The 72,089-nt window shown below is 41.1% G+C and overlaps 2 protein-coding genes and 1 pseudogene across 4 annotated transcripts; 1 reads left to right on the top strand and 2 right to left on the bottom strand.

Annotated features, from left to right (window-relative positions):
• Positions 1-15,253: 15,253 nt before the first annotated feature.
• On the bottom strand, positions 15,254-65,430 carry Acsl3 (acyl-CoA synthetase long chain family member 3). 2 transcript variants are annotated; one of them, XM_021638593.2, is made up of 15 exons: positions 65,291-65,430; positions 42,451-42,867; positions 36,298-36,475; positions 33,979-34,088; positions 32,356-32,494; positions 28,844-28,994; positions 27,607-27,730; positions 27,184-27,255; positions 26,676-26,815; positions 24,656-24,828; positions 24,012-24,086; positions 22,074-22,265; positions 19,413-19,527; positions 17,619-17,776; positions 15,254-15,978 (listed from the first exon to the last, which is right to left on the bottom strand). In XM_021638593.2, exons 2-15 carry the CDS (start codon positions 42,826-42,828, stop codon positions 15,821-15,823), a joined length of 2,163 nt encoding a protein of 720 aa, XP_021494268.1. In that variant the 5' UTR covers positions 42,829-42,867; positions 65,291-65,430; the 3' UTR covers positions 15,254-15,820. The 2 variants fall into 2 exon arrangements, with proteins under 2 accessions (XP_021494268.1, XP_021494269.1); XM_021638594.2 differs by lacking the exon at positions 65,291-65,430 and adding an exon at positions 60,502-60,635.
• On the top strand, positions 54,637-54,736 carry LOC132648186 (U6 spliceosomal RNA; annotated as a pseudogene).
• LOC110549412 (U3 small nucleolar RNA-associated protein 14 homolog B-like) lies at positions 56,209-65,429 on the bottom strand. Of its 2 annotated transcripts, none has more exons than XM_021638592.2 (2): positions 65,291-65,429; positions 56,209-59,148 (listed from the first exon to the last, which is right to left on the bottom strand). In XM_021638592.2, the coding sequence occupies exon 2, from the start codon at positions 59,085-59,087 to the stop codon at positions 56,745-56,747; it is 2,343 nt and encodes a 780-aa protein (XP_021494267.1). In that variant the 5' UTR covers positions 59,088-59,148; positions 65,291-65,429; the 3' UTR covers positions 56,209-56,744. The 2 variants fall into 2 exon arrangements, with proteins under 2 accessions (XP_021494267.1, XP_060224668.1); XM_060368685.1 differs by lacking the exon at positions 65,291-65,429 and adding an exon at positions 60,502-60,630.
• Positions 65,431-72,089: the final 6,659 nt, after the last annotated feature.

The following is a 72,089-nucleotide window of genomic DNA, read 5'->3' as shown; positions in this document are numbered from 1 at the left end:
ACCTTTGAAATCATAATTCATAACCCTTGGCTAGACCCTAAACCTTGAAAGTTTTAAGCTTAGGATTCAGAGTTAGACAAAGTAGGAGTTTGAGGGTACTAAAAAACTTTGAAGGAAACTACAGTAATTCTGTGAGTTTTGAAAAAAAACTATTGCTAAAATTCTTTGGGACCAGTTCTGATTTGATGTCTAGATCTAACTTCCACTGTCCAAACAATGAAACAAGCAGATGATAGTATTAAGGGAATGCAAGTGGCAAAGTTTAGTGTCCTTGTAACCAGTATTGTCAGCAAATATAGTTTGAAGGGAACAAAGGGAATTTAAACATGAGAACATCTGCAGTGAGAACCATACTAATAAGTAAAAAGAAATACAGACAAATAAGTGTGTTTTTCATCTTGAATGTATTCTTTGTGTAGAGGACAAGAAATATTCATGAAACCCACAATGGCATTTGATTTTTAGATTAACCAAAGGGGAGCATAGATAACTCCAGCTCCAGGGAACCCAACTTCACTTTCTAACCTCTGTGAGCACATGCCTCATGCACACACTACCTCTCTCATACACACACACACACACACACACACACACACACACACACACAGTATACAAACACAGAGACACAAATAGAAAAATGAATCTTTAAAAAAGAAAAAGGGAAAAAATTCCGGTGCTCATTATAGCGGGAAGCTGAAGGCATCAGTGGTACCAGATATGAGTCAGGTTGGAAAGGGCAAACGCATCTCCACTGAAGTTTCTAAAATAAGGTAATCTACAGAGAACACTTAGGGCTGTGAGGAGGTGGAAGGGGAGTCTTTGTTTCATATGTGTAGAGTTTCTGCTCAAAATGAAAGGCAGGGGCTGCTGAGATAGCTCTCCGGTTAGGATCTGTTCCAGAGGACCTGTTTAATCCCAGCACTCATCTTGAGTAGCTCACAACCGGCTGTAACTCCAGGTCCAGGGGATCCAACATCTTCTGACCTTCATAGGCACTCGTGTGTGAGCAAATTAATATATTAAATATATATGTATGTATACAAATATACACACATATACACATACGTGTATGTGTCCAGATAGTGGTGGTGTACACCTTTAATCCCAGCACTTGGGAAGCAAATGAAGTCTCAAAGTCAGAGACTAACCTGGTCTCCAGAATAAGTTCCAGGTCAGCAAGGACTACACAGAGAAATCATGTCTCAGAAAGAGAGAGAAAGAAAGAGAGAGAGAGAAAGAGAGAAAAAGAAAGAAAACAGAAAAAGAGAGAGAAAGAGAAAGAAAGAAAGAAAGAAAGAAAGGAAGGAAGGAAGGAAGGAAGGAAGAAAGAAAGAAAGAAAGAAAGAAAGAAAGAAAGAAAGAAAAAAAGAAAGAAAGAAAGAAAAGGAAGGTAGGAAAAGGCAATCAAAGGAAGGAAGGTAGGAAAAGGCAATCTTATCACAATAAGAAGCAAACCCATAGATCAACAGGTAAACCGGTTTGAAGATTGGTGTTAATCACTGACTTGACAGTGCCTAGACTCACCTGGAAGTCGGCCCAGAGGCATGCCTGTGGAGGATTATTTGTGTTCATTGCTACGGGGTGGCCCATCTTACCATTCTCTGGTGGTACCATTCTCTGGCTGCTAGTCCTCACTGCACAAAATGGAGTCCGCTGAACATGACTACTCATCGCTCTCTTTCTCTGAGAGCATAATACGACCAGCTGCTTCAGGCTCCTGCTGCCTTGACATCTGCACCTGATGGACTATGTCTGAAACTCTGAGCCAAATTAAAACACTTCATCCTCGAGTTGCTTTGGTCAGTGTATTTTATTGCTCCAACAGGAAAACTCCAATAGGTAATAGCAGCAGAACAGAAGATGATAGGTGAAAGATGGAGAGAGAACGGTAGTTTATAGACAAATATATAGACAAGGAGGAGTAGGAAAGGCCAAAAAAAAAAAAAAAAAGGTGAAACATTACTACACAGTCATGCCTTGTGATGGCTAACCTTGGTTGTCAACTCCAGTTGAAGAATTGTCTATCAAATTGGATAATGGGCAAATCTGTGAAGCATTTTCTTGGTCATTAATGTAGGAGAGCACAGAGCACTGTGGACCATAGCATCTCTGGGTATGTAGATATATGCAGGTGTAGAAAAAATGTAGATGGACATGAGCCCAGGAACAAAGCAGTAAATAGGTTTCCACTTCAAGCCCACGCCTTGGGCCCCTGCCTTGGCTTCCCTCAATGATGAACTATAATCTATAAGATGAAATAAACACATTCCTCCTGAGTTGATTTAGGTCCGTGTTGATTACACTATTACAAACTGTTATTCAGCCACCCCTCCAAAACACCCAGCGCCCATACTATATTATCTACAGTGCTGTTTGACCGCAGGTTCATTCACTCTGGTCAAGAATTGAGTTCAATAGACTTTGTGAGCTAAATTGGAGTGGTTTCGTTGATCATTGTAGTACAAAAAGGGAAAATGGTATAATGAGTTGACTGAGGGAGGAATCTCATAGCTTCCTCTTGGGTCACATCCATCCTAGACCTGTTAACTATTTTGAGAAATTCCTGTAGGAATGGCACTTAGAATATAGTCTATAAAATGTACTTCCCCAGGGAGGGACTGGGAGGGAATGAGGGAGTGGGACACGGCTGGGATACAGAGTTAATAAAATGTAACTGATAAGAAAAAAATTAAATTAAAAAAAATAATAATAAATAAAAAATGTACTTCCCCACCTCACTTTCAGTGTAAGAGAATGGCTGTTTCTCTTCCCAATTTAATCAATATGATCATTCCTAAGCCAAGAAAGGTCATGTGTTAGATGGATTTGGAGCCCGGACACCATAGGAATGACAGTTAACAGTATACAGCCATTTGCCAAAAGTGTGACCTATGGGGCTGAGAACCACGTCATAATGTTTTGTTCGTGGTTTTTATTTGGATGTGCTAGAATCAACCACTTGGTTGATTTTTGTAGTTGTTTGTTTTGGTAGGGGGTAACATCCAGCTACACTGGGTATAAATGAGGGAAAGGGGAAGAAGGCACTGCCCACAGAAGAAGGAAGGGGAGAATCCTTCAGCTCATAAAACTGAAAATTCCAAGAGGAAGTAACCTACTTGCCCTAGCAAACGAAAACAAACAAAAGAAGAGACAACAGAGAACAAGACTCTCAAGCTCTTTTTTTCTAGAAGGAAAGGAGGCCAAGAGGACCATAACTTTAAAGCACCATGTGTGTCTGCCCTTGCTGTGTTTTCTTATCACAACCCACTCCTGTAGATGTGCACGACCCAGCTTGGAAATATTAAAGACCACACAGTAGAGATCCAAATGCCTCTCCAGATGAGTCCCTTCCACACAAAGGTCAATAGAATAAAACCAGGTCTTTCTCCATTGCCGACCATAATATAGGTGAGCATTTTAAAGAACCTAATCCCAAACAGGGAACTAACTTGAGTAGCTAAGTCAAGAAGTAACATACAAAGTGGAATTCTAGGGACTGAGAGCATAGCTCACTTTGTAGAATTCTCACCAAGCACAAGAGGACCAGCATCAGATAACCAGGCATGGTAGCACATTCCTATCACATCAGCACTCCATAGGGGCAGAAAAATCAGAAGTTTAACTCTATTCTTGGCTACAAAGAAAGCTAAAGACCAGTCTAGTAAAAGTAAAACATTATATATAAATATAAAACATTATACATAATATATATAACATATATAACATTACATTATATATTCTATCGTATACTATATTAGTATATATTCTATATTATGTATTATAGAATCCATGTAACATGGATGTTATATATTATAATAATGTGTTATATAGTATACATATTATATATATAATACATATATTTATATATAACATATATAATTATATATGTGTGTATATACACACACGCATATATATATATATATATATATATATATATATATATATATATATATACACACACACACACACCTGGTTTTTCAAGACAAGTTTCTATGGGTAACAGCCTGGCTGTCCTGGAAGCCTAGACCAGGTTGGTCTCAAACTCACAGAAATCCACCTGCCTCTGCCTCCCAAGTACTGGATTAAAGGTCTGCACCACAACACCCTGTAGGACATCATTAAAAACAGAAGGTTGGGAAGGTGGAAGTGTGTGTCTAATCACACTCTTACCTGAGTTTTCAGTAAAATGACAGAAAAAAGTTAAAAAAGATATAAGCCCTCTAAAAGCAAGTAAGAATGTGGAGACTATCACTCATAAATATGGGGCAGGGAGGAGAATGAAAGCAAAGTGGGAGGGGGAAGAACAGGAAAAGGAGGAGGAGGTGGAGTCTTCTCAGAGGACTTTGTAGTCTGGAGTTTCCACGAAAGGAGATACCTTTCAGGAAAGCCTGCCTGCTCACCCCAGTGAGGCAGCTCTCAGGACCCGTGTGGGTGGAGGTGGCATTGAAAGGGAACCCTGGACTTTGCATGGTTTCCACCTGAATCTCTTCAGCGCACCCACAAGGCACTCATCCTCATGCCTCCAACTCCTCTTCATGTTCTCATCAAACCAGGTAGACCCACTGGAAGCACCTCCACTTTCTAACGTTCGGGTTCCCCTTCCCTCAGTCTCCAAACACAAGGCCACAGAGCCAACAGATCTTAACCCTACACGTGACCTTCTCACTGCCTCACACTTGTGCAAGGACAATCAATCATTTCAGAATAGACCGAGCCATTTTTAATGACTCAAGCCAGTCACACACACACACACACACACACACACATATATATATGTATATATTTAGGGCTGTAGGGATGGCTCAGAGTTTAAAGAGCGTTGCTGCTCTTCTGAAGGTCCTGAGTTCAAGTCCCACCAACCACATGATGGCTCACCACCATCCATAATGAGATCTGGTGCCCTCTTCTGGCATGCAGACAGAACACTGTATATGCAATAAATAAATAAATAAATAAATAAATAAATAAATAAATCTTTTTTTTAAACCTGTAATAATTATGTCCATAAAACAAAAATAAGATGTTATAACAAGGGAGTAAACAAAGCAAGCCCCTCTGTCATAAAAGAAGCAATGAGAAATGTTCAAATATTACAATGAGAAAATTTATTTAGATCCAAAACATAGACAGAAAATGGAAAGAAACAAGAGACAGAAAAGTCAGGAGATATAGAAGGCCATTCTGCAGACTCAGTAGGAGACTGGCAGAACTTAGAAAAGGCAAAGAAGTTATTGACAACATAATATGAGACAGTGAGAATTCAAAGGTGTATCTGGACACTGAAGACTCAAGTCATGAGGAAGTCTGCAGGTGTTTGTTGCATTGAAATGGTATAGTCTAGAATTTAGCAGTTTCCAGTATCAGCTTCCACAACCACCAGTCTGAACTCCTTCCTACTGTACTCAATGGAGTCCTCTCCACCACCTCACAGCTCTCATGTATGAGCCAGGACCCTCAGCCTGGACGAAGCTAGAGATGCATTTATGTATCGCACTGCCAGATACATAAGAGCAGAACTCATGTCCATATCTTCAGACTGTGTCCCCCACTTATTCATCTGACTGGAATGGAAGGTCTTCATGAGGAAAAAAAGAGTTCTCTTTGACTGGAAAGGTAAATTGAGGCTAGGCGTTCAAAAGCTTCAAATATGGGATTAGAGAGATGGCTCAGAAGTTGAGGGCACTTACTACTTTTGCAGAGGATCCAGGTTCAGTTCCTAACACCTACATTGTAAATGTTATCTTTTATTCACCTGATGTAATTGTAGTCTCGAAGGAGGCTAACCTAGGCCTAGTCTAGGTTAGCCTTCTGTACAGTCTAATCTACTTCTAGCTTCTGTACAGTCTAATCTAGGCCTAGAATGTTTTCAGCCTCTGAGACTGCTGAATAAGCTCACCCTTTATAGCTCTTTCTGAATTCTAGTTGGCTGGTTCAACTCAACTGTTCTGGCTCAAACTCCTCTCCAAGCTGACTGATTCAAACTGGCTTCTCTAAGCTTCTGGCTACATTGCTCTGCTTCTCCTCAAACTAACTCTAAAAGTCTGTTCTAATCTTCAGGCTCCTTCTCATTAGCTGGCTTATTCTGTCTTCACCTGTGTCTAGATTGTTCCCTCTTCAATGTTTCTAAAACTCTCCCAGTAAAACTGCCTCTGAATTTTACAAACTGCACCACCATGAACTCAACTCTACTGACTTTCAGATTATTGACTAGAACTCAGAGATGTGTATGCTTCTGTTTCCTGTGTGCTTCAGTTAAAGGCATGTACTACCACGGCTGGACCTAAACTTTCTTTCTTTTTTTTTTTTTTCTTTTTTTTTCTCACCTTATACAAGGCTGGCCTTGGAATCAGAGATCTACTTGCCTCTGTCTCCTGAAATTAAAGGCATGTCTATTTTCCAACCAGATCACACGGACCTAAAAGATCTTTGGATGTGATCTCTTACCAGAGCAGCCATGTTCTGAATTAAAATTCCTCTGCAATACATGGTGCTAACAACCATTTGTAACTCCAGTTCCAGGGAATCGAACATTCTCTCCTGGCCTCTGTGAGCACTGCATGAATGTGGTGCATAGATATACATAAAATGAGAATAAATCTTTCCTTTAAAGCCTCAAATAGTATGTAATGGAGTTTTAGGTGTATCACTAATGCAATGGGAAGCCATAGGTTTGTAAAAAAGGAATGGCATGATGAAATAGTGTTGTGGAAAGTTGAGCTGACAGCAGTTGGGCAGTCTGGGGGAAGGGGAAGGCCTCTGAAGTGGCCCCTATGTGATTGTGGAACCAAAAATATCTCATTTTGGACTGAGATTTTTGTCCTTTAACCATAATATACACCACAGATGAAGACGTACACTGTCCATGATCTCACCCTGGATTTAATTTTTAACCCTGATATATATCCCACTTGTTTGTTTCACTTTGATTCTAAGGTTACCACTTGCGATTCCTCATGAGCCTCCTATTGCTGGGGTTGGTTAGTGTCTAAAAGCAAAGTAAGGAAACTGAGTTTCACTGAGCTCCAACCCGACAGGCTTTTTCTTACCCATGATAGATAGGACATGAACATTACAGTCCTTTCTGTGGCCTGGAGTTTGGTATCTTTGCGGTGGGGTCTACACTCCAGGGCCTTTGCAGATTCTAGCAGAAGCTTCCTTCTGTGGGCACTGCCTACTGAGTCCTGTTGCTGCCTCTTCTGTCCCTGTTTCTCCTATGATGCTTTTCCAAGGATACTCCTCCTTATATCCCTTGTACACACATCTCCATCTCAGTGTCTGTGTTTGAGAACTCTAACCTGAGACAAGGAAGAAAGAGGAAAGAGTGAAGGAGAAGAGGGTGGCAGTGGTCAGGGAAGGTGAGAGGCAGAGCATCTTCAGGCCATGGTCCCTGGCACAGAAGTCTCCAAAGGATGCATACCTAACCCTCCATGGCAGCCTTTTACTGAGATTTGATATGGGATGCGTTACTGAGGTCTTGAAATGTGAAATGACAAGATGGCAAGAGATCTAGGGACAGAGCTCCCTCATCACTCTTCCATGGGGACTTCTCTGCAGGTTGCAAAACTGGTCAGAACCACCCTACCTTGAAGGGTTTACTGTCCCAGGATTCCCAAAGCTAAAAGAAGAAAGCTTCCAAGTTCAGAGGGTAGCCAGATAATTGTTCCCAGTGAGCTATAGTTAATCTTCTTCAAGTTTCCTTCCCAAAACATAGTTGGGGCAGGATGGTGCTTCCCCCCCCCCCTTGTTTCAACTGAAGAGAAGAAAGGAGAGGCTCAGTTTACAGTCTGATTTAATTGAGTTAGAGCCCTCTGAGGCACATGCAGGGATCAGACAAGAAGTCTATGGAGGTGTCTCAAAATACAGCAGTGTGCTCCTGACCCTGTGTAAGAAATACAGGGCTCTGCACCCTAGGGCCATCTAGTTAAATGGCAGATCCTGGAGTCCTCTGCTCCGTGGGAAACAAAATTCTTATTCCTGGGGAGTTTACTTTCCCATAAGCCTCAGCCTCTTGAGTCCATCCAGCATTGAAAAGTCACCTCCCACCAGCAAGATTCCACTCAGCTGCTAGTGTGGTCTTTGGGAAAGACATGCCATTTTATCATTCCTATTTGTGACATGTTCTAACTAAAATAACTGTTTTATCACCATGACAAAATTTCTGAGGGAAGCAACTAAAGAGCATAGAAGGTTTACTTGGGCTCATGTGGTCAGCGTTTTCACCCATGGTCTCCCTGGCCTCATTGCTTTTGACCTGAGGCAAGTCCTGTGATGGTGGCAGAAGGATGGAGGAGGTGATTCATTTGATGGTAGAGAGAGGCAGAGACGTACAGAGAGGAAGAGGTCAAGGACAACACAGATACTACCAGAATCAGCCATTCACAAGGCTACAGAAACAGGCAGAAGAGAACATGGTGGGAAGAAAAAAGTAAGTTCATAGGGGTCATCAAAGCCATTTGACTCCATGTGATCCCAATAAAGATTGTTTGTGCCTCAAAAAATAAAATAAAATAGGCTGCACATGATAGCACACACCTTTAATTCCAGCACTCAGGAGGCAAACGCAGATGGATCTCTGTGAGTTCAGTGCCAGCTTGGTCTACACAGCAAATACCAAGTCAGTCAAAGCTACACAGTAAAAACCCTCTCAAGAAAAAAAGGGTATATCCTTCAGTGAGTACACCCCAGAGACTCACTTCCTCCATTCAGGCTCTATCTTCCATACTTTCCACCATAGCCAGTAGTCAGTCAATTATAAAATCATCTCTTAATTAATCCATTGATTAGAACAGTACCCTCATGATCAATCACTTCTTGAAAACACAACCTCTGAACACTGCATTAGGGACTAAGCCTCTGGGGTGAGCCTTAGGGGTGGGAGTAGGGTTGATAAAGTCATTCTTGTAGAGAAATGGAAACATATCCCACACACAAAAAGATGAACATTAATGTTTGTATCAGTGTTACTCAAAATAACCCCAGAGTGGCAATAGCTCAAATGCTTACCAACTGATTGACAGGTAAGTAAAATACAGTATATCCATACAAAGCGACTTCACTTAGCCAATAAACAAAAGACATTTACACATGCTGCAACACTGATGAATTTGAAAACCCAGCAAATAATGTCACAATACCCCAGGCTATCATTAAGAATACCGATGGCAAAAAACGCTGGCGAGGATGTGGGGAAAGGGGGAGCCTTGTACACAGTTGTCGAGCACATGAATTGGATCACCCACTACAGAAATCAGCGTGTATTTCTCAATGACTAAAAATAGAAATGCCATATGTTCCAGCTATTCCATTCTTGGGTATATGCCTGAAGGGTTCTAAGTCAGCTTTCAGAGGTGTCCACACATCCATGTTCACTGCAGCCAAGTTAGGCAACAACAGCTAAGACATGGAACCAGCCTGGACAACAGCAATACCCGTGCGTTGGTAGAGGGTGTGGAATGAACCACTCTGGAGTCAGTTTCAGGGAACAGTGTCTGCTTTGCTCATGTACCCGGGCTGTTTATATAGGGGAAGGCCCTAGACTGTGGCTGGTTAGCATGCTACCTTGGACTGGACAGTGAGTGTTCACACCACCAGGGTCTCTATGTGGAAAAAGGACATAAAAGGAGACGTGGAGAGTGTAGGCCCGTCAGCACACACAACAGAACTCAGTGGTCTGACTTCTGGGAATGCTTAGGAGCATGGTGTGTCGTGCTCCTTACTTAGAAGCACAGTGTGCCAGGTAAGGTTGGCTTGCTGCCAGGTCATGCCTGCACTTTCTCCTACAGATATCTACCAACAGATAAGTGTGTGTGTGAGTGTGTGTGTGTGTGTGTAGACAGAAGGGCCAGTGAGGAGGCCACTGGGAAGGTCAAGGTCTACAGAGTGAGTTCCAGGCCAGCCAAAACTACACATAGAGGGGTTGGGGATTTAGCTCAGTGGTAGAGTGCTTGCCTAGCAAGCACAAGGCCCTGGGTTCGGTCCTCAGCTCTGGAAAAAAAAAAAAAAAGACAAAACTACACATAGAGAAACCATGCCTCAAAACACAAACAAACAAACAAACAAAAAAAACCAAACAAAGAATGCTTGCAGCATAGGCAAGATAGCTAAGGAAGGCACTAAATCAGTCGCACATGGCAGGAGAAAAAACTTACTTCCAGTTGTCTTATAACCTCCATATGTTGCCACACTCTAAGTATGTGCATACACACACAAATACAAAATGCTGGAAAAAATGCTTTAAAGAAAAGTAGCCAATCCTAAATGACCACATATTAAATACTGACATAAAATGTCTAGAATAGGTAAATCCATAGAAACAGAAAATGCATCATAGTCTCCTAGGGATAAGGAAAGGGAACAGGAAATGAGTGCTAATGAGTACAGGGAAATGTTAAAATTAGATGTTATACTGTTTGCAGAAATCCATTAGGCATGAACTTTTAAGTTCTAAATGGGTGAATTATATCTCAGTGAAATTGTTTTTTTTTTATTCAATTTATGTTTTGAAAAGGTCACTCTGGCGGTAGTGTGGGAAAAAGCAGTGTTAAAATAAAAATGAAGACAGAAGGGCCAGTGAGGCTGCCACTGGGAAGGTCAAGGTATCTGATGACAGACTGGACCACAGAGGCATGGAAGGAGGAAGACCAAAGTGTCACACCCGGTTCTTGGTGCCTTGTTGGCTCCTGGGCATGGGTGGAACATGAAGGCAGCAAAGCTCCTGGGTAGTCACATGGTGACTATGAGGCTTCATTCCTTATATTGAAGCAGAGAGCAAGGAGACTAAGCTTGTTTCCATGAAAGAACAGCTTGGGGTTGAGACTAAGATTCCCAGTTTTGACAGATGGCGAAAGGAAGACAAGCACCATGGGAAACACTGGAGAAGAGCCAAGACTTGACAGGAGAAAGCAAGGGAGGCCTCCCATACAAAAGCCGTGCCTCAACTTGAGTCAACTGAAAGGAGACAAGAGGATAACTTTGAATCTCACATCTATTGTAAGAGCTGGCGCCTCAGAATGATGGGCCTAGAAGCTACAGTCATCGAGTAAAGAATGAGTCAAGAAATAGAGGTAAGGCCTTGGAGTAAGATTCCACAAACATATACACCCAGAATGGTTCCATCTAAGATCCTCAAGCCTAGACCAGCAGAGCAAGTGGGGATTACTCCCAAGGAAACACTTCATCCTACCAATAGCCCTAGAATCAACAAGGATGCTTAATTAGAACAAAACTATATTAGCTTAGTTGACCTCGTCCTTTTAAATCCTTTTAAAAATCAATAAATTTGGATGTCACTCAACTGAGCACCATGTGATCAGCTTCCCATAACTTTGCTGTAGATAACACCTCTGATGTGATAACCATTGCCTAGGTGACCTCACAGAAACTTGTATGCCACCTTTGCTAATTGCTCTACACTAGAGCTGGCAAATGTATGACAGATGACTGAAATGGGATCCAAGGCCTGTTATCTTTCTACATGCTGTGTCGGTCCCCTTCACCTTCCTGATATTTGGTTCAGATTTTATTCAGCTTGGTATGCAGACATATTGATCATCTTCAAAAATGTTTTATCCAAGAATACAACACAGGGTGAACTTGGCCTATTGCCCTTTGAAGCTGCCATGTTTCTTCTTCGAACTGTATTGTTTCTTTCAACTGTCCTTCCCTTGGTCAACAAAGATTAATATAAGGAAAGCCACAAAACCCTAAAACCTGCAAATGTGAAAAAGGTTAGGAAATCCTCGTCCCATAACACATCCTGTGTGAATGACAGAGTCCACACAGGGAGATATAGGGAAATCTTTCCTTTACCTCACCCTTGGCTGAGCATAAAAGGATTCATTCACAGTAAGAAGAAACTGTGAAGGCATAGAGAAAGCTGTGGCTGTGGATGGTCCCCTTCCCATCCGAGGAAACCCTCCATAAAGAAAATCTGTCCCAACACATTTGCCAACACCCACAGAGCCATACTAGAGACAAGTTTCTACAGAGGGCATATATGATTTGAGGAAGTCTTCAAGCTGGGCATCTTGCTTTTGATAACAAACCCACATGGGAGAAAAACTTTTACTTTCTTCACAGGGAAATGAGGACTGATATGAAAAGAAACCACCAATGGCAGAAGTTGCCTCTGAATGTCTCAAAGTTAGTCTCATTATCAAGGTGTCACTAGACAAGAACACTAGATAGATAGGGTCTGCCTGAAAGCTCACATAGCACTGCAAACACAAAGCACTGCATGTTAACTCATTCACCCACTCCATACAGCTCTGGAGGCCACACAGCATGCTGAAGCACTGGGTTTACTGCAAAGGTCCTCAGTTTACATTTATAAGAAAATAGCCAGGAAGGGATGCATCTGGGCAGAGTTAGGATAAACATACTCAAAATTCCTAAAGAATATGTGTTTTTCAAAGTAATCTCTCCAACAGGATGTTTTTGCCTTATCAGGATGAACCCAGCACTGAAACCAGGCCATGCATGTGTGCGTGCATGTATAACATAGTATGTCTTCATCTATCACCTTTTGGATCTTAGACGTCCCGCACAGAAGTTCTGCAGGGTTAGACCCCAGCTGTACTACAGCAAGGTGGTAGAACTCTAAGAAGCTGAGGCTTTGTGGAAGGATGTCTGGCTCCTGGGAACATTTATATGAAGGTGTGGGAAAACCTTTCCATGTTTTTCTTCCTGACCACCACAGGGTAATTTCACATTGCCTCACCACAGGACCAATAAAATCAACTGATCATGAACTGAAACTTCTAAAGCCATGAGCCAAATCAAACATTCCCTCAACTTGACTTTCCGAGGTATTTTGTCTGAGCAACGGATATGAATTTGATGCGGTAGCAATCCTGCTTTAAAATATTCTGAGCAAAGTTGTTGAGAAACGAGACGCCAGTGTTTTGTTGGTGCAAATAACAAGTAAAAGAGACCTAAGTCCAGATGCTTACCTGAAAATAACTTAATCTGGGTTACCACAGGATAACCTAAAAAAAAAAAAAAATGCCTTTATAAAAAAGTATTGAGGCTGGAGAGATGGTTCCACTGTTAAAAACACTGGCTGCTATTCCAGGAGTTGAGTTCAATTCCCAACACTAATATGGTGGCTCACAACTGTCTATTAACTTCAGTTCTAGGGCATCCAACATCCCTTTCTGGCCTCTGAGAGCACTGCACTTTATGGTACACATACATACAAACATATATACATACATACATACATACATACATGCCAAAAAAGTACCTATACACATAAAAAATTTAAAAACTTAAAAGCATGTAACTATCAAGTCACATACACCTGGTATTACCAGAAATAAACATTGACTGACAAGGTAGAATTAGCGCCCGAGATATTTTAACTTGATACATTCTTCCTACCATAAGCATAGGATTGAAAGTTAGAAAAAAAATATTTTTACCCCACAAAAGTTAACAGTAAATTTACTATCTTCATGTTTATCAGTACGGTAACATATATTTGTGAAGTCAAAACCAAAAGAGTGAAAATAAAACTAAAGGTAGACTAGGGAGAAACTGGAACTCAAGAATGCTAGAAAATAATTAAGAACACAATTTTGCTAGGCCATGAAGAAAAATTCTTCAAACTCCTCTTTCAACCAATATTCAAGATGTCAAAATTTGACTTGTATAGGGTTTTTCCTTCTTTAGGCAAAACATCACGGTTTACAAGAAGCTCTTCCATATCTTTATTCTTCAAACTTCATGTCATTACAAAGGACTCCTTTGTGATGTGTACTTTCTTGAGCAGAAAACAGCAATAGCCAAGAACACACTGGAAATAAGGTCACAGTAGACAAGCAGCAGATGAAGGCAGGATGCATCACTGCCTTACAGTGTGGCCCATGCAGTATATAGCAGTGGCTCCTCTTTAGAGCAAATGGACACAGTCTTGCTAGAATAGATGCTCACACATCAGATTCTAAAGTTGTAGGACTGTTTTTTAATTATAAAACACTGAGTTTTTTATCAGCAGTAGTTAACCCGGATTCACCGATTTTTGAGCAATGCTGGAAAATTACAACCTTTACCAACACTGTAGGCATCAATGAACGCTCACAGTTCTAGCTATAGAAAACATGCCATTTTCAGTTCTGTCGTGGCATCAGCAAACCCTGTTAAAGCGTAGAAAGAAAATAAGAGCTTCTCGAAAGCACGCTGCTGGGAGCTGAAAATTATTCCACAATAAGTAGAGAATATGTGTCCGATGGTTGCCTTCCATTGTATTAAAAATAATTTTGTAAAAAATAACTTACTGTTATAGCAGGGCAGTGGTGGCACATGCCTTTAATCCCAGCACTCCGGAAGCACAGATGAGTGGATGTTTCTGAGTTAGAGGCCAGCCTGGTCTACAGAGTGTGTTGTAGGATAGTGAAAGCTACATAGATAAATCCTGCCTTGAAATACAAAATAAATAAATAAATAATTTTTAAAAAGAAAAATAAATTTTTAGGTTTGTGAGTGCATGAGTACAGTGACTAAAGAGGCCAGAAGGGGGCGTCTGGTCCTTTGAGGCTGGCTGGGGGTGATAACCAAACTCCACTTTTCCTTCCTTGGAGAAGTTTTTCCAAACACAGAGTTAAATTTCAACAACAAATCCAAAACACAATATACAAGAATACAAAATATTGTACTGGGAGGTCTCCTTAACAAGTAGTTTGTCATGTGAGCGAAACTCCAAAGCCCTGGTTCTTCTCACCAGCAACACACCAGCACTTCTACCAATCTGACACACACATAAACCTCCTCACCTATACATATCTCATTCTCAAGTTCTTTTCATTGTATATAACCTTAAAAAAAACTGATGCCTAAAGTAACTGAGATTAAGAAAAATGCCTGGCTGGGCGTGGTGGTGGACACTGTGACTGGCCTGGAATTCTCTATGTAGATTAGGCTGACCTAAAACCCAGAGCTCTGCCTGTATCTGCCTCCATGTGCTGGGATTAAAGGCATGTGCCACCAGTGCCAGCACAGCACACACAGTGCTATCATTTATTTGCTCAGACTGTGCCGTTCCTTGAGCTGCTGAATCTGAGAAGCTACACAGCAAACACTGAGCATGCTGATGGCAAGCTCCTCAGTAAGTCAGCTGGTGCTAGCTACACTTGCTGCGTCAGCTCTGCCATTGAACTACATCCCTCCCTTGCTATTTCATTTCATGCGGTGCCAAGCAAACTGTTTTCCCAGTACAAAAATAAATATATAAAAACCAACAATGTCAGGCAAGGTCTCAATTTCTTAAAACATAAGTCTGAGTATATTTATTTCTTTCAAATGCATACAAGACAATAATTACACAGCAACAAATCTTTTGTTCAACAATGACTTGATTCATAAGCATTTAAAATTTACATAATTTCACATTGATACCCTTTTATTTTTAAATACAATAAGTAAAAAAGCCCCCCAAATAACCAATTTTTATATTTCCTATTTATCCTTCTATACATCCAAACTTTAAAAAGTTACAAACTGAACAATTGTACAGAACATATAAATCATGTTTAAAAACTTGAGGTTTTAAAATCACTGCTTCCCCCGTATGATTCTGAAAAATTCTATTGACAAACACAGTCATAGATGCCAAAGCAAACTGTAGGAGGGGGAAGAAAGAGAGACAGACACAAGTTTGCTGTCTTAATATTTTACTAATCCTGTCAGTTAAAAATGGTGATGTAGTGGGAAGTAACAGCTGGGTTTAACATGAGGAATGGAGTTTGCCTCGGCCTGAGACATACATTTCAAGTATTTTCCTATTTGATCTGAGCTCGCTGTAGCAAACTGATGGCAAAACTACTTATTTTCTCCCATACATGCGCTCAATGTCTGCCTGGTAATGTGTTTTAAGCTCCTTGCGTTTCAACTTGAAGGCATCCGTCACCAAACCAGTTTCAGGAGTCCATGGGTCGGGGCTCAAGCGAATTTTCACTGGAATTTCAAACTTTTCCAGACTTGCTGAAATGATGAAAACAAAAGATACAATAAAAACCCATGCTCATTAGAAATATACTCAAGGTTCTCAGAAAACAGAGTTCTTCAAGGCACACCCACCAAATCCCCAACAGAACAAGCAAGCCGTCAGCATCGGTCTCACTTCTGAGAGTCAAAAATACAAGTTTTTGAACTATATGAGCAAAAACTATTTAACAAGTTATTTTTCCATAGCAGAATAAATAAAAGAAAGGCAGTTCTGTCATTAAAACAACTGCATTTATTTGGGTGTCTAACCCATTATCAGGCTGGAAAAGGGCAGCATGCAGTACTGGTTATACAGGCAGGAGAGCACACAGACTCACTGCCATGCACACATCACTCTACACCATGCACTTCCAGGGACTGGGATCCAAGAAGAAAGAAAAGGGGGAAATCTTACTTCAAGGAGAATGAAATTATGACATTTTTAGGAAAAATGGATAAAACTAGAGTCAAACAAAATATACTAGAACCAGAAAGGCAAGCATTACATGTTTTCTTCACATATGTAATCTAATTTTAATTTCTTTATGAGTGTAAGACATGCAATAAGGGGACTGAGAGGGAAGGAGAAAAAGCCTAGAGTTGCAGAAGAAAAAGGGACAGAATATGCATGACATTAAAGCAAAAAGAGAATTATTTGGGAGGACTAGAGAGAACAGCAGAGAAAAGGCGAAGGCGAAGAATACCAAGGCTAAAAGAAAGAGAACAGTCAAGAGACTATAGATCCCAACTTGTCATTTCCTGACTGCAGTGCTTAATACTTAATAAGATCTAGAAGTCAGTCATGGCAGAGCATGCCTGCAATCCCCACACTCTCAGAGGCAGAGACAGGCAGATCTCTGTGAGTTCAAGGACAGCCTGGTCTACAAAGTAAGTTTAGGACAGTCAATCATGGCAGAGCATGCCTGTAATCCCCGCACTCTCAGAGGCAGAGACAGGCAGATCTCTGTGAGTTCAAGGACAGCCTGGTCTACAAAATAAGTTTAGGACAGACAAGGCTACACAGAGAAACCTGCCTTAGAAAACCAAAGATAGATAGATAGATAGATAGATAGATAGATAGATAGATAGATAGATAGATAGACAGACAGACAGACAAATAATCTAGAATTCCTGGAAAATGGATCTCTGAGAATGACTATGGGAGATTATCCTGATTGGGTTAACTAAAGTGGGAGGATGTGCACACTATGAGTGGTTCCATTCCCCAGGCAACATAAAAACAAGGAAAGCTAGTTGAAAACCAAGACTCATCTCTCTCTGCTTTCTGCCTCCATGATGAATCCCCACAACATGATGGATCATAGCCTGAACTGTGACCCAAAGTAAACTCTCTTAAGTTGCTTTTAGCAGGGTACTTTATTACAACAACAAGAAAAGCAACTAAGACACTAATAAATTCCACAATACACAACTATTAAAATAGTGCCATATACACACTTTAAAAGATTTAGTTTAGTAGGAGTAGATACTGCATGTCCTGCAGAGGGGCTTGAATGGTGGGAACAGTGTTCCAGGCAGGAAAGGAAGCATTCTAGCCCTTATAACATTGACAGCTTAAATACATGCATATATTTTTCCCATCTCAGTTTTAAGAATCAGTTTGCCAGAACACTCACCTGAAATAGCAGCTTCGGAAAGCACTTTAAGGACCTCGTTTTCCATTTCACTGCTGTTACACAGCTCTTCCCAAGACCCTTTAAATCCTTTCGTTCTAGCTAGCTCTGTAAGTTCCTTTTGATTTGGCACAATAAATCCAATTACATACGAATGGTAACTGAAACACATAAAGAATAGCTTAGCCAAGGATCAAAGTAACATGAACTTTGCTTACTAATGCAAAGGATTGCCTCCGCACTCTATAGCCAACACTTTACTAAAGAAAAAAAAAAAAAGAACAAAAATACATAACCACACTGTCACACTTACTTCATGCAATGCCTTTTACCACTTAGTTCATAGTACATGAGAGCTCTGCCAGAGTTCACTGCAAGCAAACTCAACCTGACAAATGCTAAGTGTATCTAACTAAGTAGTAATGTGACCTGTGCAAAAGGAAAATTACATTCTTTTCAATTCATCATTGAAATGATTAGTAGATTAATGGAAACAAGATTAAAAGAAAGTAGAGCCTGTAAATTATGTTTCTACAGAAATGTAGCAGCAAGTCAAAATCATGTGATGAGCCAGGTGACTCACACCATTAATCCCAGTACTCAGAAGGAAGGCAGAGACAACAGATCTGAGTTCCAGGCTAGCCAGTGACAATGCTCATTTTCTTCTCTCATCAGGAGAATTTACACCATCAAAGGAACTTGGTAGGCACAAAGACAGGTGTTATTTTGCAAAGTGCAACACAGGATGCATGCTGGGCAGACAGCCTGTGGACCCACACTGGAGAGCTCAGGCCACAGTAGGGCTGCTGTGAACTCAAAGCCAGCCTGAACCTGAAGAACTGTCTGCATCACGAAGAAGAAAGGAACATTTGAAGTTACTCTTAAATAAATAAAACCCAGCTCTGGAGCAATGCTGAAAACAAATGGTGGACTAAAGCACAAGGTCACTGATGAGCACCTACAGGGTGCTAACTGGTGAAGTCTATAAAAATACTTCAAAATCCACCGTCTTGGTACGTGTGTCATGGTGCACACCTTTATTTCGAGCAGCGCTTGGCAGGCAGAGGCAGGTAGTTATTTAAGGGTGGCTCAGTCTACAGAATTAGTTCCAGGATGGCTAGGACTATGCTGCTAGACCCTGTTTCAAAACAACAAAATCCACCATTTCCAAAATCTGAAACATTTCAGAAGACAGCTATTCCACTAGACGCTCATTTACCACTTGGGATTACCCCAAAGTCTAAGTTGATTTTCCTATCATACCCATAACTATGTCAACTGCTACAGACAGGATTCTTGGCTTACTCATAGATATGTGACCATGATTCCCGGAGAAGAATCGCTACTTCACTGTTGCAAAAAATGCGGCCAGGTCTAATCTCAGATTCCATCACAGTTCCCAATACAACTCTAGGCTTCTAAATGTACACTTCCTGCTGCCTATGTTACCATGGCTGGGAGGCTGTGGTAAGCCAGGGTCAGCAGTAAGCATGCTCAAGTTGTAGTCCAGAAGGACAGGAAGAAGGGACTACAGGAAGACACTGTTTTCCCCTTGCTTCCCTATGTGAATGGACAAGTAGCTAGGAATGCCACGGCAGCTAGAAGAACTATTTTCCTCAACTCTGTCATTCAGAACACTTACCTAGAGATGTAAAGCAGCTGTAAAGAGAAGGTGATGTTCCCATAAATCAGGAAAGAATTCTTAGAGTGACTTCACAGTGGCCCATGTGGGCTGTAACTGCTCATGGCTGCAACACCCATCAACTTCTGCAAACTCAGCAGACTCCATGTGCTTACCTGTTTGCATATGCACAAATGTTATCTATCAGTGGGAGGTTCTTCAAAGCTGCCTCTACTTTCCCAAGAGAAACATACTCTCCTGCCTGTAGTTTCACAAGGTCCTTTTTACGATCTGCACAGAACAAAGGCAGAAACACTAAGAACAGTAGTTAACACCTTAAGCACAGAAATACTGTCACCAAGTTATTTAAAACAAGCATTGTTGTATAAACTGAACTTTTACTGTTTCAACGGTTGTCTTGGAGGCTTACTGACTCCTTCTGCTAACCTTGGCCTAATCCTGGAAGCTTTTAGCCTTTCTGCAATCTAAGCTAGGCCTAGTTTTCAGCTTCTGAGACTTACTGCTGAATAAGCTCACCCTTTCTTGTTCTTACTATGTTCTGGCCTGGCTGGTTCAGCTCAGCTCTTCTGGCTCAAACTCCTCTCCCAGCTGACTTCTGCTCTAATCTTCTAGCTCCTTCTCATCCTCTGGCTGGTTTTGTGTCTAACTTGCTCTCTCATTCGACCTCTCTCTGTAAAACTCAGTAAAAAAAAAAACTGCCTCTTTTCGTCTCTATACTGCCCCTTAAGTAGCTTCCCTTTCCTCTTTCTGTGAGTTAGGCGTTATCTTATTCTGTCAATTTTCTCTCATTCGTCACCTTTTCTGCCATTCAACTAGGCATCACTTTGAAACACAGGTGCCTCCTTCTACAAATTAACTTTACCTTCATTGCTTGGGATTAAAGGCATGTACCACAACCCCTACTCCTTAACTTTTCTTAACCTGAAACTTGCTCTATACCAGGCTGGCCTTGAACTCAGATCTGCATTCCTCTGTCTCCTGGATTAAAGAAGTATTTATATTCTAGCCAGATCACACAGGCTTAGAAAATCTTTTGATAGGATCCCTTTGCCAGAGCAGCCATGTTCTGAATTAAAATTCCTCTACATTGAAGGGACCGTAAAGTTGATATTACATAATAAAATCAGACCCAACCCCAAAATAAATCGCTGTGATATGCTCCTGGCACTCACTAGTACACAGCAGGTAAAATAGCTTTGCAATGGGAAAACTCACACTACCTAGAGAGAAGAGTAAGACAAAAACAGGATTCCAATCCACACAGTTAACTTATGGACTGGGAAGGAATTCTTGCGGGGGGGTGGGGGGGAGGAGCTGAGTTTTAGTGACAATATTAAGAAGTGTCTAGGTAGAGTACCACTGGCAAGGGCCATGTCTGTCACCTCACATCACTGAGGCATAAAAGAGGAAAGAAACAATTAGAAGAGGCAGGGAGGTGAATGATGGCTATCTAACAGAGGCACCTTGAACTATACTTCTAGCTGCCATTAAAGGATTTTTAGAACAATGAGGTTTCCTCATCATGTGAAAAGCTTTGGAGAGATCTGTAGCAGCAAAAATAAAATCCTTATGACAGGGTGGCAGAAGGCATATAGGCCTGACCTCCAAATGTGTGGAAAGACGAACAAAAAAATTTTGAGGCACATCTCTATTAGTGGAACATGAAATAGTGATGTGGAGCTGATGAAAGGAAGCCTCTCATCTCCTGGTCTTCAAGTTACCATGACCAGATGCTGTGCAGCATTTTCCTACAAGTTAAAATTCTCAATGAAACTTTCACCCTGCAGGAAAGCTCCTCACGACTTACGATGATACAAAGGTGGGCTCGCTTAGGAAACAACTCCAGAGTTCTAGGGCAGCAGTTCTCAACCTGTGGGTCAAGAGCCTTTTGAGCGTCAAATGACCCTTCCACAGGGGTCACCTAAGACCATTAGCAAACACAGATATTTACACTACAATTCATAACAGTAGCAAAGTTACAGTTAGAAAGTAGCAACAAATATAATTTTATGGTTGGGTGTCACCACCACATAAGGACCTGTATTAAAGGGTCGCAGAATTAGGAAGGTTGAGGACCACTGCTTTAGGTACTGTAACTCACCAGATGCACTAGACTCCTCCCTCAAGCTTGTATAAGCAGGAAAGGCTACTAAGAGACATCTCAGATAAGCCATGCTGCCTAGGCTTATCTCAGAGCAACTGAGCGGCCAAGAAGAGACCACTTCAAGTTGTCAAGCTGCCAGCAAGGTCATGTAGGAAGCTGCAAAACACCAGTTTTTGTGAGCTCTCATTCATGCTGGGATGGACTTTTGCTGAAGCATCTGTCTTTAGCCATTCCTTCTTTGATAAGTAATCCCTTACCTGTACTCCATAAATAACTCCAATGAAACTCATTAGTGCACTAAATTGGATTTGGTTATATCAGTACTTTAGTCTGTCATCATTCCATATCTGAGGCAAGTAGATATTTGTGTCTCCCCAGGAAGTCTCATATAACTCTGCACTCCCTAAGGACAGGCACGTCTTTGTACAGTCATTTGGGAAACACTCAGTTTAAAGAAAGGATTCAGGGGCTGAAGGGACAGCTCAGCTTTTAAAAGTCACGTATTGCTCTGGCAGAGGACCTGGTTCAGTTCCCAGCACCCACATGGTAGCTCACAACCATCTGTAACTCCAGTTCCAAAGGATTTGGCACCCTCTTCTAATCCTCCATGGACATCCTGCACACATGTAGTACACATTCTTACATGTAGGCACAACAGTCATACACATAATATAAAATAAAATAATTTTTAAAAAAGAGCTAAATGACTCACCAATAATCTTCAGGCAACCATCAGGGTCAAACTCTCCAATATCTCCAGTGCAGAGCCACCGCTGTCCATTTTCATCTTCAAAGAAGTCAGTGTTTGTTTTTTCTTCATTTTTGTAGTACCCCATTGTCACATTTTGGCCACCAATTAGAATTTCACCTCTGGGATGTGGTTTATCAGTATTAAAGTAGCCACCTAATAAACACAAAATAAACCAGATAGTTATTACATAAAAATTCGAAACTATCAGTTTCTACGTATAGATACCTTAATTTAACCAATTAGTCTCCAAGGGAAACAAAGTAGACACCGTGACTACACATTATCAGAGGCAAAAGTTCAGTTGTTCAATAATGACTATCCATGCTTCCAAGAAAAAGTACATTCTAAAACCCAGCATCCTCCACCTATTATGTAAAATTACCAAGTTTTTACTCAGACCATATATCATGCTATTAGATGATAAATATGCTGCCACGTAATAGAACAAACCCTTCATACTATATTATATACTAGAAGTTTGTTCTTTCAGATCAACTCTGGGCTCAATCGATTTCTAAACTTACACTAAAAACAAATGAGAAATTTTCTCTGAGCCTTAGAACCTTTAAAAAGAAAGGTATGTCTCAATAAATCACAGATAGTCTATATGCTTTAATATGACACACACATTTTACAATGGTTTTTATTTCAAAATAGAATAAACAACAAACTTTAAAATTCATTTCTAGCCAGGCGTGGCAGTGCAAACTTGTAATCCTAGCACTCAGGGAAGCAGAGGCAGGCAGATCTCTGATTTCGAGGCCAGCTGGGTTTACAAAGTGAGTCTAGGACATCCAAGGCTCCTCAGAGAAACTATCTTGAAAGAAACCAAAAAATAAATGAATAAAAAAATGAATGAAATTTGTCTTTATTTAATGTTCATTGGTGTTTTGCCTGTATGTATGACACTATAAGGATGTCAGATCTCCTGGAACTAGAGTTACAGATAGTTGTGAGCTGCTATGTAGATGCTGGGAATTAAACCCAGGTCTTCTAGAAGAACAGTCAGTGCTCTTAACCACTGAGCCATCTTTCCAGCCCAACAATAAACTTTTTTATAGAATAACTGTAAAAATTTTCCTTCCAAAAACTTTGAAGTCCTCAGGGGAAAAAAAAATTTTTTTAAATGATATGTGATTATTTTCTTCTACAAAATAAAGTATGACCACTCTTCTATCATACTTATCACCTTCCCCCGTGTGTGTGTGTGTGTGTGTGTGTGTGTGTGTGTGTGTGTGCGCATAAACTACATATATGTGTAAAGATCAAAATAGAATTTTGAGAGTCAATTCTATCTTACAACCATGTGGGTTCTAAGGACTGAACTCAGATCTTCAGGATCAGAGACAAGTGCCTTTATACAATATCTTGCTGTCTCTCCTAACTTAATAATACTATTCACTTAACACATTTCACACATTTTTGTCATCATTTTTACTAGAATTTATGTAATAAAATAGGCAACAGACTGGGGAGATGGCTCAATCAGGAAAGAGCTTGCTGTGAAAGTAGGAGATATGAGTTTAAGTAACAAAAACCATAAAAGCCATGAACAATGCACAGACTTGTCATCTGGCACTCAGGAAGTAGAGACAGGTAGATTCCTGGGGCTCACTGGCCAGCCATCCTAATTTAACCCACAAGCCTCAGTCTAAAAAAACAAGGCAGACATGACTCCTGAGAAATGATTATCTACATCTGGCCTATACACGCCAAATTACACACTAAAACACACATACATATACATAAATAAAAATAATTCTATTCTTTAGAATCATTTCTGAAGCAAGCACACTAAGTACAGCTGCTCAAGTCTAGATAAAACACAGGCAATAGAGTACACTTGTCATTTCAATCTTATAAAAACTAATATTCTGTGACTACAAAATAGGTTGTTACCTTCCTCCCAGTTCTTTAATTTGATTTCACAGCAAACTAATGGTGCTCCCACTCTGCCGGTATTGTAGTCCCACACTAAGAGACAGAGGAAGAAGAAAAGTATTTGTAAACAGTAATTAACCAACTGCTTCCTTTTCCTAACCCATTTAAAATGATGGCTTATCCTAATCTTACTTAGCCACCCCTTCCCCAGGAGAACCCTTAGAAACAAAAGTGAGCATGGGTAGCATGCTCTGCTCAGCACAGGTACACTGCTTGGTCAGACAACTTTTTTAAAGACTTAAATTATTACTTAATCTGACTGTACAAGTAATATTTGTTATATCTGTGAAGCACAGTTTGGGTTTTATTAAAGATATTTGTTATCAGATTTAAGCAAAAGGGTTAAGAGAAAGAGATGCCCTCAGGAAGAAGTTAAGACACACCCAGGTACCCGGGCATGAGCTTCTCTTAGATAGTCTTTTCCAGCCATTGAAAAAAAACAGTTTCAAGTAGTTTGGAGTCAACATTAGAAACTGAGAGTCCCTGTGAAATCAGGCATGCCTACTCTAACTCCCCAGAATCTCTGTCCATCACACATCCTCACATTAATACCCAGTTCACTCACATAAGTGGCTGCCTGGTTCTCCAATGATAGCACCTACCTTCTGTAATTGTTCCAGCCCCGGTTGATTCCGTGAGTCCATACCCCTGACCAACGGGACAGCAGAAACAGATATTCATGAATCGCTGTGTTGTTGCAGAAAGTGGAGCACCACCACACAATAAAAGGCGAATATTTCCACCCAGCAGCCTTCGGACTTTCCGGAAAACAAAGCTAAAAGTATCAATAGAAAATTGAAGGCTTTTAAAGCAGTGTGGTGATTTGAATGAAAATGGGCCACAGGCTCAGTCACTTGAATGTTTGGTTCCCAGTTGTTGGAAGGATTAGTAAGTAGAGTGTTTTCAGAGGTTTTAAAACCCAGAACCACTCAGTTCGCTCTCTCTGTCTGCCTCTGGATCAGGAATGTAAGCTCTCAGCTACTCTCCAGTGGCCAGCCAGGTGCTAGCCTCCCTGCCTGCCTATCCCAGCGTTCCCACCATGGTGGCCATGGACTAAACCCTCTGCAAATGTAAGCGCCCCCATTTAAATACTTTCTTCTATAAGCTGCCTTGGTCTTGGTCGTGGCACCTCTTTACACCATTAGAAAAGTAACTAACACCAGGGAATGAGATTTTCTAAATCTTTAATCTCTCAGTTTTGTTATATGGAGCCTCTGAGATTAAAGTGATACAGCCAATTCAGGAGATTCTCTGAGTCCCTCCTTGTCTTGAATATCAGTAGTTCAAGCAGAAAAAAAAAAAAAAAAAAAAAAAAAACATTTTCCTTTTAACTATTTTTCATGTGATGTTAAACTGTCATATTTGTTTACAGTAACAGAAATCCCTTGTTTATGACCAGAAAATTCATTATCATAAACACATATTTATTATATACCACATCCTCATAGAATTTATAAAAATGTAACGAATTTTGCTTATTTATGTACAGCGATCTCTTTAAAAATCCATATATCACAAAAATTTGAGATGTTTGGTACAGTTCTTAAAATAGGTAAATTATATGGGAGAAATCTTAGAAAGAAACTAATTCAAATACCTATTTGATATGTTTTTGAAAGACACTAGTAAAAAGATTGCTTATGCCTCATGTAAAACGTGCAAAGTGAGGCTGGAAATGTAGCTCAGTGGTAGTGCTTGCTTACCAAGAAGCACATCCTGGGCTTAACCCCACAGACGGTGAAAGCTAGAGTGTGTTCAATTTTGAAAAGGATAAAGACGACATGGCAATCGCTTCAGAAGGTGTATTAAGGTTGAACGTGGTGGTGCCACACACCCTAAGTCTTACGCTTCACCAACTAAGCTATCCAGGCTCTTAATCGTAGCACTCAGAAAACAGAGGCAGGTAGACCTCTTGAGTTCTAGCCAGGCAAGGAGAGCCTGTCTTCAAAAGTAAAAAACTTACTAATAGACTTTTCACATCAAATGATAGCTTCCTAACAGAGATAACTAAAAGTTAAAAATAAAAAAACCCTTAATCTGAAAATTATATTTATAGTTCCATTAAAAAAATTAAATTTATAATTTTCAAATTGTTTGTTGTTACTCTATTAATCATTTAGCAGCATGCATATCCAAATAAATTAAAAAGTGTTTTGAAAGAAGAATTATAATTACTTATATCTCTGAAATATAAATATAATATTAAACATAATAAAAATGATAATTGAAATTTTTCTTTCTTATGCAGGATGGATTGTGACACTCTTTGACTTTTCAAAATGAATTTATTACTAATGGCCTGGAACTTGCTATAGAGCCCAGGCTGACTTTGAGCTTTTTGTTGTTGTTGTTAACAGTGTGTGTGTGTAAGCAGAGGCCAGAAGGCACTGGTACCTAGCTCTATCACTCTCCTTCCACCCATCCTTTTTGCAGTAACACTGAACTACCTCTCCAACCTGTAGCTTTGAACTCTTGATCCTCCTCCCTTATCTCCCAACCGCAGGGATTACAGGGCTGTGCCATCACACCCATCTTAGAGTAAATCATCACTGCTCACTGCCTCACTTCCCTGGGCTGTTGATGTGAGCTATGCTGCTGACATAGAGAACTGGCTTTACTCACCGGTCACACAGTGGAGTACTACAACCTTTCGAAATCTGTTCCATCTTATAATTATAAGCCAAAATAAATAAGTTTCGCTGAAAAGTACTCATTTCATTTACTTTATTCATGACATTCTTGTAGATCCGATCCATGATTTCCTAGATATATAAATGAGTTCATTAATTATATAAGCAATCTTCATATTTAAATCATACCCATGATTAATACTTCTAATCATACATATGACGTGAGGATTATGCATGCATGCATGTGCCATGTGCAAGCGTGGAAGTTGGAGGACAATACATGGAGTTGAATTTCTCCTCCACCTTTACGTAGGCTCTAGGAATTGAACTCAGGTCCTCACTCAGGCTTGCACTTTACCCATTCAGCTACCTCACTGCCAGCATGTTAAATCAATTTAAAGATATATTTTATCAGGACTATAAATTTTAAGTAAAATCATAGTTTTACAGTGATATTACCACCTGTAGCTGATAGCACTTCTTTTAAGGGCAATTCTTACCGGAACAGCTGCCATCAGTGTTGGCTTCAACATGGATGTATCTCCTTTGCTTCCTTTTTTTATTTTTGAAGACTATAAAACAGAAAAAAAAATTATATAAAGACCTTTAACTTAAAAACTTAGAGGTATTCTTAGCTCAAAAGCATATCATAAACTTATCCTTTCAATGTTCATACAAGGCAAAGGTTTACCTAAAATTAATTAACAATATACTAAAAACTGATAGGGAAAACATGTTAAAAACACATTTCACAGCCAGACAGGGTGGCACATGCCTTTAATCTCAGTACTTAAGAGGCAAGTGAATCTCTGTGAGTTCAAGGCCAGTCCTAGTCTACAAATCAAGTCCAAGAGAGCCCTACCACCACTTAAAAAAAAAAAAAAAAAAGATTAGTATTTCAAGTCACAGATAACACAGTTTACCTGATCTGCTAAAGTCTGTGGTGAAGAGTAGCCGATTCGGCACCCATGGGAGAGGCACACGAGCTCAGCGCTTAACTCTAGAACATGAGCCAGGGGCAAATATCCAATGTAAACATCGCCCTCTCTGAAAGAAATGGAAGATGAAAGCGGTGATCGTGGGAGCTCTTTGCCAAAAGTGACTGCAGCAAGACACAGGGAGAGATAGCTAAGTATCCGTGAGTCCCTGCTGATAGGGTAGAGATGACAGAAAAACCAAACACAGTCCAACCCCAAAAAATAGAAGCAGACACTTCCAGAGTGTGCTCTGTTGCACAAACAGCGTGCTATGACACACAGGAAGAGGGCTGGAGACAAGTCACCATAAGAAATGGCCTGTAGGGTTTGTGGGTTTCTGCTGGGCCTCTCACAGAATAGACACCTGTTCAGGAGCTAATCCAGTAATTAATCATAGAGTATACCTTGATACGCAAACAAGTGTTTATCATGCATTGTTCAAGAAATGACCCCGTGTCTATGACATGGAGAGAAACTAACTGAAGTCCAAAGGGAAAGTGCTGCTCAAGTGTCCCAAGCTCTTTTCCCAAACTCAGTTCCACAGCCTATGTCTAAGAGAATGTGTAAACCCCATCTGGTTTCTTCTGTCATCTTTTGCCTACTAAATTACAATCTTCCCTGATGCCACAAGTGAACAACTTCAACACCAAATCAATTGACCATGGGTACCTCATCTGTCCACCAGTGCTGCATTCACCTCTGTACATAAGGAAGCAATACTAACTGACTGAAATAATCTAAATTTAAGGGACTTAAAACTACAAAGTCAGCTGAATTTTGCATCATTAAAATATTAAATAAATAAACTATTACTTCAAACCACATTAATTTAACTATTTTGGGAGACTGCAGAGATGGGTCAGCAGTTAACAACTCATACTACCCCAGTTTGGTTCTCAGCACCTTGTGGGCACTCATAGACATCTATAACTCCACGAAGATTTGATACTCTGGCCTCCGCAGCTTCATGGACACTGGCACACATATGCAGACACACATGCGTAGATGGATATAGACATACACACATATAAACATTAAATTTTTTTTTAATGTTGACTATTTTTTAATTAATGTTCTCTAAAATTTCTGCTTTCATAGAATCCTGGGGAATAACTTAGCTATCTACTAGAATGGCACAAATGCTTGAACTCTTAACAGCTACCCTCATTTTACCATGACATACCCCAGTTTTGGAATCCTTCTCGCCATTCCAGTTATAGAAGCAATGATGTTGCTGTGGGAGATCATGACTCCCTTGGGAATTCCTGTGGATCCACTTGTATACATGATTACTGCAATGTCTGAGGGCAATGGTTTGCTTTGAGCTTTATTTTCTATATTGAAAAAAAGAGAGAGAAAGGGAGAAGAAACTCAGCTACATCACCACTTTTCTATATAATTTAACCAAAATACTCAAAGAACAGTCAACACATGAGGAAGCATCAACAATACTGGGACTAACCGGTTAAGTACATAACATAATACGAGCCACAAAGAAAAATAAAGACAAGGTCAGCTAATAGATGCTGCTTAGATGCAGCATTCTGGTAAAGTGTCTCTGTAGAGTAATTTTAGCAAAGATCTAAAATAAATAAAATAAAGTCATCAAAGTAGCCACAAAAGTCTGAAATGGGGAAGCCAGTAGTTCAAACAGAAGTAAAAATCTACAGTGATACAATAACAGATATCTGCAAATCCAGCATTTGGGATGCTAAGATGAGATCTTGAGATCAAAGCCAGCCTAGGCCACATGGTAAGCTCTGGGCCAGTTTAGACAGACCCTGTACTGTTTCTAAAATTAGATAAGGTAGATGATAGATAGATAGATAGATAGATAGATAGATAGATAGATAGATAGATAGATAGACAGACAGACAGATAGACAGATACGTAGGCTGACAGGCAGGCAGGCAAGAAGAAAAATAAGCCAGTACAAAAATCTTCAAGTAGAAACGTGCCTGACATCCATAAAAACAGAAATATACCAGGACTGGATAAACCATAAGTGTACATAAGTGCTGCAACCAGAACCATAAGAAGCCTCAGGGAGCACACTGAGGAGGACTGCAATTCATCACTCTAGGATCAAAAGAAAAGTAGTTTTCAACAGAGGCAGGCCATCACCTGTGGCAAAAAAACAACTTAATGACTTATAAATTTGGCTGCTGGGTGGCTACATAAATTTAAAAAGGAATACAAAATTGAGCAAAACTACTCTGGATAAAAGAGGCTTGAACTAAGTAAGATGCCTACAAATTTCCTAAATTATTCTCTGCTTCATGAGAGGACTTTGTTGGTTATACTCAGCACCCTAGGTTAGAAGCCAGTGTTGCCTGTTTGTAGACACAAAACTGTAAGCCTAAGGACAGCAGCCAATACAGGAGACAAATGGATGACATCACCACCATCCACCTGCATACATTCATCCCAAAACTAATGCACGGGTGATTCCAAAAGATAAAGTTTTTCAAGTACATCCTCCTTTTCTTGTACTGGTCTAGACAATTTCTTAACAATGAACCACATGCTACATTATTTCCTTTTTTTCTAACTGGACCACACTGGCCAACGTTCTCTGAATAATCACCAATACCTAAAACTCAACATGCTCAAATATTACTATCCTGTTATACCAGTATGACAGCACGGTCCTGTCCCTAAGCAGAATCACCAAATTTCTAACTATACAGGAAATGCTACTGAACATCACAGAGGTCTGCAGTGAACAGTCTACATTTTCTGATGGTCATTTCTTTGACTGTTTTGACTTTGAAAGTTTCTATGCTTTGTGTGAGTTGGAAGATTAAAAGCCCTGCAATGACAAGTAAAAGGAGAAGTAAGTAAGGAGGACTCCTGGCTTAGAAGTCTATAGACTCTAGCTATAGACATTAATTCTAATGGGCAAACTTAAAGGGGTTACGTTTAAAACCAACTTTAAACTATTCAAAACTTATAGGAGAACAAAAAAAAAATTGAATGATGTACAAGTATTTTAAATTTGCTTAAATTAAGCACTACCATTTTTAAAGATTGACTCATTTATTGTGCTTATAGTATTCTGCTTGCATGTATGCCTGCAAGCCAGAAGAGGGCACCAAATCTCATTATAAATGGTTATGAGCCACCATGTATGGGTTGCTGGGAATTGAACTCAGGACCTCTGGAAGAGCAGCCCTTAACCTCTGAACCATCTCTCTAGCCCCATACTATTATTGGTCACTGTTGCTATTTCTGTTTTTAAAATAGGGTCTCATATAGCCCAGTTTGGCCTTGTAATAGCTACAATGATCAATGATGATCTTCCATTTTTGGTCCTCCGCTTCTACCTCCCAGGTGCTGAGATGATATGCATGTGCTATCATGTCCAGTGTTATGCAATGCTGCGGATCAAATCAGGACTTACAGCATGCTAGGCAAACACTGTGCCAACTGAGCTACATTCCCAGCCCGTACTTTAAGTGCAATGATAAATAAATGCTTATAGAAGAATTTTAATCCAGCGAAATAGCTGCTTTGGCAAAGGAATCCCATCCAAAGACCTTTTAGGTCTATGTGATCTGCTAGAATACAGACATGCTCGTTATGACCTGGCTGGAATACTGACACATCCTTAGTGCACACCTTTAATCCCAAACAATGCAGGTAAGGTTAGTTTGCAGATGGAGGCAGTGGTGGTGCACACCTTTGATCTCAGTGCTCGGGAGGCAGGGGCAGGTAGATCTCTGTGAGTTTAAGGCTAGCATGGTCTACTACAAATTGACTCCAGAGGGAGAAACCCTATTTCGAAAAGAAGAAGAAAAAAGTAGAAAAGGAGAAGGAGGAGGAGGAGAAGGACAAGAAAGAGAAGAAGAAGAAGAAAAAGAAGAAGAAGAAAGCAGTCATGTTTGAAATTGACATCTAATTGGGGGGACAGACAAAGTGACAAACCAGACAAAGATTTGACAGGATGAGTCAGAGACAGAATTATTCCCAATACTCAGGAGAACAAGACAGGAAAGAGGCTACTTAAGAGCAGTGCAGAAGGGGCTGGAGAGATGGCTCAGGGGTTAAGAGCACTGTTTGTTCTTCCAGAGGTCCTGAGTTCAATTCCCAGCAATCACATGGTGGCTCACAACCATCTATAATGAAAATTGGTGTCCTCTTCTGGCGTTCAGGTGTACATGCAGGCAGAACATTGTATACATTAAAAAAAAAAAAAAAAAAAAAAAGAGCAGTGCAGAAATGGGGAGGTTGGGAGAGGGGGTCCTTTTACCAAGAGTTTCTTCTTGGCATGGTTTTAAAGAGACAGGTTGCAGAGAGAAAAAGCAGAATGATTCCCAGAATTAGTTTGAGATCAGACAAAGCAATTCACTCAGAAGCCAAGAGGAGCCAGGAGGGGCCAGTTTAAATCTGTCAGCTTGGAGAGTTTATGCCCGATCAGCCGAATTGAACCAGCCACTCAGAGTTCAGAGAGAGCTAGAAAGGCTTGGGAATAACTCTCATTTAATGCTTTCATCAAAGGAAATAAAAACATTTACAAATTCTGGCATTTTCCGTAAGTCTTTCTTTAAAGTAACTGTAGAAGAACGCACTTCCCAAGGTGACAATCTAGAAAACTGATGTGTTTTGTGATCTAACTCTAGAATCTAAGCCCTGGTTAGTTCTAGAGAGCAAGATGAGAGACAGTGCACAGAAAATGATGACCACACAACATACCCACATTGGCCTTCACTCCCAGAGCCTGCACTGCAGCCATGGTGTGTACAATGACACCCTTGGGGAACTCAGACCAGGTCGGAGGCTTCCCATCAACAGTAATGATATGCCGTAGGCGTGGGACCAAAGAGACTATATCCTGAAGAAACAAATATCAATCATTTGTTAGCCAACAGTTAGAGTGACACAGAACAGTTACCACACTGAATGACCAATTGATTTCTGGCCCCAAAATACTTAAGTGGTGAGGCTGGGAAGATAGGTTGGAAGAAAGGAAAGAAGGGAGGGAAGAGGAGTGGGAGAGAGATAAGGGGGTTGCACTCACTATTCTATAGCATTGTATATACTCTGTTCTTTGATAAAATCTTCATCAACGAAGTTACTGCTCCACAAAATAAGACGTATAAACACAGACTACCTGAGTCCCTCACATTTTCAAGGTTTTTGTAGTCTTTCCTATTATTTCATAAAATGTCTCCCATTTCAGGTAAATCCTTACTCAGTGATTCATAAATGAATATTTAAGATATTTAGCAGTCTGGAGAAATGACTCAGCTGTTAAGAACACCCATATGGCAGCTTATAATTGTCTATAACTCCAGTTCTAGGAGATCCACCACCCTTCTTCCCTCTCATTCTTTCCTTCCCTACTCCCCCCTCCCTTCCCGCACTCCTCCCTCTCTCTTTATTTCTTTCAGAAGATAAGATCTCATGCAGCTTAGGCTGACTTCAATCAAAGCTGAGGATGACTTTGAACTACTGATCTTTCTTCTTCTATCTCCTAAGTGCTGAGATTATTAGCATGTACTCCCTCTTGCTTTTTTGTGTAAATGTGTGGGTGCCTAGGCACATTTGTGTGTGTGTGTGTATGTGTGTGCGTGCGTGTGTGTGCATCTGTACAAGTGTGCGTGAGCGCAGACGGACAACAGAAGACAAACTCTGGTGTTGTCCCTTAGATGCTCTCCAACTCCTCCCCCACAGGGTCCTCTGGCCTGGAATGTGACAAGCAGTAAGCCTGAGGGATCCACCTATTCTATTTCCACTGGTTCTGGGAATATGAGCAGATACAACTACACCTGACTTAAAAGTTCTAAATCAAACCCAGGCCCCTGTGCTCTTTCCCTACATGGCACATAGACACCTATGCAGGCAAAATACCTATATACATGAAGTAAATATAAAATGTTGAGATAATGGCAAATTGGCTCGGGAGGCAAATGCACTTGCCACCAAGCCTGATGACCCAAATTCAACAAAATCCACAAGGAAATCCATGATGAAAGGAGACAGAGTTGACTCCCACAGATGGTCCAGACCTTCCACGTGTGTGTCATGGCACATGTAACCACATATACACCCACATGCACAAAAAAACCCAAGTTCAAAATTATAGACACCCAAAACTATTAATTTACGTTAAATACCATACAAAATAAACACAATAGTTGTCATCCTTTCAACAGACACTTTCACATTAAAAATTTTTATGGTCTATCTAAATATACATGAAATCTACTTTTTGTGTTTTAAAGGAAAGAACAGAATCTCACACAGACAACTGAGGGTCACTGTGACTTATCATAGCAGACATCAAAGTACTAGACATTTAACTCTGGTCCTCACCTTCAACTTTGTTTGCAAGAGTTCTTTGCTGGTAATAATGTTGGTCACCTCTGTCTCGTTTAGTCCATGAACAATGGCTGGGCCTCCCAGGGTAGCATACAGTGTAACAACTATAAGGAAAAGAACACAAGTCATCACTTCAAAAGGGGGCAGAGCTACAACATAGCAGCTCCTCTGGAAGTACATGTGAATATTAAAGGAGTGCTCTCAGGGACAGTCAGTGGAGAAGTTATTACCGCTATGTACATTACTCAACTGTACTAATCAATATCTATTCACCTTCCTCTAATTTTCCAAAGATTTCTAGTATTTTACATGAAGATTAATATATTTGTTTCATCTTCACAATATTCTAGGGTTAATATAATACCTGATATTAGAATGCCAACACCTTCCTTGTAGGCTGCTTTGGAACTAAAATGTAAAAAGGGACAAGCCCAGTGGTTCTCGACCTTTCTAATGCTGCCACCCTTTAATACACTTCTTTGTGTTGTAGTGTCCCTAATCATAAAAATATTGCTACTTCGCAATTGTAACTTTGCTACTCTTATGAATCATAGTATAAAGATACATGTTTTCTGATGGTCTTAGGTAGTAATCCCTGTGAATAGGTCATTGACCACAGGTTGAGAACCAGTGGACCAGTACATTGAATGTCAGATCTTAGGTGTCATATGTCAACAAAATAACATGAGCCAGAAGTAGTGATGAGGCCTATAATCCTAACACTTAGGGAGCAGAGACAGGTCATCCCCCATTACACACTGAGTTTGATCCAGCTACATGAAACCCTGGCCCAAAAAAAAAAAAAAAAAAACCCAAAAAACTAAGGAAAAAGAAGAAAAGCATTCATAAGTGGTACAGCTTACTCTGTAAAAATAAAAGATTTTTTTATGAACACTGAAATAACATTATATACACAACATAGATTTTTTTAATATTTACTTTCCATATTACTGGAAATATATGACTTTGAGAACAATAATTCTTTTGAAACATTCTCAAAAAAAAAAATGCAAACTCAAACCTTGAAAACAAAAATGTAGTGCCTATTTTAAGAAGGGGAAGTAGGTATGTTAGTCTTTAATCCCACGCAGAATTCAAAGGCAGCATGCTCTCCAGGGCAGCCAGGAATAAACAGTGACACCCTATCTAAATAACAACAACAAGAAAAGAGGAGGAGGAGGAGGAGAAAGAGCAGAAGGAGGAACAAGGGGAGCCAGGCAGTGGTAGCGAACACCTTCAGTCCCAGCACTCAGGAAGCAGAGGCAGGCAACTCTATGAGTTCAAGGCCAGCCTGGTCTACAGAATGAGTTCCAGGACAACCAGGGTTATACAGAAATGCTGTCTCAAAACAAAACAAGAGGAGGCTGGAGAGATGCCTCAGAGGTTAAGAGCACTGGATGCTCTTCCAGAAGTCCTGAGTTCGGTTCTCAGCAGCCACATGGTGGCTCACAGCCATCTATGGTAGTGAGATCTGGTGCCCTCTTCTGGCGTGTGGGTGTGCATGCAGACAGAGCACTGTATGTGTAATAAATGGGTAAGAATTAAGAAAAAAGAAAAAGGGGGACTCTGAGCTCAGTGGCTCAGAGTACTTGCTGTTCTTGCAGAAGATCCAAGTTCAATTCCCAGCACCCACATGTTAGGGAGCAAACATCTATAACTCTAGCTCCAAGGGCATGTATTCTCTCTTCTGGACTCCATAAACAATGCATGCACCTGGTACACACACATATATGTAGCCAAAATTTTCCTCTAATAAAATCTCTCTTTAAAAAAATGAAAAAAAAAAAAGGAATCTTAACAAGAAAGTCTACTGAAAGCATCGTTTTTGTTTTATATTCACTTCTTGGGACATGTGTCACCAAGCTCTCCCAACTGACCTGCCAGGGCTGCTTTGCAGGATCAGCCACCATGGTTACCACTCAAATAATACTCAAATATTCAGCACTACTAGGATTCTCTATTGTGTACCTTAGCACTTGGAAGTCCACCATAACAATATGGATGTACTCTACTGGCAGAAGAGGACTAACAAAATGGCAGTAGAGTCAAAACATCCCGGAGAGATAAAAATCCCTGGGGGGGTCCATTAAGTTAGGTCTAGTTTTAAAGATGCAGAAAGTCCCCTTAACATCTGACTCTTTCTTAAGAAGTATCATTTTTGGGCCATATGAAAAACTCTAATCCCAGCACTTGGTAGGCAGAGGCAGGTGGATTTCTAAGGAGAGGGGGAGGAGGAGGAGAAGGGAGGAAACGGAGGGAGGGAAGAAGGAAGAAAAACAGAAATATTATTTTCAAAGTGTCATCCATACGTACGCTGGAAGTTATACATGAAACACGCCTGTGCAGCAATCATCCACTCAGCCCTGGTCTCACAGAAGATGGCAATGTTAGTCTTCGGTTTCTGGCCCAACATCTGTAATCCATTTCCAAAGTCAAGGGCTCGAATAAAGACATCATCATAGGAAAGCCAGTTATAGTGCCCCAGGATAACCTGATAAAGCAAAGTATAAAAAACATAAATATCTTTTAAAGTGACCCCCCCAAAAAAAAATCAGCAAATTTCAGTCTTTTTAGAGCCAGAAAGTTATGTGAATATAAAACACATTAGTTTCAAGTGAAGATATACCTTAAAAGTTAGCCTTGTGACACTGTCCATGAAAACCCAAAATCTTTGCTGAGCTTTTAACTATGACAAAGCGGGGACAGGAGAAGGAACTGGCTTTATTTTTGGTTTAAAATTTATTCAGAATTGAGCTAAAACACGAGGATCTATACAGTCCAAAAACCAGCTGAGTCACAACAGTGAGGCCCTATTTCAGTAAACCCAAAAATGCAAACACAGCAAGCTGTTCTAGTGGCACATGCTTGAAATCTCCGCACTTAACAAGTGAAGTGAAAATCAAAGTCACCATGATTTTGAGGCTACATAACACTGGAGGAGGAGGGCACAACCAGAATGTTTGTTGGAATCATAAACTTCAATTTCCTAGAAAAATAGCCCTAAGCTAGTAATTAGTTTAGAGCAAGTTTAATTTCTCTCTGCATGAGAATATTTGGATTTCAGAAATAGATGGTATGTGATCTATAAATAGGTGACTCTATTATCCAAGTTCACAGAAACATTTATGGCCACTTAACTTGGTTTAATTATCCTATCATGATAAGCAAAATGAAAAGTCTCTCTAAAATCAGGTGGACACATAAGTTATAGAACTCAATGTTCCTACGTTTAAGCATCCAAATGGTCAGAAGGACATATAACCTCAAGTTCAGCCATTAATAATAAGCTCCTTTTGAAGTTGGTTAACATTTTTCTTTAGGGATTTCCAACTGAAACAAGAAGCAGACTACAAATGAGCACAGCTGGTTTCCAAGCATGGCTGTGATAACTTATGTTTCATAAATATTAAAAATCATCGGACCAGAGACTAGAAGTATGGCCCAGGGACTGCTTTTCCAGAGGATCTAGGTTCCCAAGACCTGTGTGGCAGCTCACAACCATTTGTAACTCCAGTTCCAGAGGATCTAACTCCCTCTTCTGGCCTCCACAAGCCCTGACACACAAGCGGAGCACAGGTATACAGACAGGCAAAACACTCATGCACAAAAAAATTAAAATTCGAAATCACAACCATCTGACCACATTTATTTCTAAAAATGCAACAACATTCAAGAGAGTTCTTTATGTTAGATGAAGACGAAAAGGGATAAATGCTGCCCTCTGGTGTCCTATTCAATACAAATGTAAGATTATACTTCTTTAACTGTAGCAGTCCCAAATTCTCACCCTGCTCTACACCCCTAAGGAATGCTCAACATGAGAGCTCCAGTGACTTCAAAGGGAGCTCTGTGTGGCTGAGAAGACAGATGAGAATTTGGGCAAAATATGCAGGAACCAGATTATAGTTACTAAGAATTATAAACTCCAAAGACAAGAATGAGGCACCTGCTAGATTCTACACCTAAATGACTGGCTTTACCACTGTCTAAGAACAGGGCAAAAATCACCCAATATACAACTCAAACTTATAAACTCCTCAGGTGATAACACCATCTGACAAAGAAATAAAATTCTAATTGAAGAGCCAATGCCTATAATCCCAGTACTCAGCTGGGGCCAAAGGATTGCCTTGATGTTAAGCCAGCCCAGACTACAGTGCGAAACCTTGTCTCAAAAACAGAAGAAGCCCGAGAAGGTGGTGCACACCTTTAATCGCAGCACTCAAGGAGGCAGAGGCAGGTGGACCTCTTATAAGTTCGAGGCCAGCCTGATCTACAGAGTGAGTTCCAAGACATCCAGGGCTATACAGAGAAACCCTGTCTCGAAAAGAAAACTAAACCCAAAACTAACCCAAAACTAAACTCAGTAATTTAATCCTCTGCCTATGCTATTAAACACTGCTGCGGATAAACACTAACTGCGGTACCACACATTTCAACACCCCACAGTCTAATATACTTCCCCAGGCCATTCTTTTTCTCATTCTCTAATAACTGTAAGGTTTTTCTCTTTTTAAATATCCTCCCTCTCTATGTGGAGATGACCATTGTTGCTCATTTCACTAAGCCATTAGCAATTCAACATAAACCCTTAAACCCTCTACTACTGAATTCAGTAATCTATGTATACCTGTACTCACATTCTGCAGTCCACAGGGTTGAATGCCCCTGACAAAAGCCAGACTCTCAAAGACTGCTTCAAAAAGCTCCTCAAACTTCCACCTCTACTACACCCATCTGTTTTTACTTGTTCAGGAAGACATCTAACAGGTATATCAAACTTAGCAAGTCCCAAACCAAAAGTTCTCTCATCCATCCTACTGTCTTTTCACTATTCCTATGTAAGCAGAGGAGAGCATATCATCCATCCAACTGCTCAACTGAAATTGCACTCATTTGTCTTTAAACTCATTTCTAAGTCTATCCAGAGTCTATCACCTTATCCACAAAATACCAGCCTTTTTACCCCCACCCTCAATACTGCTGTCCCAGGCATCTTCTCCATCCACATACCACTCACTCTTATTCTTCTACAACTACGTAAGACAAGGTCACTCCCTTACTTCAATCTGTAGGCTTGTGCCTTTGCTGCAGCACTTAAGTCCAGAGGGAATGGAAGCTATAAGCCTGTGACCCTTGCAAATCCCTTTCCAAACCCACTCCCTATGAACACATCCCCATCCTCTCGGTTGGGAAGAAGGTGCTCTCTCCAGGACCTCATACTTATCCTCCCCCAGCATCTCACTCAGCTGACCTCATTCTTGTCTGGGACCCACTACTCTGTCCAACTACCCAGAAGATTCTTTATCCAAGTTTGCTAGATCTTGTTCAGGTCTCAACTTAACAGCAGGCACACATTTAATCACCAGTCTGCTTTACTTTTCACACTATTTATGATCTCTCTTCCTCTCATGGAAAATGTAAATTAATCCATGCCAAAATTAACCAGTGTGTTTTATTATTGTTAAGACACTCATGATGATTTGTTCAATGTGTAGAATAGCTGAAACCATAACAACTCTTACTCTTATCACCATTCAATCACAGACTTTTGTTATACATGGAAAAAGAAGTTCAATATTCCTGATAGCATAGCTCTCAGAGTCTGAGAGCCACTTCCTCATTTTAACCTTAGCATTCTAGCACTGAGCTACATCTTCAGTCCTAACAGTAACCTTGGGGAGGGAGTCACTTTTCCCTTTCATGCTTAGCTGTATTTTTATTCTGTCAAAGGAGTGGCATACACAGTTGTAAATATCCATGTTATCATTCAAAGAATAACTTAGTGTAAAAAAAATAGTATAACTGCCTGAAATACAGAAATGAGTGTCTTAAACCTTTTCCAGGAACATAAAAAAATGTAATGCTTTGATGTCAGTGTCTTATACCTCAAAAGAAAAACAGTAAAATGGTGATAGCATACAGAAGATATTTTAAAATAAAAGGATACCAACATTTAACCATTCAGATGTGACAATCTCATGAAATCAAGTTTTCAGGCAGTTGATTTAAACTTTTTTTAAGGACTAGGTTGTTTTTTTCCTCATTTATCTAGAATTTCCTCATATATCTAGAATACAATTATTTCATAATTACTTATTTCCTGTCTTCTTCAACAAAGTATGCCTGGCTTCCTTTAACCTACTCTCTATGCTTTGTTAAGGAACTAAATCAGAATCCTGGGTTTGAGGTTTGTGTAATTTTTGACTTGCTGTTAACAAACAGGAAGCAGGGAGAGCAAGCATAGAAGAAAGACCCACAGGAGAGTGAAGAAAGAACAAAGCCACAGATCCCAGGCCAAGAAAGCCACATTTGTAATAACACACACACACACACACACACACACACACACACACACACACAGGAGAAAGTGAGAGGGTTACTCTGAAATAAGGTTTGCGTAACTTTGCTTTAACCATATTCTATTCTCAGCTGCTGCTTCTTGAAGTAAGGAGGAAACTTTTAGATATTAGACATGTAAGAGTCCTCAAATTGAAGGTCTTCTGTCTGTTGGAGTGGCATATACAACACAATCATTCCCAGCGCTCTAGAAGGCCCATGGAGGCAGGAGGATCGAGAGTTTGATTACCAGCCTGGGCTGAAAAACAAAACAAACAAACAAAAAAACCTTAAAAATATCAAAGTCGCTGGGCATGATGTGTCTGCCTCCTCAGGGAGGCAGAGGCAGGTGGATCTCTGTGTGTTCAAGGCCAGCCTGGACTACAAAGTCCAAGACAGCCAATGCTACACAGGAAAACCATGTAAAACAAAAAAAAAAAAAAAAATTTAAAAAAAAATCAAAGTTTTCTGACCTCCCTCTGCTGTTTGGTGTGCAAGCATGCACTAAACAATGTCACCTGCTACTCAGGGCAGATGCTGCTCCCAAGACAATACAATGGCTGTAATGAGAACCAAAAGCAAGTAGATCAGTGCAGGGCTAGCTTGTTTAACTCACACTCTGGCTTGCAGCCCATTCCCACAGCTGCTAAATAGCCCAACAGAAAGGCGGGTCCTAGCAAAGTTTACTCCGGTACAAACAACAGACCGTATGTTTCATTTGTTATATACAGAACCTAAAATTCTAGATGAGAAAAACAAACTTTTTGTTGATCTATATGTAGCCTTCTCAAGAAACTGATAAACCAAAAGTGCAAATTTAACAGCAAGTACTAATAATAGATATCATATCTTCTAACATAAAGAATTAAAAACACTAGTTGGGCATGGTGGTGCACACCTTTAATGCCAGCACTCAGGAAGCAGAGCCAGAAGGATCTCTGTGAAGATACCCTGGACTACAAAGCGAGTTCCAGGACAGCCAGGGCTACACAAGAAACCCTGTCTCTGGAAAAGGAAAAAAATAAAATAAAAACACATGCCTTTGATCCCAGCACTCTGCAGAGGCATGCATGTATGAATCTGAGAACAGCCGGATCTACATACAGAGCTACAAGGCATAAATAATTGTTTTCACTCTTCTCTTACAATCTGCAGTTAGCTACAAAGTATGAGTTTTGGAGGCAAAAGGCCGGAGTGCAAATCTCATTAAGTTCCTCAGGTAATTTACCTAACTCACTTTTGCTTTAATGCTCTAATCTTCAAAGTAGAGAGACCATCTAATCCATAGATTACTTAAGTTTTAAAACAACTTGATACTAAGTAAAACAGCTTGGCTCATAAATACTAATTCCACACTCATAAAATAACTTTTCTAAAGCCACAAGACTAGTAAGCAGCAAAACCAAAATTCAGTCTTTTTTTTTTTTTTTTTTTTTTAATGTATACAATATCCTGCCTACATGTATGCCTGCATGCCAGAAGAGGGCACCAGATCTCATTTTAGATGGCTGTGAGCCACCATGTGGTTGCTGGGAACTGAACTCAGGACCTTTGGAAGAGCAGCCAGTGCTCTTAACCTCTGAGCCATCTCTCCAAAATTCAGTCTTACAGTCTGAGTCTAAAGCCCAGGCTTTCAATCACAATATTTGTCTGTAAAGACAACTTGTCTCTGTTTCAAGCCAATGACAAGATTCTCCACAGTGATTAAAAACAAAAATTTTAAGCCATGTGACTGTGATAAGCAAAGTACCAAGATACTAACACTCACTGTGTGTCACATAAAAATCAAAGCAGGTCACACAGCAGGTCACACGGCCAAGCACTCTAGAATAGGGTTCCTCACTCTAAACCATCTAGACCATCTAGATGTTCCACCTCAAGTCCTCAAGTATGGGGCTCAGGAGCCCCATACATTCTCCAAACACATTCTCTATGTCATAGGTCAAATCAATGATAGTGAGGACACAGGGACAAAAGCAATGCAGGGCTCTGGAAAAAGATTTTCTCCTGCAACACCATCAGATCTCAGCTATAGGAGACCACACTTCCACAGTGCCAAGTGTACAAGGAGAAGAGACTCATGGGTACAAGAATAGAGATGATTCAAGGCACTAGAGATCATCTTACCTTTTTAAAGATTTTTCCATTTGGTTGAATTTCATCTTCCTCATTCAAAATTTCACGTGTTCCCAATAGTCTTTTGTCCTTAAATTTATTTTTTGCATACATAAAAACTTTATCAAGTGTATCACAGCCAGGATACAATACTGAAGCTAAACCATCCAAACTATTAATTGATCTGTAGGCAGAATCCGGCTTTGAATTGACAGGCTTTGCTTTAATTTGGTTTGGTTTCTCTTGTCTTGACTCAGACAAAAAATAAAATGGAATATATGTTAAAATAGTATAGATTGATATTATAAAATGTATGAAATATAAAAGTATGGGATTGATGGTTTGTTTTAGCTTCATGGTAGACGGCTTTGAAGATGCGTGGTTATTCATAAATGTTCAAAAAATAAGTTAACAGATTTCAACAAGAATCTAGAAGGAAAAAAAGAAACAGATTAGTTCAAAACCACTTTTAAAAAACTCTTATATTCATATTAGCTAGGCAACTAGAGTTGTCTTTATGTCAGAAAGTTAGTATACTGGCCCTCTGTAATATTCTAAACTTAAGAAACTTACTTGTATCATATCTATTAACAATGGAATTATTCTACATACTGTAAACAAAAGTAGCCTTCCCATCCTAACCGTAAGTATCCACAAATACTTCCAATAGTGAGGACAACCAGGAAAAGAAACCACAAATTTGTCCACTTCACATTTGTATGTTGCACTAGCATAAGCCACTGTACATACAAACTGCATATTTCCAAGTGAGCCCATTTGTACTCTACACAGTAGCAAGGAACTGAATGGCAAACATGTACACTTTATTTTTATTTTCCATTGTGTTACTACATATTGGTCATTTTTTGCACATCAAATTATGAAGCAAGCTATAAAGTATGGTCATTGTGTGTCCTTAGCATTCACCAATTTCCTGATCTTTACTAGTATAGCCATTATGGAAACCAGTGTGGAGAAGTCTCAAAATTCTAAAAGATCTACCAAATGATCCAGCCATTCCACCCTTTGGTACATGCGCAAAGACAACATCCCACTCCACAGATACTTGCTCAGCATAGTCACTACCCGATGGTGAGTAGCCACCATAACTAGAAAATGAAAACAACCTAGCTTTAACTGGTAAATGGATAATGTATGGTACATATACAGAATAGAATTCTAGTCAGCTACACAGATCATAAAATTTTCAAGTAAATGGATGGAGCTAGAAAATATACTGGCATGCAGACATATATGTAGGCAGAACATTGTATATACAATAAATCTTAAAAAAAAAAAAAAAAAGAAAAGAAAATATACTCAGGAGGTAACCTAGATTCACAAAGACAAACATCACATGTTCTCTCTTATGGATGCTATCTCTGAATCTTCAGATATGAGTATATAACCTGGGGTAACCACAGAAAGCAGAAAATAAAAAGAGAACAGGGGAAAGGAATCTCTACCGGGGAAGAGAAGAATAGTAGGACACAATAGTAGGACACAAGTGCTATAAAGGGAGAAATGGGAAAAACTGGGAGGGAGATAGCTTACCTGAAGTGAAAGGGAGGGCAATACAGAGGAAGAAGGAGAAAAGATGGATAAATAATACATTAATTCAGGATATTGAAAAGCCATAAGGAAACATTTTAGGTTTACTTAGAAATATTCATATATATGTAAATATATGTATATACTATATGTATAGATACATAAGCATATATTCATTGAATAAAGTTATGCCACTTGAGTGATGATGCTCTCCCCAAGAGCCATGTACTAACAACAACCCCAGTGGCAGGCAGAGGAAACCTTCAAGTTGGTCAGGAGAGTTGAAAAGACTTGGTAAACCCTGTCTCGAAAAACCAAAAAAGATTATCAACAATATAGGCTACTGTCATTACCTTTAGTAGTCTCCCAGAACTTGCAGGACACTGTTGCTAAAGACACCACATCCTTTAGACCCAAGACTTAGAAGAATCCAGCTGCAACTGACCTCCCTCCCTAAGGACTGGCTCTCATAGCATCTGAAGGTACTATTCCAGCTGCCAAGGAAGAAAAGTCATCAGCAGTACTACCTACCCAGCTGTGATCCCTATGAACTACAAGGACAAGCATGACAACAGATACTCAAGGGAAAAATGGCTGCACTTAAACTTGGGGCAACCGCAACTGTCTAACTGAACTGAAGGTCTGCTCAGTAGGAGAAAATTCATGACTGGCTATAAACTTAGCCAAGTACCAGTGGCTGCTGAGGTTATAGGCCCTGAAAGAGAATCTACTATTGCCAATTTCCTAAACCAGTATCATTTCTAACTGCATTCTAAATAACCAAACTACCCAAAGTAACTGTAGCTCTCAGCCTTCGTCAAAGAAACTTCTTTTTTGCAGCAGACAGACACCATTACAACTGGTCAAAATGCAGAGAACTGACTGTGCAGTACCTAACCCAAGCCTACACCTAAGACTCAGGGAACAGCATGCAGGAGGTTACAAAAAGACTGGAAGACCCTCTGGACACCCAGACATCATCTGTGAGATGCCTTCTATACATGACAGGAAGGCTGCACACATGAAATCTTAAAAATATGCTTGCCAGGTGGTGGTGATGCATGCCTTTAATCCCAGCACTCAGGAGGCAGAGGCAGGCAAGATCTCTGTGAATTCAAGGTCAGCCAGGTCTACCGAGTGAGTTCCAAGACAGCCATGGCTACACAAGAGAAACCATGTCTGGAAAAACAAAACAAAACAAACAAAAAATACATATATATGCTTAAACAAGACCTGTAAAGGGACTGGAGAGATGGTTCAGCAGTTAAGAGCACTGACTGTTCTTCCAGAGGACTTGGTTCAATTCCCAGCAAACACATGACAGCTCACAAATGTCTAATTCCAGGATCTAACACCCTCACATAGACACACATACAGACAAAAGCACCAATGTACATAAAAATTAAAATTCAAAAAACAAGACCTGTATAATCTCAACAGCAATTGTCATGCCAATATAAGTGGTGAAAATCTCACAAGCCCCTATCCCTAGATGAAGAACTGCAGACAATTAATGGCTGCTGAGAACAGAATCAAGTCTTCTCCAGGAATGAGGTCCTTGATTAGATCATTCAATCCCCAAGTGGTCAGTCTTAAATAAACACATATTTAATACTAAATGGACTCAGCAGGCTCTGTGTGTTTATGTGTGTGTATGTGTGTAACAGTTGAAGAAACTGAGTAGAGAAACATGGCAGGCATTTTAAGAGAAGGGTGAAAGTAATGTAAATGCAGTATTTACATATGAAATTCGCAGACCATTTACATTAAGAAGGGAGGGAGCCACCCAGTCAGTCTAATGTACAGAATGTACAGAATATGAAAGACAGCCAAACCTGCTATACACTGCTGGGGGTAAGCCAAGACTCTCCACTGAGCTTGGACTCTTCAACATTCCAGGCTGGTGTTTGTTTTGTTGTTGTCTGACAATCTATTATATTATGAAGTATTGTGAAGATCCGTCCAGAGAATATGGACTTTTGTCCTGGGTAGGGGTGGGGTGGCACTGAGCTTCTAAGCAAGGAAATGGTAGTATGAATACAAATGGTCTTGATATTCCAAGAACAGAGAACAAAAACTAGGTATATCCTAATAACTGCACAAAATGCTATTATCTAGAGTGGTAGTTTGGTTGAGAATGACCCATAGGCTTTTGTATTTGAATGCTTAATCAGCAGGTACTGGAACTGTTAGATTAGGGGGTACACCTTGTTGAAGGAAATGTGTCACTAGGAGTAGCTTTAGGTAGCCCACACCAGACCCAGTGTCTCTCTCTCTCTCTTCCTTTGCTGGCCTGAGGATCAGGGTGTATGTGGCTCTCAGCTGCTGCCCCAGAGACATAAGTGCTGCCATGATCCTGCCATGCTCCCTATCATAATGAAAATGACTAAATCTCTGAAACTATAAGCAAGGCCTCAATTAAGTTGCCTTGGTCATGGTGTCTCTTCTTTCACAGCAATAGCGCAGTGACTAGTGTATCTAGCTATTGTCTTTTAAACTTAATTTCACGTGTTTCATTCCATCATTAAAAAGCTAGGTTCTTCACTATCTCTGAGGCCTCCTCAGTCATCTGCATTCTACATAAACTGATGAATGATCCAAAACAAGAAAGTAGAGCCTTATGTATCACATGGCTACCTTTTTCCCATCTCCAATCTAGTACAAAGTGCTAAAATTAAGATGACAATTACCTTAACTTGCTAGTCAGGGTAGAATTTCCCAGGATGTAGAACCTTCACTACAGAAAGTGGAGAAAACCCAGGCAAGCAATGATGAGCTGGTTGTTTAAAATCACCTCCTGGAGTGGGCAAACTAACGGTAGCAGGAGCTCTACCACTAATTAAGTTTGGTCTTTTCTCAAAACAACTTTTGTACCTGATTTCACCCTGTTACCATTTATCTCGTGCACAAAACTTAAATGAGGATAAATGTGAAATGCAGTAAGTACAATATGGCTCTGAGAAAACACAAAGGCATCATAGAAAATGGCTAACAGAGAGTTGCATACAGTTTCATTTCTTGCAGTTAACAAACATAGGGACTCATTTTATTTAGATATGTCCCATGACCTACTGAGTACTATCACTGGCAGTATTACTTTTGGTTTTTTTTGGGACAGGGTTTCTCTGTATAACCTTGGCTGTCCTGGACTCGCTTGGTAGACCGGGATGGCCTTGACCTCACAGAGATATATCTGCCTCTGCTTCCCTGAGTGCTGGGATTACAGGCATGCAACACCACACCCAGCTGGCAATATTATTTTTATAACAGATTTGAAAAAGAGAAAAGAAAAACGTCAAAAGACGTGTTTCTTTTAAAACAATGGTAAAAAAGGACTTAGTTTAATAATGGCTCCCACTTACTCATCATGGAATATGGTAAGGTTACTAAATTCCTCAAGCTTCAGGTTCAACTATAAGGCTAAAAACACAATAGGAGCGAATAAAAGCATAGGACACTCCCTGTGTAATCTGCAAAATGCAATGCATCTGCTAACAGGACTTAAAAACTGCCATTTCAATATTCTTACTTTACCTTAAATATGTCTCATACCTTGCTCATTCTGAAAAACTGAAGTCTATTCAATTTTACTGTTTTGGTTTTTCAAGACAGAGTTTCTCTGCATAGCCCTGGCTATTCTGGAACTTGCTCTGTAAATCAAGCTGGCCTGAACTTGTGTTACTAGATGCCACCTCAATTGTCCTTTTCTTTCTCATTTACAGAAAGTGGAGAATTCTTATATCATGGCATCATTATGAGAATTAGGTCATTATTATATTTCAAGTCTGTTGCATATATCCCACAAGCTGATTTCAGCTAGGCTTTTCATCACTATCAATTTGTTTGCTTAAACCCTTAAGCTTTTGGGTTTATACAAGAAACTGAAGTCATGTGTCTATTCATGAAGTCCCTTAGGACATGAAATAACAGTAATCACCACAAGAAGTGAGAGCCAGAAGTGCAGTTCCTGCAGCAGCAATGACTTATTTTTTTTACAGCTGAGGCAAGGGTCCCACATACCAGCAAAGCACAGGTGGTCCAGAGCCTTAATGCCTAAAGGTGCCCCTTGACTGCCCATTTTCAGCAACAAATCTGATTTTTGTTTTCTAAAAATGTAATTTGCAAAAAAGAGGCTTAACTATCCTATTTTGAGCTCTCTCCAGGAACTTCTGTGAGACAATCACTCTAACTCAAGGCAATCCTCCTACCTCAGACTGTTAGGTGCATGGACTACAGATCAGTCCATATTCATCAGTTTCTGTAGAATGCTAATGACCAAGCCTAATTACATATATACTCAAATACTAGTAATCTTTCCTATGTCTAATACTGCATGCCAAAAGTTTAAACATCACTAGATTTTATAGCACATAACTATGAAAACTTGAAAGCTACTTTCTAGACTTCACTGCAATCCCACAGTAGAGAATTCACTTAGAGACAATTCAATACAAAGCTCTATCAATTCCTCTTACATACCCTCCTAGAAGATATTCCTTCAAGAAGTTTCCTTAGGGCCAAGGAAGATGTGGCAAAAGCCTCTAAAGTGCTGCAGTCCACTGTGTTGTCCTCAATGCTTCATGGAGTCACACACACACACACACACACACACACACACACCAGTAAACAACAACAAAAAATACTTATATTCAGTACAGGGTTCTAAATCACCTTTTTGAACTTGCTCGTCCCAAGAAAATCTATCCCCACTTTTCTATTTTACTTTTCCAAGCCACAATCCACACTTCATATTATATGCAAAGGATGCAGTTTGAAGTTTTCTCCATTTAAAGGTATAATTTTATATGAGAATTTGTTTGATTAAATGAGGGCATTGGGGAGGAATGTTATGAACGTGCCTAGCTACTGCTGTGTTACTCAAGTGTAAAAGCAGAGTGAATAGAGCTAGGTACTATATATCATCAATAGCAACTGTTTTGATTTTATGTGCCAACTAGTCAATAACTGAAAGCCATGTGTATTGAGACAAATGACTACAACTATATACACTTTGCAGAATACTTTGTATTTAGTCCAATCATTTTCTGAAGAGCCAGATACACAACATATATTTATATATAACATAACATAGCATAGCATAGCATAGCATAGCATAGCATAGCATAGCATAACACAACACAACACAACACAACACAACACAACATATATTTCCCCCGGGAAATCAGCTTCTAGATTACATGACAATCTAACTGCCTGTCTGTTAATAATTCTAAAGTCCTGGCAAGTAATACATTCAGTATCCCATTAAAGTGAATTGCCTAATTTTTAGATGAAGGCTGTTTTAAGCAATAATAATAATAATAATAATAACTTCACTTTTGATCTTTAATTTTCTTCTCTAGAAAAATAAGAAAAAGCTGGATAATGGTGGCACATCTTTATTCCCAGCACTTGTGGACACAGAGGCCAGCTCTCTGAGGTCAAGGCCAGCATGGACTAGAGTCAGTTCTAGGACAGACAAGATTCTAGAGACCTGTCTCAACAAAAAAAAAAGGGGGGGGGGAGGAACAGGGAGACAAAAAAAAAAAGAGAGGGAGGGAGAGAGAGGAAGGAGGGAGGGAAGGAGGGAGGAAGAAAAAATTAAAGAAAATCCAAAGGCCAGAGACAAAATACAAACATTCCAACTACAAAATGTTGGCAAAATACAACATAAAAAAGTATAGCAGGCATGTCCTTACAGAAGACAGCTGTTTAGATATGTTTAGTCTTTGAGTATATAAAGAAAATAAAAGTTTCTAATGACTGGTTTTGAGGTGATTTTAAACGTTTGTTCATTGTGAGCAAAGTAACAGCTCAAAGTTCATGTATTCCCAAACTAAACTTATGAGGTTCAAGGTCATCCTTGGTTAAAAGCCAGTCTGGCCTTGTACTCAACAACACACACATACACACATACATTAAAGAATTCCTCAAATCCAACACATGCCAATAATGGCAGCACTCAGGAGTCAATAGGATAGGCAGTGCATATTTAAGGGCAGCCTGCATTATATAACAGAATCTTGTCTCAAAAAAAAAAAAAAAAAGCAGCAGCAACAGCAGCTGAGTCACTACAAAAATTATAATGGACATAAATTGGAATGGCCAGGTTTGTGGCTCTACATTGCAGCCTTGGATTTTAAGCTCACCAACATTCACATACTACTCCACTCTCTTTATCCTTAGACTACTCTGCTCTACCTCCCAGATCTCTACCTGTAGCTCCAGCAGCCACCGCCTCCCCTAGGTCAGCCACCCCAGTATACTGCATTTTTGTGGCTTTTTTTCATGCCTTGAAAACAATATACAAACTAAACATCTTTAATGTATAAGAAGTGTTTAAAAGCCTAAGGCAACGATGTTCATGTCATGTCTAGTTTCAATGAATGATGAGTACAAATTCTACAACAGCCTAATATAGAAAGTTATGTAATATGATATGAAAATGACTCAGGAAAATACTAACAGTGACAACATAAAAAAATACTCTGCATACTATCCTCCATATCGGTAAGAATGACTCCATAAGTTTCCATTAAAATTATATAAACTTCAGACTATAGTAGCTCAGTGGCTGAATGCTGACATGAATGTTTGAGATTTTATTACAGAATAGCAAAAGAGAAAAAAAAAAGTCAAAAACACCTACAGGAACCAGGCAGAGTGGCAACCACTCACCAGGCTGTGGCAGGAGGGACCAAACTAGTTAAATAGTGAGATCCTGTCTCAAGCCACATGAAATACTAACATTAATTTAGCCAGGTTCATTTTTGGTTTTCTGTTAACTAAAACTTCCTGCTTCACTTTAGAAAAAATGCAGCAACATCCTTCTGCCTCCAACCCAGAGATCAAATCAACAGGAACAAGAGGAATTTCTAATCTTATGTTTAGTTTTATGGTAACAAAGCCTGCATCATGGTAATATAGTCTGAACAAAAGCAAAATATGAAAATAAAATAAAAACAAATAACAAACCTTGTGCTTGAGAAAGGGACATTTTGTAATTTAGCCAATAATATTACTGAATATCTTTCAACAAAGAAACATCAATGCAGATAATTAAAATTTGATATATGCAAACCTGGGGTGGGAAGTGGGGAAAGAAAAAGGAAGGAAGGAAACTGGCCCATATGTCATATGCCTATGAAATTTTAGAACTAAGATAACTTTTAAAGGGAAAATTAGTATCTATGTAATTAGTACTCATAAGCAAAACAAATGGCAATACAGACATTTCTCATCCAAAAAATACAATATTCAAATGTTTTGCTTTTTATCTCAATAGGAAAGTTCAGATTTACATAATGAGCACAGAGTATTAAACAGACTTGCCCATCTGAGCTGTCACCTGCTTAACCTTTCAAATTCCAAGGAAAACCACAATCCTGACCTTCAGAAAGAGAAGACTCTTAATAGGCTGGACATGGATGCTGACGCCTGTTTAGGTCAGGAAGCACTTCCCTCAGGCCTTAGAAATGCTTAGGACAGAAATGAGGTAGCGGGTAACAGTACTTAACACCAAGTACCTAGCAACCCAGGTTTTATTTTGGAGACTTGCAGAGAGGAATAAAGAACCAACACTCAAAAGCTGTCCTGTGACTTCCACAAAACTGTAATGGCATGCACCCGCATGCACACATACCCACACACATACACACACACATAATAAAAGACCTTAATGCTTTTGTATTACTTTCAGCATAGAAATATGGTTTTAATTGAACAGAAATGCTTCCCGCAGTCCAATTCAAGCAGTTCTAGTCTATCCTTCTCTGACTTCATGTATACCTGCATTTTCTGTTAGCTATCAGGCATTTCTACTGGCCTGCCTACAGGGGCCTAGTGACAGCAGGACAGTCATCACTAGCTGCCAAGATGTGACACATTTCCACTGTCTCCACAAGCCTCCAAGAGTCCTATGTCCTGTGTGCATGCAGTATACCCACTTAGAGAAGCCTCTGCATAGGCCCCACCAATAAGCCTCCCGCATGAGCTCTGTGGCATAGGATGACTTTGTGGTCTCCACACTTGCATCATAACATTGTCTTGACCACCCCAATCCCTCAAGCCATTGTTGACCTGACTGCAGCCCAAATGCTCCCAGCTCAAATTCCGAACTGCCCCATGCAAGATCGCTCCATCACCACGGCACCTTTGTGTCCCTCATTAACAGTCCCCCTTCTACCACACCTTTCAGGGGATTCTTCCTCAATGCTTTCCTCTGCAGCTTTTCTACCCACTTCTACTGCCAGCACATTCTGGTGAGTAAACCTTATGATTTAACATCACCAGTATGTTAAAAGCACTACTTCATCCTTTTATTCATGAGTTTCAAAGAGCCATCTACTCATTTATTCTCATTTTGAGATTACAGACAAATATTGTTTACTTTTGTTTTCAAGACAAAGTTTCTCTGGGTATAGCCCTGGCTATCCTGGAACTCACCCTGTAAACCAAACTTCGCCTAGAACCCTGAGATCCACCTGCCTCTGCCTCCCAAGTGCTGAATTTAAAGGTGTGTACAACCAACAACCCAAGTCATACTTTTTAATCTCATACTTTTAAGGGAGGCTTAATGGCAGATAGGGTGTCAGATTATGGATAAGAATGGGTTACTTATTTGAGTAAATTGCTGGGGCATGGGGCATGGGGCATGGGGCATGGGGCATGGAGCATGGAGCATGGAGCATGCCCTTATAATCATTACAAAACTCTAGTACTTTTCCTTTAAGGCTCATTTTTCTCATCCTTATTTTAATTAGCCTTGCTTTATTCTCTGTGCTTCTAGTTTCCAAAATGTTCTTGTTATTTTGCATTTATGTATACCTTAGTTATTTCACAAAAAAAATAGGGAAAATTTACAAAGAAACACCCTTTCCCTTGAGTGTTTCTTCTTTGTATTACTAGTCATTTCACCAATTCTTTACATTGGTGCTTGCTTCCTGCAAGAATTTTCCTGAAGAGTATAGCACCCTTTTCCTACCAACTGTGGTCTTGATGGACAGAAACATGAGGCTGGAATTAGGGGTGCCTAGGTTTGAATCCTCTTATTTGGTGACTCTCCTTTAACAGCTTATGTAACTTTTCTGGGTCTTGGGTTTTTTTTGTTTTGCTTTTTGATTCTTCAGCTGAAAAAAAGCAGAAAAGACGATTTGTTGTAACATGAGCTACACTTGGCCACAAGTGAACAAAACTCGTCCAGAATGCCAACGGTCCAGGGCAGAGGGCAAGCAGGACTGTTTTAGATAAGAGGAAGGCAGCCAGTTTCTCAGGTGGTCTCGGTGAGATGATGTTCCAGGTCCACTGAAACTTACTGCAGACAGCAGCACGGTCCAACAAATTATACCAGTCCCAGCCTTCAGCATCCCTTACTTTTGCCCCTGCAGCCTAGTGGTACACAAGCTAATTTACTTGGACCTCTGCCTCATCTTTCTTCTCTTGTGCTTCAAGCCTTAGCATTCGCTGCTGCTACCACTTCACTCTCATGGCACAGGAGTTTCAAGGAAGATAGCATTAAGGCCAAGAGGGCCTCAGTTACTTTACTGACCAGTGGTGATAACAGAACCTATTGTTAACTGTTTGGGGATTTTAAGTTATATGTCTGCAGTATTGTCAATAAACATGAGCCACTTTGTTTTTTGAGAATACAGAAGTTTTTGTTTTTTACAAATGCTACTTCAAGAGAAGCATTATCTTGTGTATAGTTACATCATAAGGCCAAGAAAATATTTTAAAGCAAGAAAGTAATAATTTGCTAATGTTCAAGCATCTGTTGAAGCCTGGGCATGCTGCTCAGTGGAATACACAGCCCAGCCCTTGTGAGGTCCAGCTCTTGGGTAGGGGCTGCTGGAAGATATCACACACAATGGACAGGGCACCAGTCATAGATACTATAAGGATTTACAAATCCCACTATTGTTCTCCATTCTTCTGCTATGAATCCCAGTGTATGGACAGTTCCAACTCATGTCAACTCTTTATGAAGTATTTTAGCAACTGCTAGTGGTCTTTCCTCAAGAAGCCAATGCTGTGACTACACATCTACAGATTTTACTGGTTTCCAGAGGGCACATTAATGATTCATCTCTGAAATACTTAGCCCAAGAAACACAGAAAACGATAGCATGTATTCAATAATTGTATTTAGTTTTACTGTTTTTGTTTTTATTTACTTCCAAGAGTAAAACAAGAAACACTACAAAAAATACAATAAGGAATTTTATGTCTATGCTTCTGAAAAATAGGCTAGAAGTCCCAAAGAAAACCAAGGGGATATGAAATCTGACTAGGTGGATTTTCTATCTACTCAACAACCTGTAAATCACTAAGGAGCTATGCTGTCATCTAACCAGCCTTGTTCTTCAAATCTTTCAGTAGAATATAGGTAATGGATAAATAGTGATTATTTAAATCAGAACATCACTGAGTCAGATTTAACCAAGAGAGCACGTTGTTTGGAGAGGGTCATTTTTTTGGTTTGGAGAGGGTCATTTTGTTGTGTCTATATATACAAAATATTAAGGATAACACATGGATATCTATGAGTTCAAAGCTAGCCTGGTCTACATAGCAAGTCACAGGGCAACCAGTCTCAATATATATATATATATATATATATATATATATATATATATATATATTAAAATGATGCTTCCTTTGGCAGCACATATACTAAAATTGAAATGATACAGAGATTATCATGGCTCCTGCGCAAGGATGACAAATTTGTGACGCTTTCCATATTAAAAAAGTAGATATTAAAATGAAAGTGTCTTCTGGCTTTGAGTACATAAATGCAAGAACTAGTAAAATATGTCACACTCATGATGATGGCACAAGAATGAAGCACCACTTGGGAAGCAAGTTTGCAACTTTTATTAAGAGCATTGAACTTTTTCATAGCCTTTACCCAATGCTTTACTCCTAGGAATCTTTAATAAGTCATTTGTAACAGCCTTTCAAAAGTAAATAAGCAAATACATAGTAACTGGGAAATGTCAAATACACTATGACATGTCATTCACTAGATTATTATATAGACACTAAAAATATTTCAAGCATCTATTAACATGGTAATTGCTTGTGAACTATTGACAAGAAACAGCTGAATACTGAATTTACACAATGTAGTAGTTTTTCACTTGTTAGTAAACAGAAAACTTCAAAAGATCAGCAGAACTGGTTCAAAAGGATGCAGAATTAGTTCCCTGGACACAATCCCTTCTAGTGTCACTTGCCCTAACGGTCATCTGCTACCAAAGATTCACAGATGGATTCTCTGGAAGCCATATTCTTGATGAAGAAGTCTTGAGCACCAATTACTGCAAACATGGAGAGTCTATTCCCAGAGAGTCAGCTGTGTTCTAAACCCAGTTTTACCACTTCCTCACTCCCCAATCTAGCCATCACCTACCTAGAAGATCCCTCCTCTACCTTTAAGGTCCTTACTTGGAACTGGAGTTATGTAGACCTTTCTGGCCTTGAACTTAGAGCTATCCTTCTGCTCCCCAGAGCTGTGATTGCAGAGATGTCCCACCATACTCAGCCTAACTTCACTTTTAAAAAATATAGAATTTTCCAAACCTCAATTCCCCATTCCACGTCAATAAGCAGTACTCTTCCACTATCACTCCATCTTTCCAAGAATAAGTAAAAATAGAAAGCAAAATTTTCCCAGGTCCAAAACCCTGCTCTAGACTTCAAGGAATTCAATAAAACTCCATTTCTTCTTTATTCTCCATAGGGCTTGCTATCACCCAGCCCTCTTGCCCATGCTCACTCTAACTTCTATAGCTGAGGTCTTTAACTCTTCCAACAATACACCCTGCAAGCACACTGCCAACTTGGCACCCACAACTTTAACAACATAAATGTCATCACACCAATCCCTATCCACGTCTTAATTCCTCTACACTGCCAAAGGAAAGAAAGATAAAGAATAATTCCAAATTTCTCAGCAAAGAATTTAAAACCCTCTACAATTAACTTCCATACTCCGAGTTCTGTCACACTTTAAACTATTCATCTTCATCTACCCTCACTGTCCATATTCTCCAAGTCTTTAAAGTGTTCAATCTGCCATTAACTCTTCCTAGAATACTTTGGGTTTGTTTTGGTTTTTGAGCCAAGTTCTCATTCTGTAGCCTCAAATAAATGATCCTTTTGCCTCAGCCTCTCAAAATGCTGGATTAAATATGATAGCCACTACATCAAGATCTATTAACTTATTTTTTTTTCATTGTTGTGGGTTTTTTTGTTTTGTTTTGTTTTCAAAACAGGGTTTCTCTGTGTAGACTGTCCTGGACTCACTTTGTAGACCAGGCTGGCCTCAAACTCAGAGACCTGCCTGCCTCTGCCTCCCTGAATGCTGGGATTACAGGCACGAGCCACCCACCGTGCCTAGCTTATTAACTTTTTTAATATCTAAAGTAACTGAGCATTCTGTTGCCCATGCTTCCCCTGCCCAATCCCAGCCTGAATTTCTCTGTCCCTCTCTCTTAATCCCTCCCTAACCCTGCAATAGGTACTCTACCTTATGGTATTCATTTTTCCCATGAATGAATCATTTCTGAATGATATATCTCAAAATGGAATGTAATCTCTTTCCTAGATAAAAATGTCTTATTTTCTACAATGTGGCTTAACTACACACTGTTCTGTCAATTTAGAAAATGCCCCTGAAGAACTATGACAAAAACAACAGAGATATTAGAGTTTCTTAGTCCCAGGAACAAAGATAATAGTCCCCTGGCAGCTCAATCTGAACAGCTTTCCTTCAGCTGTTTTTGCTGCTTTCTGGAAAGCAGCTTCCGATTGCTCTCTAGGACAGAGAGGTCGGACTTTGAGGACGATCGGTGGCCCACATTTTCTGCTTTTAAGGGATTAATGATATGGCCTAGTTTGGTATCAACCTTGCAAAGTGTCAGCTTTTGGAAGGCCCTTTGGGTGTTCCATGTATACCCAATAGGGTTCTGGATAGTCCTTTCAAATTGCTGGTGGTGGGCAAATGGGTATGGAACAACTCGCACCTGATGGGCGGCTGCATGGATGTTGCGCTTCTCACTGATAATCACATTTGACAAATTCTTGTCTTTTCTTGGAGGACCTTCCCGAGCCTTCATAAGAAAACGGCGTCTTTTCTTGGCACTGGGCTTCCGGCCCATACCAACCCACTCACCCCATCCAGGCAATGCCAGGTCCAAGTCCTTTGGTTTACTGGCCTCTACAGCTTCCCTCTTCTCTTTTAAGAACTCTCGTATGACATCATCCCCAGCAAAAGCTTCCTTTACCATCTGCTTTTGGTCTGTCTCCACTTCATCTTCCAACTCCACCACTGTGGGCACTGCCAATGACTTCACAGAAGATCTAGTAGTTAGGAGATTCTGTAGATCAATCATTTGTTCCTTCTTTTTCTTCCTCCCAGAGGCATCACATTTACTATGTGGGTTCCTCTCCTTCCACTCTCCTTTTAACAGAGGTCTCAAAAGCCCCCTTTTTCGATAATGTCCCTCTTTGCCCAACTCTCCCTGTTCCAGAACATGTGCTCTCTCTAGCCTTTGAGGTACCAGGAACTCCTCTGGGGCAAGATCCTCTCTACGGATACAGACAGCAGTTCCCACAAAACTTATTTGTTCCCCCTCAGATTGATGGTTTTCCTTGTTGAGTTTCTGAAACAATACCCTTGACTCAGATAACAGCTCCGGGCTACTAGAGTCTTCAGTTTCTTGGTCATTCATTGGCTTGGCATTGTTGGGATCAACTCTTTCTTGAAAGGATCTTTCTTTCAACAAAAGCTCTTCTGCCACTGGTCTTTCATCTCCCTCACTTTCAGAAGACCCACAGGCCACCACTTCAGACTGCTGTTCAGGGTCTGTATTGATCTCACCCTTTTTTGCTTCGATGTTGCAACTCCTAAGCATCCAGGGATTTAGACTAGCTGCATCCATCTGTAGGCCGTTCATTCCATCATTAGAGACAGAGGTTACTCCCTCTTCTGTACATCCTTCCTCTTCCTCACCCTCTGAAACTACCTGGAGTTTCTGTGTCAGTTCTCTGTTCTTAGCCAATTGCTCTTGCATAGCCTGGCAAGCCTCCGGGTCATATCTAACCATAATTGCCTTTGACTTTGCCCATTTCCCATTACCCTGGTGCTTAAGGCTCATCCTCTCCATTATTCTGGCCATTTCTATTTTTTCCAGGTCTCGCAATGCAGCACTTGGGCAGTCCTTCCACAGCTGTTCAGCCTCTTTTAAGGCTTTCTTGGCCTTTCTTTTCTTTATAATTTTGTGATACTTTTTACTTTTGATTCTCTTCTCTCTTCGAGCTCTGGCCTCATAGTAGGACTGCAGAGCTCTAGTCCTCTGAAGCTCTGCTCGGCATATCTTGGCTTCTTTCAGGCTCATAGCTTTGATGGAGGCTTTTTCCACTGGAGTCAATAAAGGGTCTGTCACTGGCTGCTTGTTCTTATGAAGGAGGTTAAAAATGTCCTGCTCCAGGGGGGTTCTTGCTTTCCAGCCAGTGAATATGTGTTCAATGGGAGCAACAATTGGCAGCTCCTTCTCCATGGGAAAAACCAGCTGCTCTGCTTGCTGATTTTTCAGAATGACAGGATCCCACTTGGAAAGAATTTGTGAGGTTTTACTGAATGCTGCTTCCCTGAGGATCTGGTCAGCCTCTTCTTTGTTAAATGGTATCATCAAAGTCTTTGACTTGACTCTATGCAGTTGTTTTTTCACAGGAGCCAACGAAGACAATACGGTAGCAGACCCAAGCAAATCTGAAAGGACCAGCTTTTCACCTGATCCTTCAGTAGTCACATTGAACTCAGACACCATCAGACCAGCCTCAGATCTCTCTGCCAATTTCCACCTATTCTTTCCACCAAGGGAACAGACTGCTTCCAGAAGCTTTTGACATTTTCTTTCTCCATCACTGTCCCCCTCATCTTCACTTGTACTCAATGGGTAGTTGTTTGACAAATCCACTAGCTCTTCCTGCTGGCTCAAAGGCAGAAGGCCTTCGACATTCCTGGTCATGTTCATGGTAGCAGCCTGCTTTCTCTCACATGAAGAAGCATCTGGTCTCCTCTTTGGCTCCATCTATTTACTGCCCACTGTCTCTGACATAGATGTTTTCTGAGAATCTTATTTATTGAGATGTCTAAAGAAGAAAAGACCCATATAAATAGCCCAGTAATTTCCATGTAGTCAACACAATAAATTTACAAACCAGCTAGGATGAAGACATACAAAGCCAGCCTAGGCCGCATAAGTCTCAGTCTCTGTGTCTGTCTCTCATATATATATATATACACACACACACACACACACACACACACACACACGTATATATGTGTGTGTGTGTGTGTGTGTGTGTGTGTGTGTGTGTGTGTAGATACCTGAAAATTATGTCACAGGTAACAAAAATCTCAAGCTTAGGAAAAAGAAAGAAGAGGTGAAAAGAAAGAACCATGACTTTATGGCAAGAAATCAGATAGGAAACTAAGTCCAACAAGAAGGCCAAATGGGTTGTAGAAAATGCCACATCACCAGTCCTAGTAGCATCATGATAAACAAGTCAGGAGAAGCTTCTCAATACACTTCCTGTATATAACAAGAGAAAAGACCACCCCATCTTCTTCACTTGCTATACCCCAGGAAACTTTTATTCACCCAACAATTAATTTTGAGTTGATTCACTCATTAAAATTCATGCAGGTTCTTAACTGGCTCTGTCTGTCCAGCCTCTGCTCTATGCCTTCCCAAAGGATACACTCTAATCTCAGTCCTCAACAGCTGCACTTCAATGTTGGCTACTGATGTGCTCTTCCAAAATTTCACTGCCCCAACATCCACCTTGAGAACCCTCCTTAAACTCCCACTTACTTCCAATCCTGCTCTAGGCTCACTCCATTTATTTATCTGACCCTTCCCTGGCTAGTCTGACCAAATAGGCGCTCCCTGTCCTCTGTACATTTCACTTGGCCTTTACCACACCTTATATTACGTTCACAGAGCTTGAGAAAACTGAAGGATTCCTTCCAACCAATTCCCTTTAAAAGGTAAACTTTATATAAATTTGTTAACCCAGCAGATTCAGAACGGTTGTTTTTATTTCTTATAAAAAACAGAGACAGGAGAATAAGAAAAAAATAGAGAAAATAGGAAAAGAGTAAATTAAAACAGAGGAGAAAGGCAGAGAGACAAGGAAAGCAGCAAGCACAGCTGTGTCCCCCTAAACTACTATAGTTTACTTCCCTGGCCCACATAACTGTGAGGTAAAAATGTAAATTGTCAAGTTACAAAAATGAAATGGAAAGCTAAGAGATAGGCTCAGTGTTGAGTGCCTGTAATTCCAGAACCTGGGAGACTGAGACAGGGAATTTTAAGATCAAAGCCAGCATGGAGCTACATTTAGAAAAAAGAAAAAAGACTACCCCCCCACAAAAAAAAACTTTTTTTAGAAGGAAAACAAAAAGTCTGAGAAATAAGTGACCAGCCCCAACTTACATACCAAGTTTTATATACACAGATGGCAATGGTGCCTCCTTCACTCAGTGCTCAGGAGGCTAAAATAGAAGGATCTCAAGTTCAAGGCCAATCTGAGTCTCACAGCAAGTTCAAGGACAGCTTGGAGTAAAGTGAGACCCTGTTTCAAAAAGAAAAAAGAAATGCCACCTGAATTAGTATATGACATAAGAAATAAAAGTAGATGCCAGTTATCTGAAAGAGAATGCCACAATGACATCCTGCTTGCAATGCGCTACATGCAGAAATTTAATTTTCCCAAGAAAATTAAAGCATAAGTCCAAAATAACTGTTAACTAAAACTGAACAAAATCATGGGATGGGGTGAGATGGCTTGCCACCGAAGCCTGGTAAACTAAGTTCAATTCCTAGAACCCAGCAAGAGAGAACCAACTCCAAACCTGGCCTCTAACCTTCACATGTGTATTGAAATATAAACACAGGTGCACTCTCAGAGGCTGGAATGTATGCATAAACACATAGTCAAATATAAACACACTTAATTTTAAATTAATAGAACAAAATCTAATTCCTCAATTTATGGTTTTCTATATACATTAATATCTCAAGCTCTACTAAAAAAGAACAGTTCCAATACATAAAACACTTCCTTATGGTGTGACTGTTATAAAGAAGCTAATGGTACTTCAAGAGAAAAGCCAAAGCCAGCCAGTGGTGGTACACACCTTTAATCCCACTCCTCAGGGGGCAGAGGCAGGCAGAACTCTAATTTTAAGGCCAGCCTGATCTACAGTGCAAGTTCCAGGATAGCCAAGACTACAGAAAGACCCTGTCTAGAGAGAGAGACAGAGACAGAGACAGAGACACAGAGATACACTTATCTTAAAATCTCACGTCAGAAAACAAAAGGTTTTGTTATCAGCACCATTCAGTAAAGAAACTGAAACCCAGAAAAGTTAAATAAGCTGTCAAAGGACACTCACCAATTAAGTAAGAGGATTCAAACCCAGGCACCCTGAATTCCAGCCTCATGTTTCTGTCCAGCAGACCAGTTGGTAGGAAAGGGGTTTTATACTTTACAGGAAAGTTCTTGCAGGAAGCAAGCACTAATGCAAAGAATTGGCAAAATGGCTAGTAATACAAAGAAACACTCAAGGGAAAGGGTGTTTCTTTGTGAATTTTCCCTACAGTCTTTTGTGAAATTACTAAGGTATACACAAATGCAAAATGACAAGAATATTTTGAAAACTAGAAGCACAGAGGGTAAAACAAGATGAGAAAAATGATGAGAAAAATGAGCCTTAAAGAAAAAGTATCTACCAGAGTTTTGTACTGATTATAAGGGCATGCTCCATGCCCCTGCAGCTTACTCAAATAAGTAACCCTTTCTTATCCATAATCCAACACTCTCCACCAAGCCTCCTTTCAACAGGAATGGTGGGTACAAGCCTTTAATCCCAGCACTTGGGAGGCAGAGGCAGGAGGATCTCTATGAGCTGGAGTAGGACCAGCCTGGAGGACAGCCAGGACTACATAGGGAGACCCTGTCTCAAAACAAACAAACAAACATCTTCTGGGAAACACTTCCTATCTACAAGTCTCCATTTCTTCACTGGCTCCACCCACCCTACCTCACAGGCAAGAGTCACCAAGGACTTCCCACAGGAGCCCTCCACAGCACTGACTGCCTCCCCTGCAGTGACTCCTTCTGGCTATCTTCTCACTGACCTGAGATGGCTAATTCTGACTATCAACTTCACTGGATTAATAAATGCCTAGGAGATTAGTAAAGCATACCTCTGGTCAGTAAAGAGGGTCTGTGGCAGCATTTCCAGAGACAACTAGAGCACAGATATCGCCTAATTCATGTATTAACCCATTGATGGACTCATAGCATACCATCACTGGGAGATGGAGTCTTTAGAGGAAGTATATCACTTTGGGGATATTCTTAGGATTTTATCTTGCCCTAAAACCTCCTTATTCCCATTTCTCTACTCCCTGACCACCTTGATATGAAAGGCTCCTTCAACAAGCGCTCTCCCCCACTAAAACACCCTGGAAACGATGAGCCAAAAGAAACCTTTCCTTCTTTCTTTGATCAGATATTCTTGTTGCTGAGATATTTTGCTGAAACAATACTGAGGTTTATGCCACTCTTCTTACGTCTTCTGCATTCTGCCTCTTCTCCTCAGTCCTGCCAACAGCCTCTCTCTGCTCTCATTCCATGACCCTCCGTAGGCAGCCTGACATGCATATTGTTTCAGATACTACATACAGGGAAGGCCCCAAAAATGGCACACATCTACTCTACTTCTGAACAGTAAACCAGTACACTAAAGAGAAGGCAACTCCCACGGAACACTTCTAAACCCAGAGACATGGTCTCCCACATTCAAAACCTACTTCTCTCCCAATGAGCCTTGCTGAGAGAATAGTGCATGCATGCAATGTCCTTCACTCGTTCATGTACCTGAGTCTGAAACAATGCCTTCTCCTCTCAGCTCAAGTATTTATCACCATGCCATGACAGCCTCCCATCTTACACCTTCCTGAAATCTCTGCTCACATGAACCTCTTTAAAGGCTCAGCTAATCTAACATATTACACTCTATGAAAAAACAAGTATTGATATTTGGTGGGGGAGGGTGTTCATTTTTTTAGACAGATTATATGGTTTTGGATATCCTAGAACTATGTAAACCACGCTGGCCTCAAACTCAAAAACTTGCTTGTCTCTACCTAAGTAGTGGGATAAAAGGTGTGTGCCACCAAACCCAGCTGAAAGTTTTATGTTAAATTACTTGATAAAATAAAAACTACAGTGAGTACTTTTGAAAATTATGCTATCAAAAAATGTAAAAGCCTTGTCACTTTAGTCACTTGGGGGGGGGCGGGACGCTGATTTCTAAATCACACCTTCAAATCCACAGCTCATATAAAGGATTCTTGCTTCTGAACTATTCATCCGGAGAAAATCCAAGTGCTACAGGAATATTTAAACTTTAAGCACCCTAAAGGCAGACAGAATGAATGCGTGGAAATATTCCCTACCTCATTCAGACATCTTGCAACATGAACTAAAATGATAGCCTGGTGGAGGAAGATATTGAAATAAAAAGAATTATAGTTGCTCAAAAAAAGTTCTGACACTCGTGTTCTATGGACATTTAATTACAGTCTCAGAACACAAAATCGGAAATCTAAATTGCGATCATTCTAAGTCTTCACTTAGTACCTCACCTTTACTGCATGTAACACAGTTTGCAATCACTCACTTATCTACAAGATCACTGGCTTGGAATCTAATTCCTGCCTGAGGACATGGGGAAACATCAATTCTGTCCCCAGCACCTGACAAGGTGTCTGACTAACAGAAAGGGAAGGCTCTTGGTCAACAATTAACTGCATCAGGAATGAGCTAGTGCTATTCCCCCTCATGATGTCCTTCAATTTGCCCTTCTTTCTTTGCCTTCTTCAAGGAGGACATCTTGGACTCAACAGAATACTTGTGCTTTTAAGTAATTCGGCCCAAATGTCCTATAAATACAGTAACTGAGCTACAAAGACGCTAGGTGACCATCTCCTATGGCCAAAAACTGCAATCGAGGCACTTTATGACAGATCAAAGAATAGTTCAAGAAAATACAATCAGCCTTCAAGCCTCCACGTGAGGACTGCACAGAAAGACATCAGGAAAACAAAAAAAGAAAGCCTGGGCAACTGACTCCAAAGTCCCAACACTTCCTCCCTGCAATAAGCTCATGCGAATTTAGGGGCATCTCGGCAGCACCCTTCAACAACTCTCTGAAAGCAACGTGGACACGCAAAACGGGCTACAACAAACAGGAAAAACGCCATACTACACCTCTGCACAGACCCAAAGCCACGGTGGAAACTATTCCAACAGTAAATAAAGGACTGCATGCCACTCTCAGGTCTAAGTGGTCTGGCTTCAGACGGGCCTTCCCGGGGCTCCAGCTTCTCCTACCAGCAGGTATGGAGTCAACGTGTCCACAGTGCGGGTTCTTTCGAACCTGCACCCCGTCCTGGTTGGACTGACAATGCAAACATAGCTATGCATAAAGTTCTCGGTGTGCAGCGTTCCATAAAAGCTCAGAGAGTGCCGGCTCTGCCAGTTATCCGGTCAGTTCTCACCGAGCCCGACCCCTCTCTGGTTTCTAGGATTCCCAAAACCTGTCCCGCCCTTTCTATTGCGGAGGTGGGGGTTCTACAACAGGTCCAGGGGATCGGAGCGCCTGTTCTAGAACCGGAACCGACAATGAATGCAGTTGGGGTCTTGACCCGTGAAATCCCTTCACTCGATCCACCCCTGACCCCCGGGGGGCTGCCGGTGTGTGCACCTCCCGACGGCCTCGCGTGGAGACTGAAACGCACCGAGGTCCCCCCACACACACACACGCGCGGCAGCCCCGGCGCGCCGCACGGGCAGCTCTCCGCCCCACGCCCGCAGCAAGCCCCCAGCCCGGCTTTCGGGGAAACCGCCGGGCTCCGGTGATCCTCCCCCGGACGCCGCGCGGTCGCGTGGAGCGGGACGCCCCCACCCCCGCGCCCGAGCTCGCCGCGGAGGCCGCGGTGCAGCCCTCCTCGCCGCCGGCGGTTTCCCCGAACCCGCGAGGACGCCCCCCTCGCCGCTCCCCCTCCCCCGAGCCCCGCCGCGGCCCGGGCGTCCCCCGCTCGGGCCCCGGCGGGCCGCATGCACGCCCAAGGGTGGGGCTGTGGGGAGGCGGGGGAGGCCTCGCCGCCATCCCGCGACCCTCGGTCTCCTCACAACGGGCGCTGCGCACACTCACCGCGGTCCCCGCGGGCTCCGACCCACGCAGGCCTGGCGGCTCCCGGGAGCCGTTCCCGCCCAGAGCCACCTCCTCAGGACCCCGACGCGGCCCGCGGCCGCCCTGAGAGAAGAGGGACGACCGCCCGCCGCCGGCTCTGCCCTCCCGCTCTGCCGCCGCCGCCTCCTCGTCCCAGCCCGCGGCCGCGGTCACAACCGCAGCGACGCTCCCCAGGCGCCGGCTGAGCAGCGTCTGTTGAGCCGCAGTCCGGGACGCGCAGCCCCAGCCGGCTGCGCTCGTTGCATATGCAAATAGGACGCCGCCCATTGGCCCGCGGGCGGTGGCGCGTACGGGGCGCAGCCTATCAAATGCGGGCCGGGGGAGAGCGGCGCTGGCGGCGGGGGCGGGGCGGGGTTACTAGGGGTCAGTCTGCGGAGCCGCCGCCGGCTGGACCGGCCTGGGGCCCGCGGAGGGCGGGGACGAAGCCCCCGGGGAGGGGAGCGGCGGCCCCGAGCGGCTGCCGTCCCTGCTGCGGAGCGGAGCTGGGCTGGTGGGCGGCGCGCGGGAGGATGCCCCGCACTGCACGGAGCCGCCGACCAAACCCGCCTTCTCTGCCGCGATGCACGGATTTCCACCCAGAGCAAAGACATAGCAGTAGGCTCGTTTGTCCCTTTCTCGTTTTGCTCTGGGTTGGATTCGTTGTCCTGGTTTGGAACGCGAATCTCTAGCAAATCTTGCAAGGAAAATAAAAACTGACGTTTGGAAATGCCTGCGGAGGGGAGAGGCTCCAGCTGAAAGCACGCCCTGTGGTTTTTTTTGTTTTGTTTTGCTTTGTTTTGTTTTGTTTTGTTTTGTTTTCTGTCTTGCAAGGGCTTCATTTAACGCATCGTGCATCCGGTTCACGTCCAAATCTTCGCATGCCGCAAGTTTCTTGTTCTCAAAGGGTGAAAGTTTACTCAAAATTATTGTTTGTGAACGGTAAACGTGTGTGTGTTTGGTTTGCCATTGTACATCTTCTTGGACACTACACCAGGGTACCGGCGTTTATTTTACGACTGCCTCCCACCGTGCACACACACACATAGCAAAACACAAATGATAAAACGGCCACCCCCGTGTGATATTAGAGGACTGTTCGTAGCCGGGTTTGGGTTTTTTGTTTTGGTTTTCTTTTTTTTTTTTTTTTTTTTCCTCAACCCAACCTATTATTTAGTCTGTGAACTCTAAGTGGGTGAAAGGTTGAGTTGCTGAGCTAGCCTCAAGCGAAGGCAAAGGCTCACTTCCCAGGACAATCTTGTAAGAAGTCTGGAAGCTGCCAGGACTTGAACGAGGTGGAGCCCTGATGCACCTTCTACAAAGAGAGCTCTCACTCACCTAGGGCCCCTGGCCAATCTAACTGCCAGGAAGAACAGACAGTCTTTGACTCAAGCAACCTGTTCCTACTAGGATTTTTTTTTTTTTTTTTGAGGCTCTTAATCTCTCCAGGGAAACCCTGCCAATAAATGGAAAGCAGAATTTCTGCTCTACAGAGGGGTGTATACCTTAGAAGTGGCCATTCCAGAACCACAAACCTCAGGAAGAACTAAGCCACTTCAAGACAAGAAAACCTTCTTCCCTCATTATTAAACAGGTGTAGAATTCCAGGGGCGGCTTTCTTCCTTATCTGTTTACAGTTTACATAATATGTTATGGATGAGTATTTACATTTAAAAGAAAATGCTCTTGAAATTCAAATGCTGAGCTCAAATACTGTTTGCCGTTTGATACCAACCAAACAGAAATTACTGTATTTCTTTTCACTAGGCTTCCATGTACGGTTGCTTACTTTCTTTGTGGGAGAGTGGGAGGCAGGATCTCCTTGTTTGGCTCTGGCAGGCCTGGAATTTTACTATGCAGACCCAGAGGGAGCCTAGAATTCATGATGATCCGGGTGATTTGGGGCTTACTAGTGTGATCTTACTAGTGTGATAGGCTTTATGTGCTATCAGGGCCTAACACTATGCCTGCAGGCTAACCTTGAACTCCAGGCAATCTTCCTGCTTCACCAAGGTTGTTTGTTGTTTGTTTGTTTGTTTGTTTGTTTGTTTTGAAAATGGCAGGCTGTGATGACATACAACTTTAATCTCAGTACCTGGAAGGCAGAGGCAGGTAGATCTCTGAATCTGAGGCCTGACTAGTCGACTTAACAAGGTCCAGGCCAGCCAGAAGATCTTTGTTGAAACCCTGCCTCAAGAAATAAATGAAGGAATTGAATGACTGCACAGATAAAACAAAGGCTGGCAAGGTGGCTTAAGACTAAGCTTGGAGACTCATATTGTGGAAGAAGAAAATTGGCGCTCAGATGTGTCCTTTGACCTCTCCTGAAGCACCACAGGATGCAGGTATGCAGGATGCAGGGCATGGTGATCCCAGCACCAGCGACCAGGCGGGAGAGCTGCCGGCAGTGACACCACCGTGGGCCACATAGTGAACCGCAGGCCAGAGTGAAACTCCGCCGCAGAATAACAGTCGATAAATAAGTAAATAAATAACAGCAATACGTGCAAAATCGCTTTTCTCTTAGAAAGATTTTCAGCCTGCGGTCAGAGCTTTGAGGGGTATTGAATTTTGGTTACATTTTCCCTCTTTTTGTAAAACTTCAAATCAGAAACTGCTAAGGGTCCTGAATAGGAATAAGGCAATCTTTTTCATATTTTGATAGGTTTCCAACTTACAGAGACATTAAGAGGAATTGTCCATAGTTGACATAATCATGTGATGGTCTGTTTCCTGTGAAGGGTCATAGACAGGTTCTGTGACTTTTTCACAAAAACTACGCTTACCATTATGAAACAACAGCAGGACCAGCTGATATATATTTTTTTTACTGGAATGTTTTTGTTGTTTGACTTCCAGTGGATTGGAGGGTGTGAACAGAGCACATGATACTGCTTGAATTAAGAAGGCTGTGACTCCAAGGAGGAGAATGATCAACAAAAAAGCAACTTTAAAATGTAGCTTACATTTAAAGTGCCTGGTGGCACAAGCCTTTAATCCCACACTTGGAGGCAGAGGCAGGTCGAGGCCAGCCTAGTCTATATAGCAAGTTCTAGGACAGCCAGGGTTTTGTGTAGTAAGACCCTGTCTCAAAAGACAGAGAAAAAAAAAAGTAAGAAAGACTTATTGTCTCACAAAAAGAAACCTAAGAGACCTCAAAAGGCAGGGCAAGGGCAAATACAGGCAAACAATTCCAGCACTTGGGATTCAGAGACAGGCGGTCCTGCTCTAAATTCAAGTCAGCTTGCTCCACATACAAGACCATCCTGGGTGGCTCTAACTGTCACCTTGACACAACCTAGAGTCACCTGAGAGAATCTCAATTGAAAAACTGCCTCTACCTGTGAACATACCTGTGGGGGACTGTTTGGTTGTTAGCTGCTAAAGCAGGGCTCAACCCACTGTGGACAGCCCCAACCCTAGGCCGGTGGTCCTGACTTGTATAAGAAAGCTACCTGGACAGGCACGGTGACACACGCCTGTATCCCTAGGACTCAGGGAGGCAGAGGCAGCCTGATCTACAAAGCAAGTCCAGGACAGGCAAGGCTACACAGAGAAACCCTACCTCAGAAAACCAAAAGAAAGAAAGAAAAAAGAAGGAAGGAAGGAAGGAAAGAAGGAAGGAGGGAGGGAGGGAGGGAGGAAAAGAAAGAAAGAAAGAAAGAAAGAAAGAAAGAAAGAAAGAAAGAAAGAAAGAAAGAAAGAAAGAAGACAGCTAGCTGAGCATGACCCAGCGTGTGAGCCAGCTAGCAAACATTCCCCCATGATCCACGCTGTATTTCTTGGCTGTGAAATGAGTTCCTTGGTTGGAGGTAATGCTGTGTGCTATAGCCAGCAGTCTTGCCTTCAGCTTCTTGCCTTGGCTATCACCAACGATGAACTGCACCTTGGAGTTGTCACAGATCCTGTGTGTCACTTACAACCTGGATGTTTCCTAGATTCTCTGTAATTTTTTAATCTACAGTTTGTTTCATATAAGTAAGGAACCCAACATCCAGGCAGTTATAGTAAACAGCTCCAAACTAGCTGAGTTTCTTATTAAAGATCTTCTGAGATGTGGGCGTGGCACTACACACCTGTAATTCTAGCACTTGAGAGGCAGAAGGAGGAAGACTACGAGTTCACAGTCAGCCTTGGCTACCCAGCAAGTTAGAGGCCAGCCTGAAGTACAATAGACCCTATCTCAAAAAATAATCTTCTCTAGGGGGGATTTAATGTATTTGATTAAAGAAGGGAAAACAGGAACATAGCCAATTAACTCTGACTTCCTGAAACTAAGTTTAAAAATAATAGTGGCATAAGGGGGTTGGGAGAATCCACAAAAAGGAGTCCGATTCATAACTCATGACCAATGTGGTGACTCCACAAGAACCATCAGAAACATAAGCTGCATCTTCCTTCCTGTTTTGTTTGGTTTTTCCATTTTCAGGGTGCAACTCTCAGAGTCCAAGTTATAACGTAGCTTCTGGAGTGTCAGCCAATACATCTGCATCAGGGAATAAAAAAAAGGATAGAAGTATACAAAAGGAATTTGGTGTCTAATAGATTCCTTAGGGGATTTTTCTCCCCGGGCTTTACCCTAGGTCCCATTGCCTAGAATGCCATCGCAGCTAGCAAAACTGGGAAACACAAACAGACAATGCCAATGCAAATGAAAAGCAAGGTCTGTTCCTAGCCATGAAGGGGAAGGTATCCACAGAGCAAGCGAGTCTCTGCTGACTTCTGAAACGCTTAGTCTGGAGATAGTCATGTACTTCATTCAGACTAGTAGTTTTGTTTCTTCCTTTGATTTAGAGATTGTGACAGTAGATAACGACTTTTCCGCATTTTTCTAACGAAAAGCTCTTACACAATTTTACGTGTTGTGACCAAGACACCTGACAAGAAGCAACGTCAGGCTTACAACTCCAGAGGATGCAGTTCCTCAAAGCATGGACTCACAGATGACACAGGGACAGGATTTGGTCCTTATACTTACAAAGCCAGAGAGCAGAGAGAAACAAATCCAGGTGGTTCTGCTTGCTTTCTCCATTTTACTCAGCCCAGAAGGCAAGGAATGGTGTCAGCCATATTTAACTTAATGTAGAAGTTCCCTCCCAGATTAGCAAAAAAAAAAAAAAATTGTCTCCAAGACGATCCTAGATCCTATCAGGCTTACAATCTAATAAAAACCATCACACTGGGCCAGGCAGTCGCGACATACACCTTTAATCCTAGCATTCAAGGCAAAGGCCAGTGGATCTTTGTGAGTAGGAGACCAGTCTGGTCTACAGAGTAAGTTCCAGGATAGCCAAGATACACAAAAAACCCTTTCTTGAAAACCAAAAAAAGAAAAAAGAAAAAGAACAAAGAAAAGGAAAAAAAAAAAAAGATAAGTAAATAAGGACTGAGGTTAACTTGCCTTGTATGCACAAAATTCTGGGTCTAATCACCAGCACCTCATAAACCAGGTGTGGTGGTGTCACACCTGACTTCCCAGCATTCACGAGATTCAAGAAAAAATATCAAAATCAAGAATGTTGAGTGATTTTTAAGGCCAGCCTGGGGTACAGGAGGCCCTGTCACAGAAAAATATGCAAATAGTAATAGATTTCAGCATTTAAGATAACAAACTTGAATGTGCCAAGTGAAACCTTCCTTCAGAGAAAAAAAAAGGACTTCCTTCCTCCATGCTGTTGTTCATGTTGTTGACTCTGGGTTAGGCCTCTTTAGGCCGAAGGGAAGAGAAATGCAGAACTACACTTGCTACAGCAAGTGGAATTTATTAGCTTATAAAATTAAAGGCCCCAGGAGTATATCTGCCCTCAGAGTCATCTTGATAAAGGTATCAAAAGCCAGGTGTGGCAGCACCTATGATTCCAGCACTAGGAAGGTGCAGGTAGGAGGATCAGGAGTTCCTCTGCTGTATGAGCTCCAGGACAGCTCAATAACAACGCATCCAAAACAAATGAACAAATAAAAGAGACGAAAGACTGCTGTCATCAATGCACAAGCCCTCATGCTGTTTTTTGCTCCACTTGCAGGTTCCCAGGACCAAAAGAGGGCAAGAGGCCCCTCCTGTCTCCCATGCCACAGAACTTTGAGTCTCTGCCCGGAAATCTAACTTGATTTTAGGGGCTTCTGTGTCTCTCATTACCCAGCCTGTCTGTCTATCTAGGGCTGACTCAAAACTCCACGTTGGCTCCTAGGATGGAGTTCTGCAATTAAATAATGAAGGAATATGTTTGGGGAGATAATTAAAATTTGCTACAAGAAACTTAAGAGTGTGCTCTTAGCAAAAAGGTGAGAAGAAGACAAAAATATCAGATGCTTTCACCATGAGCTTGCATAGTGTATCCTGGAAAATGCTCAGTTATTTTTCTCCCTGGCTCTACAACGAACTGTTTGAGATCCAGAATCACGTTGCCTTTGTTTTCTAATCCCCAGGTCTACCCAAGGGGCTGTCGGTACAATGTCAACATCCAGTACATGGCTAATGAACTCAACTACAAATACCAAACATACATGCTTGTACTTGGAGGAGCACCACAGACTGATGTTAAGATGGCTGTCTCACATTTAAACACGTTTCCTAGTAAACTGTTAATTCAGTGCTTAATGGGAAGGCAGTACCTTGTATGGCCCTTCTTCAGTTATTCCCTCTGGGAAGTGCGTCTTTTTTTCTTTTCCCCATAATAAGTTCATTGTCATGTTTAAGAACTTTGGACCATAGCCCACATTTAATTGGTGACCTCATAAGTTCTCTAGCTCCTAGTGCTCAAAGCATGTTCTGTGAAACAGCCAC

This window comes from Meriones unguiculatus, chromosome 15, assembly GCF_030254825.1.
Source record: "Meriones unguiculatus strain TT.TT164.6M chromosome 15, Bangor_MerUng_6.1, whole genome shotgun sequence".
Classification (NCBI taxonomy): domain Eukaryota; kingdom Metazoa; phylum Chordata; class Mammalia; order Rodentia; family Muridae; genus Meriones; species Meriones unguiculatus.
The sequence above is the reverse complement of the archived record's forward strand: the minus strand, read 5'-3'. Positions and strand labels throughout refer to the sequence as shown.

Excerpts from the sequence above, each read along its gene's own strand:
- Acsl3 (XM_021638593.2), bottom strand. The coding sequence starts at position 42,828 with ATGAATAACCACGCATCTTCAAAGCCGTCTACCATGAAGCTAAAACAA. Across the intron at positions 34,089-36,297 it reads TTTCATGTATAACTTCCAGC|TTGTTACACTGTATGCTACC; the intron begins GTACGTATGGAT and ends TTTTCCTTATAG. Across the intron at positions 15,979-17,618 it reads TTCCGAAGCTGCTATTTCAG|CAAGTCTGGAAAAGTTTGAA; the intron begins GTGAGTGTTCTG and ends TCATCATTTCAG.
- LOC110549412 (XM_021638592.2), bottom strand. The coding sequence starts at position 59,087 with ATGGAGCCAAAGAGGAGACCAGATGCTTCTTCATGTGAGAGAAAGCAG.